The following is a 72,089-nucleotide window of genomic DNA, read 5'->3' on the forward strand; positions in this document are numbered from 1 at the left end:
AACAATACTGAACGTTCACCGAGCCTTAATCACCCGTTTCATTGTCCACTTCTCCTCATCCGGTGGAGAAGACTCTTGCATTTGTGTCCTGAAGCAGTTGAGGGCCACCTCAAATTCAGAGTCGACAGCAGGTGTCTTGGTGAGGTCAAGTAAAGGCTTAAGCTTGCTGACATCCAAGAACGTGGCTTGCACAGGATCCAGGGCATTTAGTGCCTCCATCATTTCAAAGTTATTTTTCCCAAAGCGATGTTTAAGTTCCTCATATACCGAGTCAACACAACTATAATAAATCCTGCGTAGTACTGTTTCATTATTAGTATCTACATGTGCACTTATTTCCTCAACAACGTAGTCAGCAAAGGCAGCGTATTGTGCACGTTTTCTTTTTGATGGCCCTTTTGCCACATTGTCTCTTGCTGATAGTCTCAAAACAGGTGCTTGCACTGCAGATTAGCTGCAAAGCTATAAGAAAATAAAAATAAAACTTATTAGTACTGTAAAGAATATAACAACTTAAAGTGCAGGATTGCATGGAAAGACCCAGTGAAATAAAAACAAACAATACCATAAAAATCTTGTTGGTATGCCCACAATTCAAAGTTAGAACTTAATCTTAACATGTTTTACGTTTATTGTGAAGCATTTAACTCTTTGTTGTAAAGAGCTGCATTTCTTACATGGAAGGATGTATACAAATAATTGATTTGCTCAGAAGTAGTTATAGTTTTTTAACCATCTATATCAATAATTTTACCTGTAAGCAGATCCATGTCTTCCGCCTGCAACATCTTGTTTGGGGGATCAAGATTTGCCAGGATCTTGTGCACCATCTCAGCAATAAAGATAAAGCTGGGCTCAGACATGCTCTGCCACAGTCCTGTTGCTGCTGATCTCTCTGAGCAGTGTGGCTCGGTCATCAGATGATTTCAGTATGACTGAGACTGTAGAATAGAAAAAAAAACATCTTAATATCTTCAAATTAATCAGTCCAGATTGACATACCTGTAGCAAAATGTCCAGTCCAGCGTCCAATGAGCGCTTTAGTGTCTCTCCTTTGTAGAGAATGGCAACAGTTGGCTTTCTGCAGAACTTGTACAGCATGTCGCACACACTGAAGAAGTCCATCACAGCCCTTTCAACTGCCAGAGCATGGATGACCACCAAATGCAGCTGATGATTAAAACAGTGAACATACGGTATCTCTCTGTCCAGTTTTTGCTGCAGCAGTTTCCGTACCCCTCCATGTTTACCTGACATAAGCGAGGCCGCATCATATACCTGACTGATGATTTTCTCAGGGCTCAGGCCAGCTGTTGTGAGTTCTTGTAATATCGTGTCAGTCAATGTAACTGCGTCTCCCCGGTCTGCAGTGGCTATAGTAAGGAGGCGCTCAGTTGCTTCGCAGTGTTCGTTCACAAAGCGGGGAACGATGGATATATTCTCTCTGTTGGGTCTCTGGTTCCATCCACTTTTAACGTGTAGAATGATTCACCAACTTCCTTCACAATGTACTCTCTTAATAAAGCACTCATTACAGTTATTATGCTATTTTGAATGTCATGGCTTGTGTAAGTTGTGAGGAATCGTTTTTGCAATATTTGCTAATTCTTAATCTTTTCTTAGTGAAAACTCAAACAAAGACAAAAATAGCCCATATCCATCCTCATTCACAGCACCATATGCATCGTGGTCACCTCTAAATGGCAGTTGGTTCACAGCAGGAAACTCCACAACATCAATAATTGCAGACAGATAATATCTGTTGCGCTGCAGTTGATCAGTGTTGATATTTCTTTATTTGTGTGAAGCCGTCTTTCCTTGTCCCTCCACGTGGCCTCATAAGTCAGGTGCTCTTTGGATTCAGCATGCTGGTTTAGTCCATTTCCCCTTTCAATAGCATGCTTCCAGTCGTGGAAACCAGTAACTAAAAGAATGTTCACTCCAGTGTTCAGGTTAACTTCAGTGCTTATGTTTTCAGAAGAAATAGATGCCGCTGCTTCCTGTTCGCTCTCGTTATTACTTTTTCTTGTCAGCTTATTTGTTCGGAAGAAATTCCGGATGTCCATACTGAAAACCAAAACCAATTACTGACTCTATAAGCAACTGTAACCATTAATGTCAAATGATAACAATAACTGTAGTGGAACCTAATGGCCACTTGGATGTGCTGTTCTCTTGACATTGATGGATGTGTGTTGAGAGATCGAAGAAGATAATAAACAAAAATATTTTGAGTCCCGGATTGCTGTTAGCGTTGTTGTGTGTTCTCACATGAAAATCACTAAAGAGTTGAGCCACAACATTGTACATTTACATCACCTGTTATTGGCTGGCGAGGGTTGGCCACTTTGATGTAAAAGAATAAGCCTCCTGCCAGGGTGGGCACGGCTCACTCTGGGGGCGGGGCACTGCCCCCCAATGCCCGCCCATGCAGCCGGGTGTGCTGCCGACCCACACTGCCTTTTTCATTTTTCCTCAAGTCAGCGATGAGGTATGGTTCGTTTTCTTCCAGAGCCGTCAGGAAAACCTTTTTGGCCTCGTCACCGCCGGACCAGAGAGCAGTGGAATAGATCTTCCTCATCCTCTCCTCCGGGGTCGTAATGCTCATGATTTCGTTGTAACGCTCTTGCTGGATGACACCTTTGTCCAGGAGCTCGTCCAAAATCGAGGGTCAGATGCAGTCGGTGTTTGTCCACAAAGTGTTTCGCTAAAGAAAGGGGAGAATTCCAGGAAATAGGAATAAAGCATCTTAGCGATGAGGCGATACAGTGATCTTCCATTAGTGGCATGTTATGTTCCTCCATTGTTTTAAAACAATGGTGCCAACTCACTCTTCTGCCTTGGTCCTCAAAATCAATCCCCAAGCTTAATCCTCAAAGCTGGCCCTCAAAACCAAGGGTCATCCTGTCAGGGGAGGCAGAGCCATGCATCACAGGACACCGAAGAGAATGGCAGCCTCTCCAGTGGCCCAGCAGCAATGTATATAATTATAATTTATTATACTTTTTTACATAGATTATAATCATGTACATGAATAAATGCTAGTGTAGTCCGGAAGTGTCAGGATTTAGAACTGTTGGCTGTCAGCCTGCGCCCATACTATCTACCACGCGAGATCAGTCACAAGATCGCGTTGCGTGTTTACATTCCTCTTAGTGCTGTGGCTTCATCTGCCTGTGAGAAGATCCACACAATGACATCAGACTTCAGAATCAAAGTCCTGACGCTTTTATCATCATCTCTAGGGATTTTAATCTTACCAACCTGGACTCTACTCTGCCTACTTTCAACCAGGAATAACATGACAATTGACCTTCTTTATTCTCTTGAATGATGCCTACAGAGCCAAACCTCTTCCTCCACTCCGAAGGTCATTTGGTCGGCTGTCTGGTCGTAGTATATGTTCTGACTGGGAAACCGCATGAATGGAAATTATGTTTTGAAGTATTTTTTTTAATTCAATATTTCATAAACATTGTTATAAAAGCTCAACTACAACGAAAAGTCACCAAACATATGTAATTTGTAACGGAACTCTATATCATGTTACTACACTAGTTACTTTTTCAAATCTCTCTTCAGTGACCATCAAGTTTTTGGTAGTTATAACAAAACATGTCTTTAAACTATTTCTAAGGGAAATTTGAAAAAGTAATACATGTAGCGGTGGCGGCTGCTCCCACCGATTAGGCTGTTAATATTAACATAAAGATTTCAAAGGTGAATTTGAAAAACTAACAAGTGTAGAACATGATAAGGAGGTCCTTCATAAGTTACATAAATGTGGTGTCCATCGGAATTGTAGTTAAGGAGTTATAAAGATACATACCATTCATCATTTATCAGGACAAGATGACCAAATGTTTTGGTTCAAACTCTGTTGCGGTTGATTTTTGAAACTAAAACTGGAAATTTAATGTAAGAGGATCATTTTTAAAAACCAATACACTTTCGAAAAAAGGCCTTGAGTTTCTATATTTCCATTTTAATTGTGCACATCTTCAATCTGCGCAGATTATTCGTGTAACAGGAAGTAAAGGTACAGTGTCGTGCAATAAGTTCATGGCTGGTGATGTAATGACTCTTGTGGAGACCCACATCCAGGATTTTGCCTTTTGCGCGTATTAAAAAGTATGTTAGTTGCATCAATCCTTGGTTTGTTTTTGAGGTTTGTCTAATTAAATGCATATTATCCACTCTTCTGTTAGGCATCAACACTGGGCATCGAAGCCTCTCATCCCTCGTCTTCCTGCCCATGGAAAATTGGAGGATACAATGTTGCAAAACATTAGAACCAAGACAGTTGTTTATTTACAGAAGTTGTTTTATTTATTATGATGATGTGTTAATATAAATAAATGTGATTGTGTTCTTGTACACACTAAATATGTCTGTTTTCATGTCTGCATACAGTAATTGTACTATAGTTGGACTATTCTGTATTATATAACCTATAAAAATGTTGATTTTTATAGGTTAGAATAATCGATGTAGTTATACTCAAAGGCCACTAGATGGTAGTAATGTATATAGAAAATGAACTTAATTGAAAATGAATTAACTACGAGCGTTGATAAAACATAATATGTTGTACATCATCAAATGCTATTTTAGGAATAACTAATGAAGCTAATTATTTTTTGTTTATTTTCAACTAAATAACTTGTTTGTATCAAACAGTTAGTCAAAGTTAATATTTAGATTAAATTATTCTTTGTCCAAACATTTATCTATGATCCATTTCACAATAGCTTTGTGAATAAAATACTAATGAAGTAAACAAAGGTCGGATATTCGTCGCGTGTTTACTTCATTCAACTTAAATTAAATGTGTGTTGTACACTTTTGTTTACAGTAAATGTTATTTAGACACAGGAAGGATGCTGATATGAAGGATGCTGATATGAAGGATGATGATATGAAGAAGGACGTTGATGATACCTTTTAATATGTTGTTGGATACATGGGCATAAATAAGATAAGAAACGCTGTAAAGTTCCAATAAATATGACGTCACCAGCCATGAAACTTACGCACGCAATACAGAATAAATGGAAGGTACACGGACCAAACAATGAAATCATTTTAACTTACCTTGCTACTCGACCAACTCCAACATGTCGTCTACGTTTCATTGCGTTGTCTGGCTCCGTTCCTGATACCAGGAAATTAAATTGGCGCCAAATAGCTCACCTGTCCGCCAGCGCATCTGCCTCAGAGCGAAAGGTGATGTGTTGTGGTGCAATACCGCCTCCTACTGGTATGGAGTGTGAATCAGGAAGCAACGCGTTGCATATATAAATTATAGGAATTAACACATACATCTAAACGATCTAATATTCACTTTAATAATTTAATTATTTTAACAGTCGTTCGGCATCTTCAGTTGAGATAATTACAGTATTATTATACTTTACCGCCATCAATGATCACTTTGAACGCCCATTATAAACTATTGTGTTCAAGATATTGCCTGAGTGGACCAGTGTGAGGTTGACAAATGTTTAGCTTCATGAATACTCACTTCTATATTCTACTTTTTGTACTCTATAAATACATATACAGAAAGAAAATGAATGGTTTCCACAGACACAAGTAGTTCAAGAAAAAGCTACACATTTATAAAAAATGTTTCATCGAGAAATTAAATGATTTGTTGGTTTCGAACTATTTCCTCAAGTCGGCGATGAGGTACTCCTCGTTTTTCTCCAGGATCTCCAAGAAGATATTTTTGGCTTCGTCGCCGCCGGAACAGAGGGCAGTGGAGTAGATCTTCCTCATCCTCGCCTCACTGGTCGGAACGGCCATGATTTCATTGTAACACTCTTGATGGATGACACGTCTGTCCAGGAGCTCGTCCAAAATCGGGGGGATGTTGGTCACTCTCCGGGTCAGATGCAGTCGGTGTTTGTCCACAAAGTGTTGACCTGAAGAAAGAGAAGGAGAATTTCAGAACTAAGATTAATTGAAGCACTTTAGACTATCATTATTCTTTCTATTCAACTCACGATCTGCAGCAGCACACGCTCCTGATGGAAGCATCTTAACTGAAACACAAGCTGATGATGCAAAATAATTAAATCACAATAACATTTATTTGAAAGAAGTAAAAATAGCATCTTGTTTCTTGTTTAGATCAATTCATATTGACTGTAAATAAATGTATAGAGATGTGTTCAGAACAAATTAAATTTAGACGCTTAGTAAAAACTGTAGTTATTCTTTCAAACCGTGAAATTCTGATCATTTAATTATTTGTAAACAAGATTAAAAAAACTGCAATTCTAAACATTTAACGTTACTTTACTTATATTATTTTATTGGCGAGTTTGTGTTTTCAGATTATCTTTGTAAGTTAAATAATAACATATAATGACATAGTAACTACAACATATTAAGGTATAAACGGTACCGTTATAAATACACACTTGTAAAGCATATATCAATTTAAACAAACGAAAAATAATGATATACTGTAAATTATCAAAATATATAGTTTCTCCTATATTAAAAATAATACATAACAAACAAAATCGTGTTATTATTATATTCAATCAGATACGTTTCCATTTAAAAACATATTTCCTTTTTTTTTTTATGTATATATGAATATTATAAATACACTTTTTTAGTTCACTATTGTTCGTTGTATCTTGAATATACGACAGATAAATCCTTTTTTTAACAGTATTTGACGTTTTAGAGCCATGTGTTCGATAGTGAAAGTAAAATTTTCGGGAAGTGATTTTTGTTCAAGTAGATTCGACAAACACTGACAGATCAAAGATGAATGTTACCCAGTGACTCTGCTTCGTTGTTGCATCCGATCTCCCTGAGGATCTCCACACACACCTTCAGAGCTCCAGCCTCAGTGAAGGTCGAGACCAGCAGGTCACTTATTTCGAGGTAGTTCTTGTTCTCCACCTGCCTACGTCTGACCTGCGGCGGCCCTTTGCGGTCCAGGAGCCAGTGGCGGAACTTGTCCAGGTCATCCTTCGACAAATCCTCCAGAGCTCTAGAGATGGCGATCTTAACGCTCGCCATCTTTCACCTGATCGTCTCACTTTATCTCGTCCGGGAAGTAAGTGTGGACACGCCCACTTCCACCTTCGTCCACCAACAAAACATGAACTTGATACACTGTGACTCGCAGCAACAACGTTACTACTACTAATACAATAATAATTATATATATTTTTTAAATCGTTTCAAAAAGAATGTGGTTAAATTCATCATTGATTTAAAGTTGATCATATTATTGTGAATTACTATTGCAATGTTCATTTTTCACGATACTGTACCGATATTTATTTTTTTGCTTTCAAATCATATTTCATTTTCTACAATCGTATTTTTATGGTTTATGTTTCGAAAAAGTGTGTTAAAAAAAAAAGAAATCGATTTTGGATTCACAATTTACATGTAAATACTTAATGAAAAAAGTTTTTTTTTTGTTGCACTTAAACTTCCGCTAGATGGCAGCAGTCACTATGTGCTCCGCGGCTTAAGGAACGCATAGTTAAATTATCATGTTTTTAATATCATAACATTAAAATAAAAAAGTGTGTATAATAGTTGCCATTGCTGTGGTGTTGGCTGTAACATTTACCTTTATATTAATATTAGCAATACCAGTGTTGTTAGTTGTACAAGTAGTTGTTTAAGTATTAGTAGTAAAAGTCATTTTATTTGGACTACATTCACTACATGAACTCAAGACTTCTTTATCAGCCAGAGACGACAGTTGAATTCATTTCTGTAATGGGGGAAATTCTGAGAGTACTTTGTGAATCATGTAGGAACAAAAAAACGTCAAACATAGTTTCATATTGTTGCTGGAAAAACTGTTGCAATTTCAATGTTCTAACACTAGGGGGAACTAAATAACTGTTCAACCCTATAACACTGACTGGTTAAAAGTCAGGAACATATTCACGGACCGACGTTCAGATAGAAAAAAGTAAAAATACAACAGTACAACCTGCAATTAACTACAATTAAGTGCAGAAAACATCTCACTTAAACAATGAATGAGCAAGAGCTCTGGACTGGTTACAACAAGATGTTTGTGTATTTACATCTATGTACATTTAATTGTATGCCGACGATGTTGTTGTGTATTTGTCTACTTGTTTTTAGAGACTTTGTGTCAATGTGTGAGGTTTGTTTTTAAGACAGAATGAGGACTCTGAAACAGAAGTTTCTAAATAGTTGGTTTGAATACACATGAACAACAGGGACAACTTATCACGTTTGTTTGCTAAGATTCCAGAAGAGATTCTTCGTCTCTTCGTGCAGCGTCGATGCTTTAGACCAGTTGCTGCAGGAGCGAATGTTTTGAGATCGACATCGATCTCTTTATTTTGTTTCGCCTGTTTAACCAGTTTAACCAATCGCTGCCTTAGACTGGTGTCCAACCCGCCCACTTTATTTACATACGGACAAAATGTATAAATACATAAATAAAAGACAAAATGTATATATAAAAATCAAAATGGATACATTACAAAATGTGTATTTATAAGTAAAATAGATCCATTCTTTGAATTTTTTTTTATTAGAAGTCATTTATTTATTTTACATATTGATATTTATCCACACATTTATATATACATGTATACATTTTGTTACGTTTTTATATACATTTACTTATACAATTATACATTTATTTATACATAAGTAATTTCATAGACGACACCAGCTGCCAGGAGATTGTCCAAAATCGGGGGGATGTTGGTCACTCTCTGGATCAAAGATACCTGGTGTTTGTCCACAAAGTGTCGACCTGAAGAAAGAGAAGGAGAATTTCAGAACTAAGATTAATTGAAGAATGTTAGACTATAATTATTCTTTCTATTCAACTCACGATCTGCAGCAGCACACGCTTCTGATGGAAGCATCTCAACTGAAACACAAATAAGATTTACTTTTGAGAAACAGTCATCTCATATTCAAGAGACGTCACTTGTCACCGACACATGCAGGTGTGTCTCACCCTAACAGCTCTACCGACAGCGTCCTTCATAGTGCAAGTCGGGGCCGTCAATCCCTTGCCTGACAGGCGTCAATACACCAGGGACTTTCATGCTTCGATTTAACAACCCCTCTACACTGGACCGCCATCGAACCTGATCTTACAAAAGTGAGGCTCGAGGGCTTCACCTCAGATATGGCGCTGGCAGACACAATACACTTTACTGCATGACTTCAGTAATGAAACTGCTCTTTTAAAAATAAGTCTGTTGAGTCTCTGTGACTCACACATTCACTGTCTTTCTCTCTGCAGGATGTAATTAAAACCTGAAAGAAGACATATTATTGACAACAAACTGACTTGCACACAAAACACTGACGTCATAATAAAGGAATGCCAGCAGTGACTGTTTCGCCTGAGGAAGCTTTTCTCTTATGAGTATGTTTTACAGACCTTTTATCAAGTCTGTTTGAACCTTCTCGTTTATCTGCTGGTTTGCATCCACTGACCTCAAACCAAAAAAATCTCACTCATCAGGATCACGAGCAGTAAGATTATAGGTTCACAACAGCAAACACTCACTGATCTTTACAACAACCAGGTAATAAGGAAAGCAAAATCCATCATGTCAGATAGTACTCAAGTACTACAAGCTTCTTCCCTCTGGTTCTCAGACAAACAACAGCCAAACAAACCGCTTCAAACACTCATTCATCACCTCTTCCATCTCACTACTTACTCCACACAGTACAGACAGACCCACCAACTCACCTATAGCTCGTCCCACAGTATCTTAGTGTATGTTTTTATATTTTATGTTATTTATCTTTTGTTGTGCGTCACTGTGTTTGTCTTAACTGCAGCAAAACCAATTGCCCCACAGGGACAAAAATAAAATCTTGAATCTGTTCATTGAAAAAATAAAGTGTATTTTAAAGATCAATCATTTTTTACATTTTATAATTTTAGCGTTTTTAATTATAGTATTCGACGTTTTAGAGCCACGTGTTCGATAGTGAAAGTAAGATTTTCGGGAAGTTACTTGTTGATTTTTGTTCAAGTAGATTCGACAAACACTGACAGATCAAAGATAAATGTTACCCAGTGACGTAGCCTCGTTGTTGCGTCTGATCTCCCTGAGGATCTCCACACACACCTTCAGAGCTCCAGCCTCAGGGAAGGTCGAGACCGGCCTACGTCTGATCCGTTTGAAGTGTCGACCTGAAGAAAGAGAAGGAGAATTTCAGAACTAAGATTAATTGAAGCACTTTAGACTATAATACTACAATTCTAAACATTTAACGTTACTTTACTTTGATTATTTTATTGGTTTGTCTTTTCAGATTATCTTTGTAAGTTAAATAAATATTGTCTTTATTCTGACATAGTAACTACAAAATATTAAGGTATAAACAGTAGCATTATGAATACACACTTGTAAAGCATATATCAATTTAAACAAACGAACGATATACTTTATCAAAATATATAGTTTCTCGACTCATGATCGCTATTAAAAAATAAAGCTGCAAACACCTCTGACGAACTAACTCCAGAACGACATCCGTTCCCCTCAAAGCGCACCCAGAGACGGAAAAATAACTTCATCGATCACACATGCAGGTGTGTCTCATCCAATGTTCCCTCTCATTTTTTCGCGTCTGAGAAAACACACCATCTCCCTGAGCGGTCCCTTGTACCACTGTGAGCAAGATCAGACGTACTGTCATCAGGCCAGTATCTCATCCATTCAATATTAACTGAAGCATAAGACCGACATTTCTCCATTTCTGTGATAATGAAAAAAACAAAACAAATGAAAACATGAATTTACACTAAAAGTTTACAAATGCTAATTTTAAACATGTCTGACATGAATCAAAATATTGTAATGAGTTCAGATGTGCTTCGGTTTAAATGTTTATATTTTACATAAACGGTTATTAACAAGAATACCGCATTGACAGAGGCGAGCAGTGGATTATTTACATTTTAATAAAACGCGCATTATTTTGTTCGATATACTATTAAAAAAAGAAGTCTGCACGTTTTGCTCTCTTAATTCTCGATTCATATGAACTTTGCCGTGCGTACACTGGAAGAGACGAGAGCTCAGATTGGTTGCTGTGCATGTCAATCAAATTGACAAACAATCGGCGCACTGTTAGTAAGCTAAACCTGCAGGTGCCACAGCGTGTATGGGCGGGCAAATACACTAGCGCTGTGTGCTATGATTGCGTAGCGCAAGTAAACCGTATCGTATCATTGGCTGGACACCTGTGACTCACTGAGTGAGGTGCTTAGAGGTTACATTAGTTCTCATGCTATTAGCACTCTTTGATTCGTCATTCCTAATGCAATTTAAAAAAAAGAAAAAACCGCCAATGAGAAGGGCGTTCTTACCCAGCGACTCTGCTTCGTTGTTGCATCTGATCCCCCTGAGGATCTCCACACACACCTTCAGAGCTCCAGCCTCAGTGAAGGTGGAGACCAGCAGGTCACTTATTTCCAGGTAGTTCTTGTTCTCCACCTGGCTACGTCTGACGTGCGGCTCCTCTCTGCGGTTCCTGAGCCTGTGGCAGAACCTGTCCAGGTTAGCCTTCGACAAATCTTCCAGAGCATCAGAGATAATGGCCGCAATGTTCTCCATCTTTCACTTGATCGTCTCACTCGTCCGGGTTCATTATTTATAGATATAAGTGACAACGCCCAAGGACATTTAATGATTTTCGACGCGGGAAGATCCTTGAAAAACTCGCCGACGCTTTCGTAGGCCAGCACCCTCACCGGCGCGTCGGAGGCGCTGACTTGGATCAGAATGCTTTCACTCTCACACACATAATTAAACTAGAAATTCTATGAAGTCTTAAAAGACCAACCCATTAATGAAACCACTCCCACCAACCAGCAAACGTTTTTCCACAGCTCAGTTGAACGTCTGGCAGCTGACAAGACAACAACGTCTGCCAAGTGTTTCTCTGCCTGTAGTTTTGATTTGGTTTCTTCAGCCTTCATGTTGAAAATGTGACTTGTGAGACGTCAGATCGACTTCTCTGTTTACACTGTTGTGTCCAAGATTGGGCTCAATCCTTGAAGGTGTGTTTTAGTAAAATACTGTTGTTGTGATGTTGTCAGTCTTTTTGTTAAAATAATTTATTTGTTTTTATTTATATTTTGATCTTTGGAGAATTTTTCTTGCTGCTGTACTTGTAAAGTTGGCATTAATTTGTGGTATTCTCTGTGTAAGATTGTTTTCTCTGAATTTCTGTGACTTGACTGAGAGTTCATGTGTCTGTGGAAACTATTTCTTGGTCATAAGAAGACGTGCTTCTTGGCAGACGTTGTTGTCTTGTCAGCTGCCAGACGTTCAACTGAGCTTTGGAAGAAAGTTTGCTGGTAAGTGGGAGTGGTTTCACTTATGGGTTGGTCTTTTAAGACTTCCCTGTTTTAATGTTTCTTACCTTCTCTAAAGCACAAACATTTTCTCGTCATCTCGAATTGTCTCCCATGTCCGTCGATTATAAAACATAATTGTTTTTAGGTTTTCGGATGCGGGAAGATGCCCGAAAGACTCAAGCGGTGACGTCTTCTTAGGCCCGCACCCTCACCGGCGCTTCGGAGGCTGACTTGGATCGATCACACACACACACACACACACACAACACACACACGGTTGAGCCAGTGACATGATCAAAATATACAGACACCAACAATTTTAACAAAAAGATCGAAAACACCACAAGCGCCGGTGCTTTTTTCGAACAAACGCTGACCGATTATTTCATGGATTATTTCTTGTTTTTTTGCTATTCTCTGTGTAAGATTGTTTTCTCTGAATTTCTGTGACTTGACTGAGAGTTCATGTGTCTGTGGAAACTATTTCTTGGTCATAAGAAGACGTGCTTCTTGGCAGACGTTGTTGTCTTGTCAGCTGCCAGACGTTCAACTGAGCTTTGGAAGAAAGTTTGCTGGTAAGTGGGAGTGGTTTCACTTATGGGTTGGTCTTTTAAGACTTCCCTGTTTTAATGTTTCTTACCTTCTCTAAAGCACAAACATAGGTTTTCGGATGCGGGAAGATGCCCGAAAGACTCAAGCGCCGACGCCTTCGTAGGCCCGCACCCTCACCGGCGCTTCGGAGGCGCTGACTTGGATCAGAATTCTTTCACTCTCTCACTCACACACACACAGGGAGCAGGTTGAACCAGTGACACGTTTTTTCTTATTCAATTTTACATTTAAAGATCAAAATATACAGACACAAACAATTTTAACAAAAAGATCGACAACACCACTTTTCGAACAAAAAAGCGCTGGTGCGGGTGCTTTTTTCGAACAAACGCTGACCGATTATTTCATGGATTATTTCTTGTTTTGCACAGACTTTACGGTGTAGTAACGTCGTTGCTTTGAGCCACAGTGTATCGAGTTCATTGTTTGGGATTATTTTGTGGACGAGCGTTCGGTCAGCGTCGAACACATGAGAGACTAGCGACGTCTCGCTGGGAAGCACGCGTTTGTTCGAAAAAGTCACCCGCACCGGCGCGTCCGAACGCCCTGAGGATCTCCACACACACCTCCAGAGCTCCAGTCTCAGTGAAGGCACGCATCTCTCCAGCTGCCTGACCAGCAGGAGCGGTAGCTCCTCGCCCTCGTCTGGTCTCGGAACGGCGAGAAAACCCGCGCGTAAAAGGTTCCATGTTGGTGCGTCCGTTCCATGGCGATCCTGATCTTCAAACATGTCCACAAATGTCTCGTCATCAGGGGCGATAGTTTCGCGACCCCGTAGGTTCCCAGGACGACGCGCCGAGAAGCTCCGTTCCATGGCACTCCCGCCCAGAAACACCGGGACACCAAACGCGGAACTGGCTGCTCTCGACACTCTGTTAAGAGAGGAGAACAGCCTCTGGATCACGTCATCAGAATGAGTTTCCGTATTTTTAACAACTGACGGAACCCGCCGGACCAGAACAAATGCCTACCTTGGTGAACCAGCCGATGATGAAGGCTCCCCCAAGAATAAATCATTTATATTTATCGAGTTTGTGCGCTTCATTTTCGGGGGGAAAAAAAGGACATTCTACTTGAATTTACATGATTGTTTCTCAAAAGTAAATCTTATTTGTGTTGTAGTTGAGACAGACCCGGCCAAAATCTAAAAAAAAAAGTAACAACAAAGTTTAGTGCTGTGTCCATTTATTAAAATAAAGCGCCATACAATTCTCTTCTACTAAAAACATAGGCACTGAAGTCAACCTGAACACTGGAGTAAACTGTAAACATTCAAACTGGGCGAGGTAGCTACACAGCTGAGAGCAGGAGCAGAACAAAGCTGTGTTACCCTTCTGCCTTTAAGTGTGCATGTGTGAGGGAGAGAGAGACTCACAGAAAGGCTAAACGACTTTTAGTAGAGTGGCAGGCGGCGTCTGTGGCACAGTGACACCATCTCTCTCCCTGATGTTCAAAGTCCCAGATGTTTGGATACAATCAATCAAAATCACTTTGAGATCATAGAACTAAATCATATTTTAAATATGTATTCATTGTTTTTTACTATGCACCTCTCAAAACATTTTTAAATTGATTTTCATATGTTAACGTTTGTCAAAGCAAAATTGATTAAATTTGTCTGGAGCTTCAGTGACTCTTGGCAGTTCTAGCGGCTGCTTTCAGTGAGCTCTCTTCGGGTGTGTATCAGTCAATGCCTCGCTGGAGCGAATGTCTGACGAATATCCAATATGAAACTAACTTCACCACAAGACAACAACGTCTGCCAGGTGCGTTCAATGCGCTCAACAACGTCTGCCAAGTGTTTCTCTGCCTGTAGTTTTGATTTGGTTTCTTCAGCCTTCATGTTGAAAATGTGACTTGTGAGACGTCAGATCGACTTCTCTGTTTACACTGTTGTGTCCAAGATTGGGCTCAATCCTTGAAGGTGTGTTTTAGTAAAATACTGTTGTTGTGATGTTGTCAGTCTTTTTGTTAAAATAATTTATTTGTTTTTATTTATATTTTGATCTTTGGAGAATTTTTCTTGCTGCTGTACTTGTAAAGTTGGCATGCATTTGTGGTATTCTCTGTGTAAGATTGTTTTCTCTGAATTTCCGTGACTTGACTGAGAGTTCATGTGTCTGTGGAAACTATTTCTTGGTCATAAGAAGACGTGCTTCTTGGCAGACGTTGTTGTCTTGTCAGCTGCCAGACGTTCAACTGAGCTTTGGAAGAAAGTTTGCTGGTAAGTGGGAGTGGTTTCACTTATGGGTTGGTCTTTTAAGACTTCTCTGTTTTAATGTTTCTTACCTTCTCTAAAGCACAAACATTTTCTCGTCATCTCGAATTGTCTCCCATGTCCGTCGATTATAAAACATAATTGTTTTTAGGTTTTCGGATGCGGGAAGATGCCCGAAAGACTCAAGCGGTGACGTCTTCTTAGGCCCGCACCCTCACCGGCGCTTCGGAGGCTGACTTGGATCGATCACACACACACACACACACACACACACAACACACACACGGTTGAGCCAGTGACATGATCAAAATATACAGACACCAACAATTTTAACAAAAAGATCGAAAACACCACAAGCGCCGGTGCTTTTTTCGAACAAACGCTGACCGATTATTTCATGGATTATTTCTTGTTTTTTTGCTATTCTCTGTGTAAGATTGTTTTCTCTGAATTTCTGTGACTTGACTGAGAGTTCATGTGTCTGTGGAAACTATTTCTTGGTCATAAGAAGACGTGCTTCTTGGCAGACGTTGTTGTCTTGTCAGCTGCCAGACGTTCAACTGAGCTTTGGAAGAAAGTTTGCTGGTAAGTGGGAGTGGTTTCACTTATGGGTTGGTCTTTTAAGACTTCCCTGTTTTAATGTTTCTTACCTTCTCTAAAGCACAAACATTTTCTCGTCATCTCGAATTGTCTCCCATGTCCGTCGATTATAAAACATAATTGTTTTTAGGTTTTCGGATGCGGGAAGATGCCCGAAAGACTCAAGCGGTGACGTCTTCTTAGGCCCGCACCCTCACCGGCGCTTCGGAGGCTGACTTGGATCGATCACACACACACACACACACACACACACACACACACACACACACACACACACACACACACACACACACACACACACACACACACACACACACACACACACACACACACACACACACACACACACACACACACACACACACACACACGGTTGAGCCAGTGACATGATCAAAATATACAGACACCAACAATTTTAACAAAAAGATCGAAAACACCACAAGCGCCGGTGCTTTTTTCGAACAAACGCTGAGCGATTATTTCATTGATTATTTCTTGTTTTTTTGCTATTCTCTGTGTAAGATTGTTTTCTCTGAATTTCTGTGACTTGACTGAGAGTTCATGTGTCTGTGGAAACTATTTCTTGGTCATAAGAAGACGTGCTTCTTGGCAGACGTTGTTGTCTTGTCAGCTGCCAGACGTTCAACTGAGCTTTGGAAGAAAGTTTGCTGGTAAGTGGGAGTGGTTTCACTTATGGGTTGGTCTTTTAAGACTTCTCTGTTTTAATGTTTCTTACCTTCTCTAAAGCACAAACATTTTCTCGTCATCTCGAATTGTCTCCCATGTCCGTCGATTATAAAACATAATTGTTTTTAGGTTTTCGGATGCGGGAAGATGCCCGAAAGACTCAAGCGGTGACGTCTTCTTAGGCCCGCACCCTCACCGGCGCTTCGGAGGCTGACTTGGATCGATCACACACACACACACACACACACACACAACACACACACGGTTGAGCCAGTGACATGATCAAAATATACAGACACCAACAATTTTAACAAAAAGATCGAAAACACCACAAGCGCCGGTGCTTTTTTCGAACAAACGCTGACCGATTATTTCATGGATTATTTCTTGTTTTTTTGCTATTCTCTGTGTAAGATTGTTTTCTCTGAATTTCTGTGACTTGACTGAGAGTTCATGTGTCTGTGGAAACTATTTCTTGGTCATAAGAAGACGTGCTTCTTGGCAGACGTTGTTGTCTTGTCAGCTGCCAGACGTTCAACTGAGCTTTGGAAGAAAGTTTGCTGGTAAGTGGGAGTGGTTTCACTTATGGGTTGGTCTTTTAAGACTTCCCTGTTTTAATGTTTCTTACCTTCTCTAAAGCACAAACATTTTCTCGTCATCTCGAATTGTCTCCCATGTCCGTCGATTATAAAACATAATTGTTTTTAGGTTTTCGGATGCGGGAAGATGCCCGAAAGACTCAAGCGGTGACGTCTTCTTAGGCCCGCACCCTCACCGGCGCTTCGGAGGCTGACTTGGATCGATCACACACACACACACACACACACACACACACACACACACACACACACACACACACACACACACACACACACACACACACACACACACACACACACACACACACACACACACACACACACACACGGTTGAGCCAGTGACATGATCAAAATATACAGACACCAACAATTTTAACAAAAAGATCGAAAACACCACAAGCGCCGGTGCTTTTTTCGAACAAACGCTGAGCGATTATTTCATGGATTATTTCTTGTTTTTTTGCTATTCTCTGTGTAAGATTGTTTTCTCTGAATTTCTGTGACTTGACTGAGAGTTCATGTGTCTGTGGAAACTATTTCTTGGTCATAAGAAGACGTGCTTCTTGGCAGACGTTGTTGTCTTGTCAGCTGCCAGACGTTCAACTGAGCTTTGGAAGAAAGTTTGCTGGTGAGTGGGAGTGGTTTCACTTATGGGTTGGTCTTTTAAGACTTCCCTGTTTTAATGTTTCTTACCTTCTCTAAAGCACAAACATTTTCTCGTCATCTCGAATTGTCTCCCATGTCCGTCGATTATAAAACATAATTGTTTTTAGGTTTTCGGATGCGGGAAGATGCCCGAAAGACTCAAGCGGTGAGGTCTTCTTAGGCCCGCACCCTCACCGGCGCTTCGGAGGCTGACTTGGATCGATCACACACACACACACACACACACACACAACACACACACGGTTGAGCCAGTGACATGATCAAAATATACAGACACCAACAATTTTAACAAAAAGATCGAAAACACCACAAGCGCCGGTGCTTTTTTCGAACAAACGCTGACCGATTATTTCATGGATTATTTCTTGTTTTTTTGCTATTCTCTGTGTAAGATTGTTTTCTCTGAATTTCTGTGACTTGACTGAGAGTTCATGTGTCTGTGGAAACTATTTCTTGGTCATAAGAAGACGTGCTTCTTGGCAGACGTTGTTGTCTTGTCAGCTGCCAGACGTTCAACTGAGCTTTGGAAGAAAGTTTGCTGGTAAGTGGGAGTGGTTTCACTTATGGGTTGGTCTTTTAAGACTTCCCTGTTTTAATGTTTCTTACCTTCTCTAAAGCACAAACATTTTCTCGTCATCTCGAATTGTCTCCCATGTCCGTCGATTATAAAACATAATTGTTTTTAGGTTTTCGGATGCGGGAAGATGCCCGAAAGACTCAAGCGGTGACGTCTTCTTAGGCCCGCACCCTCACCGGCGCTTCGGAGGCTGACTTGGATCGATCACACACACACACACACACACACACACACACACACACACACACACACACACACACACACACACACACACACACACACACACACACACACACACACACACACACACACACACACACACACACGGTTGAGCCAGTGACATGATCAAAATATACAGACACCAACAATTTTAACAAAAAGATCGAAAACACCACAAGCGCCGGTGCTTTTTTCGAACAAACGCTGAGCGATTATTTCATGGATTATTTCTTGTTTTTTTGCTATTCTCTGTGTAAGATTGTTTTCTCTGAATTTCTGTGACTTGACTGAGAGTTCATGTGTCTGTGGAAACTATTTCTTGGTCATAAGAAGACGTGCTTCTTGGCAGACGTTGTTGTCTTGTCAGCTGCCAGACGTTCAACTGAGCTTTGGAAGAAAGTTTGCTGGTAAGTGGGAGTGGTTTCACTTATGGGTTGGTCTTTTAAGACTTCCCTGTTTTAATGTTTCTTACCTTCTCTAAAGCACAAACATAGGTTTTCGGATGCGGGAAGATGCCCGAAAGACTCAAGCGCCGACGCCTTCGTAGGCCCGCACCCTCACCGGCGCTTCGGAGGCGCTGACTTGGATCAGAATTCTTTCACTCTCTCACTCACACACACACAGGGAGCAGGTTGAACCAGTGACACGTTTTTTCTTATTCAATTTTACATTTAAAGATCAAAATATACAGACACAAACAATTTTAACAAAAAGATCGACAACACCACTTTTTCGAACAAAAAAGCGCTGGTGCGGGGGCTTTTTTCGAACAAACGCTGACCGATTATTTCATGGATTATTTCTTGTTTTGCACAGACTTTACGGTGTAGTAACGTCGTTGCTTTGAGCCACAGTGTATCGAGTTCATTGTTTGGGATTATTTTGTGGACGAGCGTTCGGTCAGGGTCGAACACATGAGAGACTAGCGACGTCTCGCTGGGAAGCACGCGTTTGTTCGAAAAAGTCACCCGCACCGGCGCGTCCGAACGCCCTGAGGATCTCCACACACACCTCCAGAGCTCCAGTCTCAGTGAAGGCACGCATCTCTCCAGCTGCCTGACCAGCAGGAGCGGTAGCTCCTCGCCCTCGTCTGGTCTCGGAACGGCGAGAAAACCCGCGCGTAAAAGGTTCCATGTTGGTGCGTCCGTTCCATGGCGATCCTGATCTTCAAACATGTCCCCAAATGTCTCGTCATCAGGGGCGATAGTTTCGCGACCCCGTAGGTTCCCAGGACGACGCGCCGAGAAGCTCCGTTCCATGGCACTCCCGCCCAGAAACACCGGGACACCAAACGCGGAACTGGCTGCTCTCGACACTCTGTTAAGAGAGGAGAACAGCCTCTGGATCACGTCATCAGAATGAGTTTCCGTATTTTTAACAACTGACGGAACCCGCCGGACCAGAACAAATGCCTACCTTGGTGAACCAGCCGATGATGAAGGCTCCCCCAAGAATAAATCATTTATATTTATCGAGTTTGTGCGCTTCATTTTCGGGGGGAAAAAAAGGACATTCTACTTGAATTTACATGATTGTTTCTCAAAAGTAAATCTTATTTGTGTTGTAGTTGAGACAGACCCGGCCAAAATCTAAAAAAAAAAGTAACAACCAACAACAAAGTTTAGTGCTGTGTCCATTTATTAAAATAAAGCGCCATACAATTCTCTTCTACTAAAAACATAGGCACTGAAGTCAACCTGAACACTGGAGTAAACTGTAAACATTCAAACTGGGCGAGGTAGCTACACAGCTGAGAGCAGGAGCAGAACATAGCTGTGTTACCCTTCTGCCTTTAAGTGTGCATGTGTGAGGGAGAGAGAGACTCACAGAAAGGCTAAACGACTTTTAGTAGAGTGGCAGGCGGCGTCTGTGGCACAGTGACACCATCTCTCTCCCTGATGTTCAAAGTCCCAGATGTTTGGATACAATCAATCAAAATCACTTTGAGATCATAGAACTAAATCATATTTTAAATATGTATTCATTGTTTTTTACTATGCACCTCTCAAAACATTTTTAAATTGATTTTCATATGTTAACGTTTGTCAAAGCAAAATTGATTAAATTTGTCTGGAGCTTCAGTGACTCTTGGCAGTTCTAGCGGCTGCTTTCAGTGAGCTCTCTTCGGGTGTGTATCAGGCAATGACTCGCTGGAGCGAATGTCTGACGAATATCCAATATGAAACTAACTTCACCACAAGACAACAACGTCTGCCAGGTGCGTTCAATGCGCTCAACAACGTCTGCCAAGTGTTTCTCTGCCTGTAGTTTTGATTTGGTTTCTTCAGCCTTCATGTTGAAAATGTGACTTGTGAGACGTCAGATCGACTTCTCTGTTTACACTGTTGTGTCCAAGATTGGGCTCAATCCTTGAAGGTGTGTTTTAGTAAAATACTGTTGTTGTGATGTTGTCAGTCTTTTTGTTAAAATAATTTATTTGTTTTTATTTATATTTTGATCTTTGGAGAATTTTTCTTGCTGCTGTACTTGTAAAGTTGGCATGCATTTGTGGTATTCTCTGTGTAAGATTGTTTTCTCTGAATTTCTGTGACTTGACTGAGAGTTCATGTGTCTGTGGAAACTATTTCTTGGTCATAAGAAGACGTGCTTCTTGGCAGACGTTGTTGTCTTGTCAGCTGCCAGACGTTCAACTGAGCTTTGGAAGAAAGTTTGCTGGTAAGTGGGAGTGGTTTCACTTATGGGTTGGTCTTTTAAGACTTCTCTGTTTAATGTTTCTTACCTTCTCTAAAGCACAAACATTTTCTCGTCATCTCGAATTGTCTCCCATGTCCGTCGATTATAAAACATAATTGTTTTTAGGTTTTCGGATGCGGGAAGATGCCCGAAAGACTCAAGCGGTGACGTCTTCTTAGGCCCGCACCCTCACCGGCGCTTCGGAGGCTGACTTGGATCGATCACACACACACACACACACACACACACACAACACACACACGGTTGAGCCAGTGACATGATCAAAATATACAGACACCAACAATTTTAACAAAAAGATCGAAAACACCACAAGCGCCGGTGCTTTTTTCGAACAAACGCTGAGCGATTATTTCATGGATTATTTCTTGTTTTTTTGCTATTCTCTGTGTAAGATTGTTTTCTCTGAATTTCTGTGACTTGACTGAGAGTTCATGTGTCTGTGGAAACTATTTCTTGGTCATAAGAAGACGTGCTTCTTGGCAGACGTTGTTGTCTTGTCAGCTGCCAGACGTTCAACTGAGCTTTGGAAGAAAGTTTGCTGGTAAGTGGGAGTGGTTTCACTTATGGGTTGGTCTTTTAAGACTTCCCTGTTTTAATGTTTCTTACCTTCTCTAAAGCACAAACATAGGTTTTCGGATGCGGGAAGATGCCCGAAAGACTCAAGCGCCGACGCCTTCGTAGGCCCGCACCCTCACCGGCGCTTCGGAGGCGCTGACTTGGATCAGAATTCTTTCACTCTCTCACTCACACACACACAGGGAGCAGGTTGAACCAGTGACACGTTTTTTCTTATTCAATTTTACATTTAAAGATCAAAATATACAGACACAAACAATTTTAACAAAAAGATCGACAACACCACTTTTTCGAACAAAAAAGCGCTGGTGCGGGTGCTTTTTTCGAACAAACGCTGACCGATTATTTCATGGATTATTTCTTGTTTTGCACAGACTTTACGGTGTAGTAACGTCGTTGCTTTGAGCCACAGTGTATCGAGTTCATTGTTTGGGATTATTTTGTGGACGAGCGTTCGGTCAGCGTCGAACACATGAGAGACTAGCGACGTCTCGCTGGGAAGCACGCGTTTGTTCGAAAAAGTCACCCGCACCGGCGCGTCCGAACGCCCTGAGGATCTCCACACACACCTCCAGAGCTCCAGTCTCAGTGAAGGCACGCATCTCTCCAGCTGCCTGACCAGCAGGAGCGGTAGCTCCTCGCCCTCGTCTGGTCTCGGAACGGCGAGAAAACCCGCGCGTAAAAAGTTCCATGTTGGTGCGTCCGTTCCATGGCGATCCTGATCTTCAAACATGTCCCCAAATGTCTCGTCATCAGGGGCGATAGTTTCGCGACCCCGTAGGTTCCCAGGACGACGCGCCGAGAAGCTCCGTTCCATGGCACTCCCGCCCAGAAACACCGGGAAACCAAACGCGGAACTGGCTGCTCTCGACACTCTGTTAAGAGAGGAGAACAGCCTCTGGATCACGTCATCAGAATGAGTTTCCGTATTTTTAACAACTGACGGAACCCGCCGGACCAGAACAAATGCCTACCTTGGTGAACCAGCCGATGATGAAGGCTCCCCCAAGAATAAATCATTTATATTTATCGAGTTTGTGCGCTTCATTTTCGGGGGGAAAAAAAGGACATTCTACTTGAATTTACATGATTGTTTCTCAAAAGTAAATCTTATTTGTGTTGTAGTTGAGACAGACCCGGCCAAAATCTAAAAAAAAAAGTAACAACAAAGTTTAGTGCTGTGTCCATTTATTAAAATAAAGCGCCATACAATTCTCTTCTACTAAAAACATAGGCACTGAAGTCAACCTGAACACTGGAGTAAACTGTAAACATTCAAACTGGGCGAGGTAGCTACACAGCTGAGAGCAGGAGCAGAACAAAGCTGTGTTACCCTTCTGCCTTTAAGTGTGCATGTGTGAGGGAGAGAGAGACTCACAGAAAGGCTAAACGACTTTTAGTAGAGTGGCAGGCGGCGTCTGTGGCACAGTGACACCATCTCTCTCCCTGATGTTCAAAGTCCCAGATGTTTGGATACAATCAATCAAAATCACTTTGAGATCATAGAACTAAATCATATTTTAAATATGTATTCATTGTTTTTTACTATGCACCTCTCAAAACATTTTTAAATTGATTTTCATATGTTAACGTTTGTCAAAGCAAAATTGATTGAATTTGTCTGGAGCTTCAGTGACTCTTGGCAGTTCTAGCGGCTGCTTTCAGTGAGCTCTCTTCGGGTGTGTATCAGTCAATGCCTCGCTGGAGCGAATGTCTGACGAATATCCAATATGAAACTAACTTCACCACAAGACAACAACGTCTGCCAGGTGCGTTCAATGCGCTCAACACGTCTGCCAAGTGTTTCTCTGCCTGTAGTTTTGATTTGGTTTCTTCAGCCTTCATGTTGAAAATGTGACTTGTGAGACGTCAGATCGACTTCTCTGTTTACACTGTTGTGTCCAAGATTGGGCTCAATCCTTGAAGGTGTGTTTTAGTAAAATACTGTTGTTGTGATGTTGTCAGTCTTTTTGTTAAAATAATTTATTTGTTTTTATTTATATTTTGATCTTTGGAGAATTTTTCTTGCTGCTGTACTTGTAAAGTTGGCATGCATTTGTGGTATTCTCTGTGTAAGATTGTTTTCTCTGAATTTCTGTGACTTGACTGAGAGTTCATGTGTCTGTGGAAACTATTTCTTGGTCATAAGAAGACGTGCTTCTTGGCAGACGTTGTTGTCTTGTCAGCTGCCAGACGTTCAACTGAGCTTTGGAAGAAAGTTTGCTGGTAAGTGGGAGTGGTTTCACTTATGGGTTGGTCTTTTAAGACTTCCCTGTTTTAATGTTTCTTACCTTCTCTAAAGCAAAAACATTTTCTCGTCATCTCGAATTGTCTCCCATGTCCGTCGATTATAAAACATAATTGTTTTTAGGTTTTCGGATGCGGGAAGATGCCCGAAAGACTCAAGCGGTGACGTCTTCTTAGGCCCGCACCCTCACCGGCGCTTCGGAGGCTGACTTGGATCGATCACACACACACACACACACACACACACAACACACACACGGTTGAGCCAGTGACATGATCAAAATATACAGACACCAACAATTTTAACAAAAAGATCGAAAACACCACAAGCGCCGGTGCTTTTTTCGAACAAACGCTGACCGATTATTTCATGGATTATTTCTTGTTTTTTTGCTATTCTCTGTGTAAGATTGTTTTCTCTGAATTTCTGTGACTTGACTGAGAGTTCATGTGTCTGTGGAAACTATTTCTTGGTCATAAGAAGACGTGCTTCTTGGCAGACGTTGTTGTCTTGTCAGCTGCCAGACGTTCAACTGAGCTTTGGAAGAAAGTTTGCTGGTGAGTGGGAGTGGTTTCACTTATGGGTTGGTCTTTTAAGACTTCCCTGTTTTAATGTTTCTTACCTTCTCTAAAGCACAAACATAGGTTTTCGGATGCGGGAAGATGCCCGAAAGACTCAAGCGCCGACGCCTTCGTAGGCCCGCACCCTCACCGGCGCTTCGGAGGCGCTGACTTGGATCAGAATTCTTTCACTCTCTCACTCACACACACACAGGGAGCAGGTTGAACCAGTGACACGTTTTTTCTTATTCAATTTTACATTTAAAGATCAAAATATACAGACACAAACAATTTTAACAAAAAGATCGACAACACCACTTTTTCGAACAAAAAAGCGCTGGTGCGGGTGCTTTTTTCGAACAAACGCTGACCGATTATTTCATGGATTATTTCTTGTTTTGCACAGACTTTACGGTGTAGTAACGTCGTTGCTTTGAGCCACAGTGTATCGAGTTCATTGTTTGGGATTATTTTGTGGACGAGCGTTCGGTCAGCGTCGAACACATGAGAGACTCGCGACGTCTCGCTGGGAAGCACGCGTTTGTTCGAAAAAGTCACCCGCACCGGCGCGTCCGAACGCCCTGAGGATCTCCACACACACCTCCAGAGCTCCAGTCTCAGTGAAGGCACGCATCTCTCCAGCTGCCTGACCAGCAGGAGCGGTAGCTCCTCGCCCTCGTCTGGTCTCGGAACGGCGAGAAAACCCGCGCGTAAAAGGTTCCATGTTGGTGCGTCCGTTCCATGGCGATCCTGATCTTCAAACATGTCCCCAAATGTCTCGTCATCAGGGGCGATAGTTTCGCGACCCCGTAGGTTCCCAGGACGACGCGCCGAGAAGCTCCGTTCCATGGCACTCCCGCCCAGAAACACCGGGACACCAAACGCGGAACTGGCTGCTCTCGACACTCTGTTAAGAGAGGAGAACAGCCTCTGGATCACGTCATCAGAATGAGTTTCCGTATTTTTAACAACTGACGGAACCCGCCGGACCAGAACAAATGCCTACCTTGGTGAACCAGCCGATGATGAAGGCTCCCCCAAGAATAAATCATTTATATTTATCGAGTTTGTGCGCTTCATTTTCGGGGGGAAAAAAAGGACATTCTACTTGAATTTACATGATTGTTTCTCAAAAGTAAATCTTATTTGTGTTGTAGTAAAAAGTAACAACCAACAACAAAGTTTAGTGCTGTGTCCATTTATTAAAATAAAGCGCCATACAATTCTCTTCTACTAAAAACATAGGCACTGAAGTCAACCTGAACACTGGAGTAAACTGTAAACATTCAAACTGGGCGAGGTAGCTACACAGCTGAGAGCAGGAGCAGAACAAAGCTGTGTTACCCTTCTGCCTTTAAGTGTGCATGTGTGAGGGAGAGAGAGACTCACAGAAAGGCTAAACGACTTTTAGTAGAGTGGCAGGCGGCGTCTGTGGCACAGTGACACCATCTCTCTCCCTGATGTTCAAAGTCCCAGATGTTTGGATACAATCAATCAAAATCACTCTGAGATCATAGAACTAAATCATATTTTAAATATGTATTCATTGTTTTTTACTATGCACCTCTCAAAACATTTTTAAATTGATTTTCATATGTTAACGTTTGTCAAAGCAAAATTGATTGAATTTGTCTGGAGCTTCAGTGACTCTTGGCAGTTCTAGCGGCTGCTTTCAGTGAGCTCTCTTCGGGTGTGTATCAGGCAATGACTCGCTGGAGCGAATGTCTGACGAATATCCAATATGAAACTAACTTCACCACAAGACAACAACGTCTGCCAGGTGCGTTCAATGCGCTCAACACGTCTGCCAAGTGTTTCTCTGCCTGTAGTTTTGATTTGGTTTCTTCAGCCTTCATGTTGAAAATGTGACTTGTGAGACGTCAGATCGACTTCTCTGTTTACACTGTTGTGTCCAAGATTGGGCTCAATCCTTGAAGGTGTGTTTTAGTAAAATACTGTTGTTGTGATGTTGTCAGTCTTTTTGTTAAAATAATTTATTTGTTTTTATTTATATTTTGATCTTTGGAGAATTTTTCTTGCTGCTGTACTTGTAAAGTTGGCATGCATTTGTGGTATTCTCTGTGTAAGATTGTTTTCTCTGAATTTCTGTGACTTGACTGAGAGTTCATGTGTCTGTGGAAACTATTTCTTGGTCATAAGAAGACGTGCTTCTTGGCAGACGTTGTTGTCTTGTCAGCTGCCAGACGTTCAACTGAGCTTTGGAAGAAAGTTTGCTGGTAAGTGGGAGTGGTTTCACTTATGGGTTGGTCTTTTAAGACTTCCCTGTTTTAATGTTTCTTACCTTCTCTAAAGCACAAACATTTTCTCGTCATCTCGAATTGTCTCCCATGTCCGTCGATTATAAAACATAATTGTTTTTAGGTTTTCGGATGCGGGAAGATGCCCGAAAGACTCAAGCGGTGACGTCTTCTTAGGCCCGCACCCTCACCGGCGCTTCGGAGGCTGACTTGGATCGATCACACACACACACACACACACACACAACACACACACGGTTGAGCCAGTGACATGATCAAAATATACAGACACCAACAACTTTAACAAAAAGATCGAAAACACCACAAGCGCCGGTGCTTTTTTCGAACAAACGCTGACCGATTATTTCATGGATTATTTCTTGTTTTTTTGCTATTCTCTGTGTAAGATTGTTTTCTCTGAATTTCTGTGACTTGACTGAGAGTTCATGTGTCTGTGGAAACTATTTCTTGTTCATAAGAAGACGTGCTTCTTGGCAGACGTTGTTGTCTTGTCAGCTGCCAGACGTTCAACTGAGCTTTGGAAGAAAGTTTGCTGGTAAGTGGGAGTGGTTTCACTTATGGGTTGGTCTTTTAAGACTTCCCTGTTTTAATGTTTCTTACCTTCTCTAAAGCACAAACATAGGTTTTCGGATGCGGGAAGATGCCCGAAAGACTCAAGCGCCGTCGCCTTCGTAGGCCCGCACCCTCACCGGCGCTTCGGAGGCGCTGACTTGGATCAGAATTCTTTCACTCTCTCACTCACACACACACACAGGGAGCAGGTTGAACCAGTGACACGTTTTTTCTTATTCAATTTTACATTTAAAGATCAAAATATACAGACACAAACAATTTTAACAAAAAGATCGACAACACCACTTTTTCGAACAAAAAAGCGCTGGTGCGGGTGCTTTTTTCGAACAAACGCTGACCGATTATTTCATGGATTATTTCTTGTTTTGCACAGACTTTACGGTGTAGTAACGTCGTTGCTTTGAGCCACAGTGTATCGAGTTCATTGTTTGGGATTATTTTGTGGACGAGCGTTCGGTCAGCGTCGAACACATGAGAGACTCGCGACGTCTCGCTGGGAAGCACGCGTTTGTTCGAAAAAGTCACCCGCACCGGCGCGTCCGAACGCCCTGAGGATCTCCACACACACCTCCAGAGCTCCAGTCTCAGTGAAGGCACGCATCTCTCCAGCTGCCTGACCAGCAGGAGCGGTAGCTCCTCGCCCTCGTCTGGTCTCGGAACGGCGAGAAAACCCGCGCGTAAAAGGTTCCATGTTGGTGCGTCCGTTCCATGGCGATCCTGATCTTCAAACATGTCCCCAAATGTCTCGTCATCAGGGGCGATAGTTTCGCGACCCCGTAGGTTCCCAGGACGACGCGCCGAGAAGCTCCGTTCCATGGCACTCCCGCCCAGAAACACCGGGACACCAAACGCGGAACTGGCTGCTCTCGACACTCTGTTAAGAGAGGAGAACAGCCTCTGGATCACGTCATCAGAATGAGTTTCCGTATTTTTAACAACTGACGGAACCCGCCGGACCAGAACAAATGCCTACCTTGGTGAACCAGCCGATGATGAAGGCTCCCCCAAGAATAAATCATTTATATTTATCGAGTTTGTGCGCTTCATTTTCGGGGGGAAAAAAAGGACATTCTACTTGAATTTACATGATTGTTTCTCAAAAGTAAATCTTATTTGTGTTGTAGTTGAGACAGACCCGGCCAAAATCTAAAAAAAAAACTAACAACCAACAACAAAGTTTAGTGCTGTGTCCATTTATTAAAATAAAGCGCCATACAATTCTCTTCTACTAAAAACATAGGCACTGAAGTCAACCTGAACACTGGAGTAAACTGTAAACATTCAAACTGGGCGAGGTAGCTACACAGCTGAGAGCAGGAGCAGAACAAAGCTGTGTTACCCTTCTGCCTTTAAGTGTGCATGTGTGAGGGAGAGAGAGACTCACAGAAAGGCTAAACGACTTTTAGTAGAGTGGCAGGCGGCGTCTGTGGCACAGTGACACCATCTCTCTCCCTGATGTTCAAAGTCCCAGATGTTTGGATACAATCAATCAAAATCACTCTGAGATCATAGAACTAAATCATATTTTAAATATGTATTCATTGTTTTTTACTATGCACCTCTCAAAACATTTTTAAATTGATTTTCATATGTTAACGTTTGTCAAAGCAAAATTGATTGAATTTGTCTGGAGCTTCAGTGACTCTTGGCAGTTCTAGCGGCTGCTTTCAGTGAGCTCTCTTCGGGTGTGTATCAGGCAATGACTCGCTGGAGCGAATGTCTGACGAATATCCAATATGAAACTAACTTCACCACAAGACAACAACGTCTGCCAGGTGCGTTCAATGCGCTCAACACGTCTGCCAAGTGTTTCTCTGCCTGTAGTTTTGATTTGGTTCCTTCAGCCTTCATGTTGAAAATGTGACTTGTGAGACGTCAGATCGACTTCTCTGTTTACACTGTTGTGTCCAAGATTGGGCTCAATCCTTGAAGGTGTGTTTTAGTAAAATACTGTTGTTGTGATGTTGTCAGTCTTTTTGTTAAAATAATTTATTTGTTTTTATTTATATTTTGATCTTTGGAGAATTTTTCTTGCTGCTGTACTTGTAAAGTTGGCATGCATTTGTGGTATTCTCTGTGTAAGATTGTTTTCTCTGAATTTCTGTGACTTGACTGAGAGTTCATGTGTCTGTGGAAACTATTTCTTGGTCATAAGAAGACGTGCTTCTTGGCAGACGTTGTTGTCTTGTCAGCTGCCAGACGTTCAACTGAGCTTTGGAAGAAAGTTTGCTGGTAAGTGGGAGTGGTTTCACTTATGGGTTGGTCTTTTAAGACTTCCCTGTTTTAATGTTTCTTACCTTCTCTAAAGCAAAAACATTTTCTCGTCATCTCGAATTGTCTCCCATGTCCGTCGATTATAAAACATAATTGTTTTTAGGTTTTCGGATGCGGGAAGATGCCCGAAAGACTCAAGCGGTGACGTCTTCTTAGGCCCGCACCCTCACCGGCGCTTCGGAGGCTGACTTGGATCGATCACACACACACACACACACACACACACACACAACACACACACGGTTGAGCCAGTGACATGATCAAAATATACAGACACCAACAATTTTAACAAAAAGATCGAAAACACCACAAGCGCCGGTGCTTTTTTCGAACAAACGCTGACCGATTATTTCATGGATTATTTCTTGTTTTTTTGCTATTCTCTGTGTAAGATTGTTTTCTCTGAATTTCTGTGACTTGACTGAGAGTTCATGTGTCTGTGGAAACTATTTCTTGGTCATAAGAAGACGTGCTTCTTGGCAGACGTTGTTGTCTTGTCAGCTGCCAGACGTTCAACTGAGCTTTGGAAGAAAGTTTGCTGGTGAGTGGGAGTGGTTTCACTTATGGGTTGGTCTTTTAAGACTTCCCTGTTTTAATGTTTCTTACCTTCTCTAAAGCACAAACATAGGTTTTCGGATGCGGGAAGATGCCCGAAAGACTCAAGCGCCGACGCCTTCGTAGGCCCGCACCCTCACCGGCGCTTCGGAGGCGCTGACTTGGATCAGAATTCTTTCACTCTCTCACTCACACACACACAGGGATCAGGTTGAACCAGTGACACGTTTTTTCTTATTCAATTTTACATTTAAAGATCAAAATATACAGACACAAACAATTTTAACAAAAAGATCGACAACACCACTTTTTCGAACAAAAAAGCGCTGGTGCGGGTGCTTTTTTCGAACAAACGCTGACCGATTATTTCATGGATTATTTCTTGTTTTGCACAGACTTTACGGTGTAGTAACGTCGTTGCTTTGAGCCACAGTGTATCGAGTTCATTGTTTGGGATTATTTTGTGGACGAGCGTTCGGTCAGCGTCGAACACATGAGAGACTCGCGACGTCTCGCTGGGAAGCACGCGTTTGTTCGAAAAAGTCACCCGCACCGGCGCGTCCGAACGCCCTGAGGATCTCCACACACACCTCCAGAGCTCCAGTCTCAGTGAAGGCACGCATCTCTCCAGCTGCCTGACCAGCAGGAGCGGTAGCTCCTCGCCCTCGTCTGGTCTCGGAACGGCGAGAAAACCCGCGCGTAAAAGGTTCCATGTTGGTGCGTCCGTTCCATGGCGATCCTGATCTTCAAACATGTCCCCAAATGTCTCGTCATCAGGGGCGATAGTTTCGCGACCCCGTAGGTTCCCAGGACGACGCGCCGAGAAGCTCCGTTCCATGGCACTCCCGCCCAGAAACACCGGGACACCAAACGCGGAACTGGCTGCTCTCGACACTCTGTTAAGAGAGGAGAACAGCCTCTGGATCACGTCATCAGAATGAGTTTCCGTATTTTTAACAACTGACGGAACCCGCCGGACCAGAACAAATGCCTACCTTGGTGAACCAGCCGATGATGAAGGCTCCCCCAAGAATAAATCATTTATATTTATCGAGTTTGTGCGCTTCATTTTCGGGGGGAAAAAAAGGACATTCTACTTGAATTTACATGATTGTTTCTCAAAAGTAAATCTTATTTGTGTTGTAGTAAAAAGTAACAACCAACAACAAAGTTTAGTGCTGTGTCCATTTATTAAAATAAAGCGCCATACAATTCTCTTCTACTAAAAACATAGGCACTGAATTCAACCTGAACACTGGAGTAAACTGTAAACATTCAAACTGGGCGAGGTAGCTACACAGCTGAGAGCAGGAGCAGAACAAAGCTGTGTTACCCTTCTGCCTTTAAGTGTGCATGTGTGAGGGAGAGAGAGACTCACAGAAAGGCTAAACGACTTTTAGTAGAGTGGCAGGCGGCGTCTGTGGCACAGTGACACCATCTCTCTCCCTGATGTTCAAAGTCCCAGATGTTTGGATACAATCAATCAAAATCACTCTGAGATCATAGAACTAAATCATATTTTAAATATGTATTCATTGTTTTTTACTATGCACCTCTCAAAACATTTTTAAATTGATTTTCATATGTTAACGTTTGTCAAAGCAAAATTGATTGAATTTGTCTGGAGCTTCAGTGACTCTTGGCAGTTCTAGCGGCTGCTTTCAGTGAGCTCTCTTCGGGTGTGTATCAGGCAATGACTCGCTGGAGCGAATGTCTGACGAATATCCAATATGAAACTAACTTCACCACAAGACAACAACGTCTGCCAGGTGCGTTCAATGCGCTCAACACGTCTGCCAAGTGTTTCTCTGCCTGTAGTTTTGATTTGGTTTCTTCAGCCTTCATGTTGAAAATGTGACTTGTGAGACGTCAGATCGACTTCTCTGTTTACACTGTTGTGTCCAAGATTGGGCTCAATCCTTGAAGGTGTGTTTTAGTAAAATACTGTTGTTGTGATGTTGTCAGTCTTTTTGTTAAAATAATTTATTTGTTTTTATTTATATTTTGATCTTTGGAGAATTTTTCTTGCTGCTGTACTTGTAAAGTTGGCATGCATTTGTGGTATTCTCTGTGTAAGATTGTTTTCTCTGAATTTCTGTGACTTGACTGAGAGTTCATGTGTCTGTGGAAACTATTTCTTGGTCATAAGAAGACGTGCTTCTTGGCAGACGTTGTTGTCTTGTCAGCTGCCAGACGTTCAACTGAGCTTTGGAAGAAAGTTTGCTGGTAAGTGGGAGTGGTTTCACTTATGGGTTGGTCTTTTAAGACTTCCCTGTTTTAATGTTTCTTACCTTCTCTAAAGCACAAACATTTTCTCGTCATCTCGAATTGTCTCCCATGTCCGTCGATTATAAAACATAATTGTTTTTAGGTTTTCGGATGCGGGAAGATGCCCGAAAGACTCAAGCGGTGACGTCTTCTTAGGCCCGCACCCTCACCGGCGCTTCGGAGGCTGACTTGGATCGATCACACACACACACACACACACACACAACACACACACGGTTGAGCCAGTGACATGATCAAAATATACAGACACCAACAATTTTAACAAAAAGATCGAAAACACCACAAGCGCCGGTGCTTTTTTCGAACAAACGCTGACCGATTATTTCATGGATTATTTCTTGTTTTTTTGCTATTCTCTGTGTAAGATTGTTTTCTCTGAATTTCTGTGACTTGACTGAGAGTTCATGTGTCTGTGGAAACTATTTCTTGTTCATAAGAAGACGTGCTTCTTGGCAGACGTTGTTGTCTTGTCAGCTGCCAGACGTTCAACTGAGCTTTGGAAGAAAGTTTGCTGGTAAGTGGGAGTGGTTTCACTTATGGGTTGGTCTTTTAAGACTTCCCTGTTTTAATGTTTCTTACCTTCTCTAAAGCACAAACATAGGTTTTCGGATGCGGGAAGATGCCCGAAAGACTCAAGCGCCGACGCCTTCGTAGGCCCGCACCCTCACCGGCGCTTCGGAGGCGCTGACTTGGATCAGAATTCTTTCACTCTCTCACTCACACACACACACAGGGAGCAGGTTGAACCAGTGACACGTTTTTTCTTATTCAATTTTACATTTAAAGATCAAAATATACAGACACAAACAATTTTAACAAAAAGATCGACAACACCACTTTTTCGAACAAAAAAGCGCTGGTGCGGGTGCTTTTTTCGAACAAACGCTGACCGATTATTTCATGGATTATTTCTTGTTTTGCACAGACTTTACGGTGTAGTAACGTCGTTGCTTTGAGCCACAGTGTATCGAGTTCATTGTTTGGGATTATTTTGTGGACGAGCGTTCGGTCAGCGTCGAACACATGAGAGACTCGCGACGTCTCGCTGGGAAGCACGCGTTTGTTCGAAAAAGTCACCCGCACCGGCGCGTCCGAACGCCCTGAGGATCTCCACACACACCTCCAGAGCTCCAGTCTCAGTGAAGGCACGCATCTCTCCAGCTGCCTGACCAGCAGGAGCGGTAGCTCCTCGCCCTCGTCTGGTCTCGGAACGGCGAGAAAACCCGCGCGTAAAAGGTTCCATGTTGGTGCGTCCGTTCCATGGCGATCCTGATCTTCAAACATGTCCCCAAATGTCTCGTCATCAGGGGCGATAGTTTCGCGACCCCGTAGGTTCCCAGGACGACGCGCCGAGAAGCTCCGTTCCATGGCACTCCCGCCCAGAAACACCGGGACACCAAACGCGGAACTGGCTGCTCTCGACACTCTGTTAAGAGAGGAGAACAGCCTCTGGATCACGTCATCAGAATGAGTTTCCGTATTTTTAACAACTGACGGAACCCGCCGGACCAGAACAAATGCCTACCTTGGTGAACCAGCCGATGATGAAGGCTCCCCCAAGAATAAATCATTTATATTTATCGAGTTTGTGCGCTTCATTTTCGGGGGGAAAAAAAGGACATTCTACTTGAATTTACATGATTGTTTCTCAAAAGTAAATCTTATTTGTGTTGTAGTTGAGACAGACCCGGCCAAAATCTAAAAAAAAAACTAACAACCAACAACAAAGTTTAGTGCTGTGTCCATTTATTAAAATAAAGCGCCATACAATTCTCTTCTACTAAAAACATAGGCACTGAAGTCAACCTGAACACTGGAGTAAACTGTAAACATTCAAACTGGGCGAGGTAGCTACACAGCTGAGAGCAGGAGCAGAACAAAGCTGTGTTACCCTTCTGCCTTTAAGTGTGCATGTGTGAGGGAGAGAGAGACTCACAGAAAGGCTAAACGACTTTTAGTAGAGTGGCAGGCGGCGTCTGTGGCACAGTGACACCATCTCTCTCCCTGATGTTCAAAGTCCCAGATGTTTGGATACAATCAATCAAAATCACTTTGAGATCATAGAACTAAATCATATTTTAAATATGTATTCATTGTTTTTTACTATGCACCTCTCAAAACATTTTTAAATTGATTTTCATATGTTAACGTTTGTCAAAGCAAAATTGATTGAATTTGTCTGGAGCTTCAGTGACTCTTGGCAGTTCTAGCGGCTGCTTTCAGTGAGCTCTCTTCGGGTGTGTATCAGGCAATGACTCGCTGGAGCGAATGTCTGACGAATATCCAATATGAAACTAACTTCACCACAAGACAACAACGTCTGCCAGGTGCGTTCAATGCGCTCAACACGTCTGCCAAGTGTTTCTCTGCCTGTAGTTTTGATTTGGTTTCTTCAGCCTTCATGTTGAAAATGTGACTTGTGAGACGTCAGATCGACTTCTCTGTTTACACTGTTGTGTCCAAGATTGGGCTCAATCCTTGAAGGTGTGTTTTAGTAAAATACTGTTGTTGTGATGTTGTCAGTCTTTTTGTTAAAATAATTTATTTGTTTTTATTTATATTTTGATCTTTGGAGAATTTTTCTTGCTGCTGTACTTGTAAAGTTGGCATGCATTTGTGGTATTCTCTGTGTAAGATTGTTTTCTCTGAATTTCTGTGACTTGACTGAGAGTTCATGTGTCTGTGGAAACTATTTCTTGGTCATAAGAAGACGTGCTTCTTGGCAGACGTTGTTGTCTTGTCAGCTGCCAGACGTTCAACTGAGCTTTGGAAGAAAGTTTGCTGGTAAGTGGGAGTGGTTTCACTTATGGGTTGGTCTTTTAAGACTTCTCTGTTTTAATGTTTCTTACCTTCTCTAAAGCACAAACATTTTCTCGTCATCTCGAATTGTCTCCCATGTCCGTCGATTATAAAACATAATTGTTTTTAGGTTTTCGGATGCGGGAAGATGCCCGAAAGACTCAAGCGGTGACGTCTTCTTAGGCCCGCACCCTCACCGGCGCTTCGGAGGCTGACTTGGATCGATCACACACACACACACACACACACAACACACACACGGTTGAGCCAGTGACATGATCAAAATATACAGACACCAACAATTTTAACAAAAAGATCGAAAACACCACAAGCGCCGGTGCTTTTTTCGAACAAACGCTGACCGATTATTTCATGGATTATTTCTTGTTTTTTTGCTATTCTCTGTGTAAGATTGTTTTCTCTGAATTTCTGTGACTTGACTGAGAGTTCATGTGTCTGTGGAAACTATTTCTTGGTCATAAGAAGACGTGCTTCTTGGCAGACGTTGTTGTCTTGTCAGCTGCCAGACGTTCAACTGAGCTTTGGAAGAAAGTTTGCTGGTAAGTGGGAGTGGTTTCACTTATGGGTTGGTCTTTTAAGACTTCCCTGTTTTAATGTTTCTTACCTTCTCTAAAGCACAATCATAGGTTTTCGGATGCGGGAAGATGCCCGAAAGACTCAAGCGGTGACGCCTTCGTAGGCCCGCACCCTCACCGGCGCTTCGGAGGCACTGACTTGGATCAGAATTCTTTCACTCTCTCACACACACACACACACACACACAGGGAGCCGGTTGAACCAGTGACACGTTTTTTCTTATTCAATTTTACATTTAAAGATCAAAATATAAATATACAGACACAAACAATTTTAACAAAAAGATCACAATCGACAACACCACGACAACAGGCCGTAGACGATCAGGAGTACAGAGAGTTGACCCAGGACTTCGTGGACGGGTGTCAGCTCAACCACCTCTATATCAATGCGGGTTAATCCAAAGAGCTGCCGAATGTTCTCAACTGGCACAATGGTTGAACACTGCGATGGCGCCATCTACAAGTACACTTTAATGGCACTAGATAAAACCTTCAGTACCAGACTGATGCAAGAAAAATAATGACCTAGAGAAATTGTTTCACTGCCCGAACCAGGTAAGTTATATGGAACAGCCGCTAGACGAATATGTACAACATGGATTCACATGTGAGCGTCCTATCCGTATGATTTGCAAGGTTCAGCAACTCTAGTCTCGCACCGGCAAAACTAAAGCTGCATGGAGTCAGTATTGGAGTCAATACAAGAACACAACAACACTCGTACGAAGTTACTTACATGATCGCAAAGCAGGGCAAGTGTCACTGGCTCAACCTGCTCCCTGTGTGTGTGTGAGAGTGAAAGAATTCTGATCCAAGTCAGTGCCTCAGAAGACGTCGGTGAGGGTGCGGGACTACAAAAGCGCATCTACTTTAATTCCCAAATCGCTTTTCGGACGCGGGTAGATTTTTTTTTGAAAAGTGAAAGAATTCTGATCCAAGTCAGTGCCTCAGAAGGCGTCGGTTTAATTCCCGAATCGCTTTTCGCGGGTGAGTTTTTCGAACAAAAAAGCGCTGGTGCGGGTGCTTTTTTCGAACAAACGCTGACCGATTATTTCATGGGTTATTTCTTGTTTTGCACAGACTTTACGGTGTAGTAACGTCGTTGCTTTGAGCCACAGTGTATCGAGTTCATTGTTTGGGATTATTTTGTGAACGAGCGTTCGGTCAGCGTCGAACGCATGAGAGACTAGCGACGTCTCGCTGGGAAGCACGCGTTTGTTCCAAAAAGTCACCCGCACCGGCGCGTCCGAACGCCCTGAGGATCTCCACACACACCTCCAGAGCTCCAGTCTCAGTGAAGGCACGCATCTCTCCAGCTGCCTGACCAGCAGGAGCGGTAGCTCCTCGCCCTCGTCTGGTCTCGGAACGGCGAGAAAACCCGCGCGTAAAGGTTCCATGTTGGTGCGTCCGTTCCATGGCGATCCTGATCTTCAAAAATGTCACCAAATGTCCCGTCATCAGGGGCGATAGTTTCGCGACCCCGTAGGTTCCCAGGACGACGCGCCGAGAAGCTCCGTTCCATGGCACTCCCGCCCAGAAACACCGGGACACCAAACGCGGAACTGGCTGCTCTCGACACTCTGTTAAGAGAGGAGAACAGCCTCTGGATCACGTCATCAGAATGAGTTTCCGTATTTTTAACAACTGACGGAACCCGCCGGACCAGAACAAATGCCTACCTTGGTGAACCAGCCGATGATGAAGGCTCCCCCAAGAATAAATCATTTATATTTATCGAGTTTGTGCGCTTCATTTTCGGGGGGAAAAAAAGGACATTCTACTTGAATTTACATGATTGTTTCTCAAAAGTAAATCTTATTTGTGTTGTAGTTGAGACAGACCCGGCCAAAATCTAAAAAAAAAACTAACAACCAACAACAAAGTTTAGTGCTGTGTCCATTTATTAAAATAAAGCGCCATACAATTCTCTTCTACTAAAAACATAGGCACTGAAGTCAACCTGAACACTGGAGTAAACTGTAAACATTCAAACTGGGCGAGGTAGCTACACAGCTGAGAGCAGGAGCAGAACAAAGCTGTGTTACCCTTCTGCCTTTAAGTGTGCATGTGTGAGGGAGAGAGAGACTCACAGAAAGGCTAAACGACTTTTAGTAGAGTGGCAGGCGGCGTCTGTGGCACAGTGACACCATCTCTCTCCCTGATGTTCAAAGTCCCAGATGTTTGGATACAATCAATCAAAATCACTTTGAGATCATAGAACTAAATCATATTTTAAATATGTATTCATTGTTTTTTACTATGCACCTCTCAAAACATTTTTAAATTGATTTTCATATGTTAACGTTTGTCAAAGCAAAATTGATTGAATTTGTCTGGAGCTTCAGTGACTCTTGGCAGTTCTAGCGGCTGCTTTCAGTGAGCTCTCTTCGGGTGTGTATCAGGCAATGACTCGCTGGAGCGAATGTCTGACGAATATCCAATATGAAACTAACTTCACCACAAGACAACAACGTCTGCCAGGTGCGTTCAATGCGCTCAACACGTCTGCCAAGTGTTTCTCTGCCTGTAGTTTTGATTTGGTTTCTTCAGCCTTCATGTTGAAAATGTGACTTGTGAGACGTCAGATCGACTTCTCTGTTTACACTGTTGTGTCCAAGATTGGGCTCAATCCTTGAAGGTGTGTTTTAGTAAAATACTGTTGTTGTGATGTTGTCAGTCTTTTTGTTAAAATAATTTATTTGTTTTTATTTATATTTTGATCTTTGGAGAATTTTTCTTGCTGCTGTACTTGTAAAGTTGGCATGCATTTGTGGTATTCTCTGTGTAAGATTGTTTTCTCTGAATTTCTGTGACTTGACTGAGAGTTCATGTGTCTGTGGAAACTATTTCTTGGTCATAAGAAGACGTGCTTCTTGGCAGACGTTGTTGTCTTGTCAGCTGCCAGACGTTCAACTGAGCTTTGGAAGAAAGTTTGCTGGTAAGTGGGAGTGGTTTCACTTATGGGTTGGTCTTTTAAGACTTCTCTGTTTTAATGTTTCTTACCTTCTCTAAAGCACAAACATTTTCTCGTCATCTCGAATTGTCTCCCATGTCCGTCGATTATAAAACATAATTGTTTTTAGGTTTTCGGATGCGGGAAGATGCCCGAAAGACTCAAGCGGTGACGTCTTCTTAGGCCCGCACCCTCACCGGCGCTTCGGAGGCTGACTTGGATCGATCACACACACACACACACACACACAACACACACACGGTTGAGCCAGTGACATGATCAAAATATACAGACACCAACAATTTTAACAAAAAGATCGAAAACACCACAAGCGCCGGTGCTTTTTTCGAACAAACGCTGACCGATTATTTCATGGATTATTTCTTGTTTTTTTGCTATTCTCTGTGTAAGATTGTTTTCTCTGAATTTCTGTGACTTGACTGAGAGTTCATGTGTCTGTGGAAACTATTTCTTGGTCATAAGAAGACGTGCTTCTTGGCAGACGTTGTTGTCTTGTCAGCTGCCAGACGTTCAACTGAGCTTTGGAAGAAAGTTTGCTGGTAAGTGGGAGTGGTTTCACTTATGGGTTGGTCTTTTAAGACTTCCCTGTTTTAATGTTTCTTACCTTCTCTAAAGCACAATCATAGGTTTTCGGATGCGGGAAGATGCCCGAAAGACTCAAGCGGTGACGCCTTCGTAGGCCCGCACCCTCACCGGCGCTTCGGAGGCACTGACTTGGATCAGAATTCTTTCACTCTCTCACACACACACACACACACACACAGGGAGCCGGTTGAACCAGTGACACGTTTTTTCTTATTCAATTTTACATTTAAAGATCAAAATATAAATATACAGACACAAACAATTTTAACAAAAAGATCACAATCGACAACACCACGACAACAGGCCGTAGACGATCAGGAGTACAGAGAGTTGACCCAGGACTTCGTGGACGGGTGTCAGCTCAACCACCTCTATATCAATGCGGGTTAATCCAAAGAGCTGCCGAATGTTCTCAACTGGCACAATGGTTGAACACTGCGATGGCGCCATCTACAAGTACACTTTAATGGCACTAGATAAAACCTTCAGTACCAGACTGATGCAAGAAAAATAATGACCTAGAGAAATTGTTTCACTGCCCGAACCAGGTAAGTTATATGGAACAGCCGCTAGACGAATATGTACAACATGGATTCACATGTGAGCGTCCTATCCGTATGATTTGCAAGGTTCAGCAACTCTAGTCTCGCACCGGCAAAACTAAAGCTGCATGGAGTCAGTATTGGAGTCAATACAAGAACACAACAACACTCGTACGAAGTTACTTACATGATCGCAAAGCAGGGCAAGTGTCACTGGCTCAACCTGCTCCCTGTGTGTGTGTGAGAGTGAAAGAATTCTGATCCAAGTCAGTGCCTCAGAAGACGTCGGTGAGGGTGCGGGACTACAAAAGCGCATCTACTTTAATTCCCAAATCGCTTTTCGGACGCGGGTAGATTTTTTTTTGAAAAGTGAAAGAATTCTGATCCAAGTCAGTGCCTCAGAAGGCGTCGGTTTAATTCCCGAATCGCTTTTCGCGGGTGAGTTTTTCGAACAAAAAAGCGCTGGTGCGGGTGCTTTTTTCGAACAAACGCTGACCGATTATTTCATGGGTTATTTCTTGTTTTGCACAGACTTTACGGTGTAGTAACGTCGTTGCTTTGAGCCACAGTGTATCGAGTTCATTGTTTGGGATTATTTTGTGAACGAGCGTTCGGTCAGCGTCGAACGCATGAGAGACTAGCGACGTCTCGCTGGGAAGCACGCGTTTGTTCCAAAAAGTCACCCGCACCGGCGCGTCCGAACGCCCTGAGGATCTCCACACACACCTCCAGAGCTCCAGTCTCAGTGAAGGCACGCATCTCTCCAGCTGCCTGACCAGCAGGAGCGGTAGCTCCTCGCCCTCGTCTGGTCTCGGAACGGCGAGAAAACCCGCGCGTAAAGGTTCCATGTTGGTGCGTCCGTTCCATGGCGATCCTGATCTTCAAAAATGTCACCAAATGTCCCGTCATCAGGGGCGATAGTTTCGCGACCCCGTAGGTTCCCAGGACGACGCGCCGAGAAGCTCCGTTCCATGGCACTGGCTGCTCTCGACACTCTTTTACGAGAGGAGAACAGCCTCTGGATCACGTCAGCAGAATGAGTTTCCGTAGTTTTCACAACTGACGGAACCCGCCGGACCAGAACAACTGCCATCCTTGGTGAGCTGTTAGGGTGAGACACACCTGCATGTGTCGGTGACAAGTTATTTTTCTGTCTCTTGAATTTGAGATGATTATTTCTCAAAAGTAAAATCTTATTTGTGTTTCAGTTGAGATGCTTCCATCAGGAGCGTGTGCTGCTGCAGATCGTGAGTTGAATAGAAAGAATAATTATAGTCTAACAATATTAATATTAGTTCTGAAATTCTCATTCTCTTTCTTCACGTCGACACCAGGTATCTTTGATCCAGAGAGTGACCAACATCCCCCCGATTTTGGACGAGCTCCTGGCAGCTGGTGTCGCCCACGACCAGCTTTATCCAATCACAAACAACCGGAAAAAAAAGCGAAGAGGACCTCACGACCTTTGCGGGGAGACTCATGCGGACTTGCCCGACTTTCAGACACTTTGTCGCGGGCATCTGAGCGACCTCCCTTTTTTTTTTTTTTTTTTTACCTCCAACAAGGTTAAGAAGCACTGCTCTAGGTGATCTGTCGATCAAGTCTGACATGGTGTAGACCTTGTAGCGAGCGCTCAGAGAGAAAAAAGTCCAGAGAGATCGTTCGGATCTCAGGAGAGCGCTCTCATACAATTGTCCAGGTTGTGACACCATAACCTTTTCACTTCAATAAAAAAACGACTTATAACCTATTTTCACTTCAAGGAAAAAAAACGTCTCAAAACTTTTCTCACTAATGATTCCCAGCATGTCTCTGGGAAGTTAAGATTAACATCTGCTACTTGGCAGATTCAAATCTGCTGTTTTGCGTTTTATTTGTGTCCATTTGTTGAGCGTGTAGTAAGACATTAGCCGCCGCAGGTCAGGTGGAGAACAAGGACTACCTGGGAATAAGTGACCTGACGGTGTGTGTGGAGATCCTCAGGGAGGTCGGATGCAACGACGAAGCGACGTCACTGGGTAACATTCATCTACTTGAATAAAAATCATAAAATTATAAAATGTAAAAAATGATTATGATCTATAAAATACACTGTTTTTTTTTTTTAATAAAAAGATTAAAAATTCAAGATTTTTATTTTTGTCCCTGTGGGGCAATTGGTTATGCTGCTGTTAAGACAAAGACAGTGACGCACGAAAAAAGATAAATAACATAAAATATAAAAGCATACACTAAGATACTGTGGGACGAGCTATAGGTGAGTTGGTGGGTCTGTCTGTACTGTGTGGAGTAAGTAGTGAGATGGAAGAGGTGATGAATGAGTGTTTGAAGCGGTTTGTTTGGCTGTTGGTTGTCTGAGAACCAGAGGGAAGAAGCTTGTAGTACTTGAGTACTATCTGACATGATGGATTTTGCTTTCTTTATTACCTGGTTGTTGTAAAGATCAGTGAGTGTTTGCTGTTGTGAAATAATCTTACTGCTAGTGATCCTGATGAGTGAGATTTTCTGCGTCACTCGAGAAGTTTCAAACAGACTTGACAGGGAGAGATTATGAAATTGTATCTATTAATCAATATTTGTTTTCATAAGCGGCTTGTATTCAATGTTTACAAAAAGTATACAAATCCACGTAAGTTACACACTTGGTCGAAGCAAAATAAACACACACATAAACAACATCGACAGGTTTAGGAACTGGCGAGTTTCGAGGGCGAACCTGTCAGTACAGGATCGAGACAGTCTACAGTATTCCGGCTGCGCATGTGCAGTGACGTCGCAAAGTTGATGACGCCACTAATTAAATGTATATTATTATTATCTTCTGTTGAGCATCAACACTGGGCATCAAAGCCTCTCATCCCTCGTCTTCCTGCCCATGGAAAATGGGAGGATCCAATGTTGCAAAACATTAGAACCAAGACAGTTGTTTATTTACAGAAGTAGTTTAATTAATTATTAAGTTGTGTTAATATAAATAAATGTGATTGTGTTCTTGTACACGCTGAATATGTCTGTTTTTATGTCTGCATACAGTAATTGTACTATAGTTGGAATTTTCTGTATTTTTAAATCTACAACAATTTAATTTATTTATAATAATCAATGTAGTTATACTCAAAGGCCACTAGATGGTATAAAAAATGAACTTAAATGAAAATGTAAGTAATGTGTTCAAAAACAACAGTTCTCTCACAGAGACGAAGCTCATTCAGCCTACAGTATCGTTGCTGCGCATGCGCGGGATTTGATATAAAGCGTTTTGAAACTATTTACCGTGGAGAGTCAAAGTAATCCAACAATGATTTAAAACATATTTTCATGCTGTCATGAAGTAAACACGTGACAAAGATCCGACCTCTGTTTACTTTATTAGTATTTTATTCACATCGCTATTATTAAACGGATAATAAATACATTTTTGGACAGAGAATAATTTAATCTAAATATAAACTTTGACTGTTCGATATGTAACCTTTGGCTCATTCCGCTTCTGATTCGACCAATGAAGCTGCGCGCGGTGGATCCCTTGTCTTTTATTTTGTAGGATTCTGCTTCATTGGTGCTCCGCCCTCCAACGGCTTCGCTATGGGTTTACCCCGAGGCACCGCCTCGTCTCTGAGAAAGCTTAATGAACTCGCCACCCAGCAGGGGGCAGTACCTTCCTATAAAGGCGGGCAGCACCCGCCGCACTTTCTCCTTTTTCAACTCAGCGAGAAAGCTCCTGACAGTGGAATGTAATGATGGCGAATGAATATTGAAGTGAACCATGTGTGCACGAAGACTCCCTGAAGAGGAGACACACATGTCTGCTTCGTTTTGCCTAGAGGCCCAAATCACACGGGATGATTATGTGGCCTTCCGAGCGCTTCCCACGGCTTTTGACAGTGTTGGGAAGCGTTCGAGGCTTGTCGACCCACGCCGCCTCAGATCATGATTATGATCAACACAGGACTGCCGTGTTGTTTAAAATAGACAACACGGCAGTCCTGTGCGCTGCACTCGACAAGCTCACGTTCCAACGTGTTGGGCCCTGATGAGTCGAGCTGAGTCGTCCATCGGTCATGAACAGATGTCGACGAGGAGGACGACTGGCTCGCTGCATGGAGTCGACCATGGGGTATGCGAGAGCGATCAGGTGAGTATCTCTTGCAGGTCTCATGGCCCTCCTGCAGCGCACTCGACGGGTTCACTTGAGAGGTATTAGTGTGCATGTGGCTCCGCCTGTGAGTGTGACGTATTCACAGGCGTCATTAGAGACTTTCGCCGCTAATGCTAAGCTAACATGCTCCGCCGTTCATAGACGGCGAGAGTTTCCTCTCAGAACACAGTTCGGAGGAGGTTTTAAACCCCTTCGTCCGGGTCATACCGAGACTGTAATAACGGAGTCTGTCCACACGAATGAAGGGCAGACTCAACCATGTGCTTTGTTTCCAGATAAGCAAATGTCCACGAGACCGGCTTGATCAGCTGTGTTTACTTCACTTCCGTGTTGACATGCGCTGACGGGGTTTGACCGCCGATGAGCGTTGTCAAAAAAATCCCGGCGCCATGGATGACGTCACGTTTGGCGGAGAAACGTCATGGATGACGTCACGTTGGCGGAGAAACGTCATGGATGACGTCACGTTTGGCGGAGAAACGCCATGGAACGGACGCACCATTGAGAGGAATGGCCCGGCAGGAGGCGGCGCAGCTCCGCCATCACCTGCATGGGCGTGATGACGAGGCGCGACGAGGATACGCGGAGAAGATCCCGTTCGTCGGCCTGATAAGCAAATGTCCACGAGACCGGCTTGATCAGCTGTGTTTACTTCCGTGTTGACATGCGCTGACGGGGTTTGACCGCCGATGAGCGTTGTCAAGAAAATCCCGGCGCCATGGATGACGTCACGTTTGGCGGAGAAACGTCATGGATGACGTCACGTTTGGCGTGATGACGATGCGCGACGGGGATACGCGGAGACGGAGATCCCGTTCGTCGGCATCATCATCTGGTGCTGGGGGGAAGCGTCACCAGAGACCAGCCACCCCAGCAGCACCAACAACATCGGCAACAGCGGCGGCGTGCGACGAGTGAGCGTCGCCAAGATCCGCAGCGCGAGCCGGGGAGCCAGCAGCCGCAGCAGAGTCGACGGCCGAGGGCTCCTCCACCCTATTCATTCAAGGGAATGTGTCGGGAATAAAACAAGAGAACGTATGACGTTTTCTGTGGTTCGTTCTGAGAGAGATGTTGGTAGCGTGCATGTGTTTCCGCCTGTGAGTGTGAAGTATTCACAGGCGTCATTAGAAACTTTCGCCGCTAATGCTAAGCTAACATGCTCCGCCGGTCATAGACGGCGTGATTTTCCTCTCATAACACAGTCCGAAGGAGGTTTTAAACCCCTTCGTCCGGGTCATACCGAGACTGCAATAATGGAGTCTGTCCACACGAATGAGGGGCAGACTCCAACCACATGTGTTTTGTTTACAGACGAGCAGAGGTCCGCGAGACCTGCTGAATCAGCTGTGTTTACTTCCGCGTCGACCAGCGCTCGTGCCCGACAGAGCGTGACAGCTGATGAGGTGAGTGGAACTTGTCCGGACATGTCTATGTTAACCGGAGGTTGTTCCTTTCCCCACAGCGCTGTCTACAAACACTGGCACCGTGGAGGACGTCACGTTGGCGGCGGAGAAGCGCCATGGAACTGACGCAACCTGGTGTTTTTACGCGCGAGTTTTTTCGCCGTTCTGAGACCAGGCGAGGGCGAGGAACTTCCGTCCCGTCTGGTCGATCAACTGGAGAGGTGCGTGGCGGTCGGATCTCACGAGTGACGAACAGATCGGGACCGCCAGCGGGGCTGGAGAATGTACGGGACCGGGTGAGTGATGCGGTGCCGACGCGCGCGCGACCTAACTCACTTCAGCTCCGGGTTAATTCTCCAGCGCTTTCCTCCACATCGCGGGTTTTGTCAGCTCCGGTGACACTAAGAAGTGCTCAGGGAGTTGGGAAGACTTCCGGGGGGGGAAGGAAACACGCACGACGCGCATCTGAGGTGTCTCACGCGCACTTGCGCGCTTCTCCCACAGAGCCGGCTTTTATGTATGAGAGTGGGGGTTCTAGTGAATCCAACTCGAGTACATGTTCTGTGGATTCAAGAGATAGAGACGCGGCTTGTGTGATGCCCTTTCGTCTACGGCCCGTCCATGGGGGGCGGGCCGGAGGACTACCCAAGGTTCGCCAGGGCTGCGGTTCTGACAGAACATTATTCGGCTTGGAGTCGCCTGGTTTTACTTCTAGGACCCACTTGGCTGGGGGGAGTAATCAGGCGGGGCTATGCGCTACAGTTTGCCCGTCAACCCCCGCGTTTTTCAGGGATTCTCTGGACGCGTATGGTGGAGCAGGAGAAACTATCCTGTCTGAGAAACGAGGTGTCTACTCTGCTGCAGAAGGAGGTCGTAGAACTGGTCCCTGCAGCCGAGATGATGTCAGGGTTTTACTCCCGGTACTTCCTCGTGGCGAAGAAGACCGGGGGTTGGAGGCCCATTCTGGACCTCAGCTATTTGAACAAGTTCATAGCTACCCGCCCGTTTCGCATGTTGACGGTCAAGAAACTGCTTTCAGGTGTATGTCCAGGAGATTGGATGACATCTATCAACCTGACCGACGCGTACTTTCACATACCGATAGTCAAGAGACATCGAAAGTACTTGCGTTTCGCCCTCGAGGGTCGGGTGTTTCAGTACACTCGACTTCCGTTCGGCTACTCTCTGGCACCCAGGACCTTCACCAAGTGTGTGGAAGCGGCAGTGGAGCCTTTGAGAGTGAGTGGGGTAAGGATCTTGACCTATCTGGACGACTGGTTGATCCTTGCCAGGTCAGAGGCAGAAAGTTACGCTCACACACAGAAGGTGTTGAGCCATATTGCCACCCTGGGGTTCACAGTGAACCTCAGCAAGAGCGCTCTGACTCCAGCTCAACAGTTAGTTTACCTGGGGGTACTGTTGAACTCGGAGGAAGGATACGCGCGCCTCCCGGACGTGCGTATCCAGCCCATTCTCCGACTGACAACACAGTTGCTGGAAGCTCGGTGTCACGTGACAACAGCAGGCACTGTTATGTCCCTCCTGGGGCTCATGGCGGCAGCCCACACGGTTGTTCGGCTGGGCTTGCTGCACATGAGGGAGCTTCAGAGATGGTTTGGTCGTCTCAAGCTAGACCTCAAGCGGGAAAGAGGTCGGAAAGTGCGCCTTCCCGCTCGGGTTTTGCAGGACATCCAGTTCTGGAACTCTCACGCCAACCTCAGGCGGAGAGTTCCATTGGGTTGCGTCCTTCGTTACACTCAAGTGTTCACAGACGCTTCCCTGACAGGTTGGGGAGGCACCTCGGGTCAGGCCTATGCCAGTGGGGTCTGGAGCAGTCCGGTGCTCAGACACATAAACTGGCTAGAGCTGAAGGCAATTCACAATGTCCTGCTTCACCTCTCTCCCCAACTGTCACAGTCCAACGTCCTAGTATTTTCAGACAGCTCCACCGCCGTGGCGTACGTAAATCGCCAAGGTGGAGTCAGATCCCCAGCCCTTCTGTGTGTGGCAAGGAAGATTTGGCTGTGGGCGGACTGTCACCTGCTTTCGCTCAGAGCCCAGCACGTCCCGGGCGAGCTGAATGCAGTAGCGGACAGACTGTCGAGGGGGGCCGTCCAGGACGAATGGGGTCTGTCCGAGGCAGTGGCAAGCGAGATCTGGTCTCGATTCGGTCACCCGGTTGCAGACCTCTTCGCCAGCAAGGAGAACTTCAAATGCCCTCTTTGGTTCTCCCTCAGGGCTTCGGACCGCCCCCCACTAGGCGTGGACGCTTTAGCCCATTCGAGGTGGCCGGTCGGTCTGCTGTTCGCCTTCCCTCCTCCGCGGCTCCTTCTCCCCCTGATTCGGAGGACGAGGCGGGGGGGGCTGAGGTTAATTCTAGTGGCACCAGACTCCCCGGGGGCGCTCTGGTTCCCAGAGCTGGTGCGCATGGCGGTCGGGGCCCCGTGGGCCATCCCTTGGGGCCCCGCTGCCCTGTGTCAGGCGGGGGGGGACACTGACAGCGCCCCCGGTGCTGGGCCGGCCTCTCAAGGTGTGGCTCCTGCACGGGACGAGCTGATCGGGACCCTGGACCCGGACGTTCTCCACACGCTGGAGAACGCCCGGGCCCCATCAACACGTAGGCTTTATGCCTCAAAGTGGGGGATATTCTCCCGCTGGTGTTCAGACAGGTCCTTGGACCCCAGCTCTTGTTTGGTCTCCGCTATCCTGTCTTTCCTGCAACATTTGCTGGATAACGGGCGGACTGTGGCGACACTGAGAGTGTTCGCATCAGCCATAGCGACGAGGCATGTCGGTTTTGAGGGTGCTTCGGTTCGCGCCCACCCTTTGGTGGCGCGTTTCCTGCGGGGTGCCTGCAGGCTTCGACCTCCTGCAAGGCCTTCCAGCCCTCAGTGGGATCTCCAGTTGGTACTGGACTCTCTCACAGGGCCGACCTTCGAGCCTCTTGACCAAGTCCCATTGGATATCTTGTCTTTCAAGGTATCGCTCCTTCTGGCACTAACAACCACGAAGAGAGCAAGTGAGCTTTGTGCCCTCTCCATTAGCCCTGAGTGTCTTTCCTTTGGCGTCGAGGAGTCTTCGGTGTCTTTGCGTCCTAACCCAGCGTTCCGCCCGAAGATTCTGAGTTCCTTGTTCCGGGCGACGACCTTCACGCTGCGGGCCTTTCACCCGCCGCCTCACTCGGACCCGGGTCAGGAGCGTCTCCACCTGTTGTGTCCAGTGAGGGCGTTGGCCTGTTACTTGCGGCGGGTGGCCGAGTTTAGGCGCTCTGATGCCCTTTTTGTCTGCCACGGTAGATGCCGGCGGGGAGAGGCTCTCTCCCCCCAGAGGTTCTCTCATTGGGTGAGATCGGCCATTATCCGTGCCTACCGAGCAGCGGGTGGATCCGCTCCTAGCGGTCTGAGGGCACATTCCACCCGTGGCGTGGCAGCCTCAGTGGCTCTTTTGCGGGGTGTGGCAGCAGAGGATATCTGCTCTGCTGCCTCTTGGGCGTCCACGTCTACCTTCGCTAAGGCCTATCTCCTCGACGTAACGGCGGGATCAGTAGCTCATACTGTCTTGAGCGCTGTTGTGCCCCCCTCAGGGCCCACGGCTCAAGTGGGATTGGACCCTGGGCCGGCGGGGCCCTAGTGATGCTGCTCCAGGAGCGGCGTCCAGCTGGGGGTACATTTATCCCGTCAGGCTTCGCCTTTTGGGTAAACCCATAGCGAAGCCGTTGGAGGGCGGAGCACCAATGAAGCAGAACCCCTGAGTTATCTATTATAACCTCAGGTTCTGCGAGTTGGTGCGAAGCCCTCCAACCTCGTCGCCCAGCGGCCGCCCTTCTCGCTGAGTTTTCAGTTGGAGAAAGTGCGGCGGGTGCTGCCCGCCTTTATAGGAAGGTACTGCCCCCTGCTGGGTGGCGAGTTCATTAAGCTTTCTCAGAGACGAGGCGGTGCCTCGGGGTAAACCCATAGCGAAGCCGTTGGAGGGCTTCGCACCAACTCGCAGAACCTGAGGTTATAATAGATAACTCAGGGGTTCTCATTGCAGTCCTGCACGTAAATACTGTCTGAGGATGGATCGCTCACACACTCGTTTCTTTCGCTCTAGAAACACCACACAACATGTACATAAGTTACACGCTAAACAAACATATACAATACTACGGCTACTAAACAAAAGAGAATATAAAGTACGACAATAGAATGAAAAAGGTGTTTCTATCATAGTTTTAAACAATAATGTTCACAGAGCATCTCATCCTCCTGCCTCATTGCAGTCCTCGAGGCAATGAGAATATCCCACAATTCAGTGCTACAGTTCAAAGGGCAGAATTGAACAAACAACTATAATAACAGTAGGTGGCACTGTTGCCCCATTTTAGTGAATTTAATGCACAGTCCTTCACTATGTTACAGATGAAAACAAGTAATTTGTTTGAAAATAATTGATCCAAAAATTAGCTTCATTAGTATTCAGTTATTTATAAAGTAGAATTTGATGATCTACAAAAAAACGTTTTATCAACGCTCGTAGTTAAGTAATTTTCATTTAAGTTCATGTTTTATACCATCTAGTGGCCCATTAGTATAACTACATCAATTATTCTAAATAAATTAAATTGTTGTAGATTTATAATTACAGAATATTCCAACTATAGTACAATTACTGTTTGTAGACATCAAAACAGACATATTCAATATACAAGAACACAATCACATTTATTTATATGAACACAACATAATAATTAATTAAACTACTTCTGTAAATAAACAACTGCCTTGGTTCTAAGGTTTTAGCCGAAAAAAGACAATGTGCCGATTATATTCCATGTTAAGTTGGTAACAGGTAACTCCACTGCTCACTGAACTTGACGAGAGATCAATCTCCTAAACGTCATACTGTAATATGACATTTGGAAATTAATTAAAGAATAGGAATTAAAATAATAAGAGAGTTGATAGAGCAAAATGTTTTATACATTACCAACAAAATAAAGTTACATTAATAATCATTCCATATAAAACAAATTACTTGTTAATACAGAACCCTTAGTCAGTGACCACTTGAAGTCTATTCTCATGTTTTCATTATGTTTGACGATATAATAATAATACAAAAAAAATAATAATAATAATAATTATTATTATTATTATTATTATTATTATAAAACCAAAAACACATCGTACTTGAAATTCGAAAATTAAGTTAACAACGTTTTGACAGTCATCAAGTGGTTACTTCATGACAGCACGTAAATATGTTTTAAATCATTGTTTGATTACTTTGACTCTCCATGGTAAAGGGTTTCAAAACGCTTTCTAGCAAATTACGCGCATGCGCAGCCGCACAAACGACACACAATGATAACAATCTTGCTACATTAACTAACATTAAAACAACACACAACAAAGTCGTTTTCAATGTAACTGAACGCAGATTTGATCGTAATTAAAACGGATATGCAATAAGATGATCAGTAGAATTATATTTGTTCAGTCTAATTATAGATTATTTTGCGAAAATATGAAGACTGAGGTAAACAATGCACTCCATGACTCCTCCACCTGTCATACTTAGCGATAACTCGCCCCTGAGTCATCACTTCGACCGCCTTCTCTCCTTTGAGATCCGAGGGATCTCTCAAATTGTTTTTCTCCTCTCGCTCGACACAAATTCTACAACTGAGTGACGTCACCAAGTCAGGATCGATCAACAGATCATCTAAAGTAGATCAATTACGTATTTTTAAAAACTTGGAGGTGTCGTTCTGGACAGAACAGATGCAGTGGCTGTTCCAGATAACTTACCTGGTTTAGGAAGTGAAACTATTTCTTTAATTAATTCTCTAAATGACTTTTCAGGTCCATCATTCAAAATATTGTATGAATACTGCATTTAGACTTTTAAAAGTAAAAAAATGATATCAAGTCAGATTTTATTTATAAAGCACGTTTCAAAAACAACCAACCATTTTGTCCAAAGATGACGACTTCAGTTTTTTTCATCATTAAGGTTTAAAAAGCTTCTTTTCATCCAGGATTTGACATAATTTAAGCAGTCAAACAAAGTCTGAGACGAGGGAGCTATAAAAGCTATACCTTTGATGCCTACACATTAATTCAGGTGTGGTAAAAGAATTTAGTGGTCCACCGTATCAAAAGCTGCAGTTAAGTCCAGGAGCACTGGAACAGCAGAGTTACCCGAGTCAACGGTTAACAATAAGTTGTTTGTGACTTTTTGTATTGTATCTATGTGTATTATAATTTTTTCGATCGATACTTTTGAACATGGAGAGAATCGTCTTGTTTACTCAAGAGAGGATCTGCAGTCACTGAAGTCAATGGCACGGGCTGGAGATCGTCATGATATCCTGACCGAACTTCAGCGCCAGTATCGTGTATATAGATCCAGCAAGAGAATAAAGGCTAAGCTCACGGACAATCGGAGCCGTCACAGACCATCGATCCCACGATCAAGATGGGGAACGTCAATTCACTGACAAACAAGATTGACGAGCTGTCTGCCCTCGACAACCAGTGGATCTACCGAGAGAGCAGCTTGTTGATCTTCACAGAGACATGGCTCACTCAGCTGTCTCGCTATGCTAACATGGACCTGCCGGGCTTCACCACCGTAAGAGTGGATAGTGACGCACATGCTTGCGTGAAGTGCCAAGGAGGAGGTCTCATCATGTACATGAAAAAGCGCTGGTATAGTCCGGGACATGTTTCTCTGAAGAAAGTCTTGTGTCAGGATTTAGAACTGTTGGCTATCAGCCTGCGCCCATACTATCTACCACTCGAGTTCAGCCACGTGATCGTGCTGTGTGTACATACCTCCGAGCGCTGCCATTTGCCTGTGAGAAGATCCACACAAGGACAGCTAACATAATTTCTGCTAAGACGTTGTTGCCCCTGCTAAGACTGTCCGCTGTTACCCTTATAATAAACCGTGGGTAACAAAGGAGGTCAAGGATGTCCTTAACAGGAAGAAGGTGGCTTTCAGGAGCAGGGACAGGGACCCCATGAGGTCAACACAGCAGGAGGTGAAGCGATGCTTGACGGAGGCAAAGGACACCTACCTAAGAGAGGTCTGGGATGGTGTTAATACCATCACTGTACACAAGACCAAGTCCTCTCTGACTGCAGTGGACACGGTGGAGAACAGTCTCAACAACTTTTTCAACAGGTTTGAGCAGGTCCCCTCAACCTCACTGCTGCCCGCTGCACTGACTTCGCAGCTGATGAAGACACTGGAGTGGCTGGTCGTAAAAACTCTTAGGCCACAAGTCCAGCACGCGCAAGACCCCTGCAGTTTGTCTCCTGGCCCGCGGTTGGTTCACCTCCTGCATCGGACCTACTCCTACCTAAATAAAGAAAGTGGCTCAGTGAGGATCCTGTTCCTGGACTTTTCTAGTGCCTTCAACACTATCCAACCCACTCTGCTCCAGGACAAACTGACACGGATGCATGTGGACCCTGGTCTGGTCTCCTGGATTTCAGACTATCTTACTGATCGACCACTGTATGTCAGGCTGAAGGACATCAAGTATGACACTGTGTTGTGCAGTACAGGAGCACCTCAGGGGACAGTACTGGCCCCTCTCCTCTTCACCATCTATACTTCAGACTTCTGCTACAACTCAGAGCTGAGTCTCGTCCAGAAGTATCTTGACGACACTGCCATTGTTGGATGCATCAGAGACAACAGCGAAGATGAGTATAGGAGTCTGATACGTGTTTCTTCGTTTGTTTAAATTGATATATGCTTTACAAGTGTCTATTTATAATGGTACTGTTTATACCTTAATATTTTGTAGTTACTATGTCAGAATAAAGACATTGTTATTATTCATTTAACTTACAAATATTATCTGAAAACACAAACTCGCCCATAAAATAATTAAGGTAAAGTAACGTGATGCTCTTTGTTCTTCTTTCAAGTAAATGTTATTTAATTCTTTTGCATCATCAGCTGGTTCCTTGGTTCCCCCGAGAGTAATTCATTTATGTATTTGTCGAGTTTGTGCGATTAATTTCCGAAAGAAATAGATGAAATTCAACTTGAATTTGAGATGATTATTCTCAAAGTTCAGTAAAATCTTACTTGTGTTTCAGTTGAGATGCTTCCATCAGGAGCATGTGCTGCTGCAGATCGTGAGTTGAATAGAAAGAATAATGATAGTCTAACGTGCTTCAATTAATCCTAGTTCTGAAATTCTCCTTCTCTTTCTTCAGGATGACACTTTGTGGACAAACACCGGGTATCTCTAAACCAGGTCAGTGGCTGGTGGAGAACAAGATCTACCTGGTAATAATTTCCCTGCTGGTGTTGACCTTCACTGCTCTGGAGGTGTTTGTGGAGATCTTCAGGGAGATCGGATGCAACAACGAAGCGACGTCACTGGGTAACATTTATCTTTGATTTTTGATCTTTGAAAATCTTACTTTCACTATCAAACACTTGGCTCTAAAACGTCGAATACTAAATATATTTAAAAAAAATCTAAATGAATTATTTTGACTTACATCAGTTAATTTATGTTGATGAGTAACATTGTTGATTTATAGCATTGATTAAAACCTGCTTATTTAATATTATCGGTATTTTTAGTTAAAACAGATGAAAAGGAATGAAATGTGCGAAAATAATTGTGTTAGAAACCGGATGTTGTCTGACAGATAAAGACCTGAATTTTTTTTTTACAATTTGACAGTGAATGAGCCAAGACAAGACATTTTTTCTACACATTTTTTGGTGCCGAAACCCGGGATTACAACGAGCCACGGACACAGAAACGGAGAAACACCTCAGACTGAAGAGGAACGTAGAACAGAAATGGAAAGAATGAGAATAAAGCGAGGAGCGATCAGAGGAGCAACGACGCGTCTTTTGAACCAGATTGACGGAGAAATGACGAAGCCAGATCCGGACATGGATAACTTGAGCACTTTGTTGGACATGTTGTCCGCGAAGGAGAGAACTCTACTTGAACTGGACTCTGATATTGAACAGCTCACGGCGATGGAGGATTTGGAGAAAGAGGTTGAAACGACGGAGATCTATAAAGAAGGCGTCATCTCTTGTAAGAGCCGCGCACAGCTTATGATGAGGCAACACGTCCCTTTGAGGGATTCATATATACTCGAAAAATTAAACACAAAAAAGGAGAGTGAAAAAAGTAGATAAGTGTTAGGTGAAAATGTAAAATAATAAGAAATACATTTGCTAATGCATTAGAACCATTTCTACATGATCACACTTTGACTTTACGAGGGCCGCATAAGTCAAAAGGCCACACACAGGTCTGACGTAGACAGTGCGTGAAGATACACAAATTTATTATTGACAAATACCACGAAGTCAGTGAATGGCGGGAGTTTTGGAGCATGTATGAGACTGCAATTCACACAAATGAGCTTTGGAACGATCTTCCTCTCTGCGTTTGATGGATCTACTGAGTCCTTCAAGAAACATCTTAAGACGTTTTTATTTGTTCAGGCTTTTCCTTGATTTTCTGGAACTCCTGTTGTGTTATCAGTTTTATCTTGAACTTTAAAGTATATACTTTATTGAGTATTGTTTTGATTGTTTAAGCGCTTTGTGACCCTGGTTTGGAAAAGCGCTATATAAATAAAAATGACTTACTTACTTACTTACTTGATGCAAACATGAAAAGTTCACCTATTTAAAAATCTCTCTGGACCTGATGCGAAAACAGTAGCAGGACTGACTCTAACCACCCGATTTGACTTAGATTTGGAAGAAAAGATCTGGGATCACTGCTCACATGTCAAGGCTGCTAAATCTAAATCCTGTCAAGAGATCCTCTAATGTCCATGCATTAAGGCAGCTATAAGATGAATGTGAAATTGTCCAATTAGGAGCTCGAAGTCACTGGGTGTAGTGTCAACACCTATGGAAGCCTACTGTGTAAGTAAGTAAGTAAGTTAGTAATTTTTATTTGTATAGCACTTTTCTAAACCAGGGTCACAAAGCGCTTAAACAATCAAAACAATATTCAATAAAGTATATCGTTTAAAAGTCAAGATAAAACTGATAACACAACATGACTTCCAGAAAATCAAGTAAAAGCCTGAACAAATAAAAACGTCTTAAGATGTTTCTTAAAGGAGTCAGTAGACTTCATCAAGCACAAAGAGAGAGGAAGATCGTTCCAAAGCTTAGGAGCAACAGCCTGGAAAGATTTCTCTCCTCTGGTCCTGAACCGTGTGCGAGGAACCATCAGTAGATTCTGATCCACAGACCTCAGAGCCCGAGCCGGGGTGTAAGGAATCAGAATCAGAATCAGAAAACCTTTATTAGTCCCGCGAGGGGAAATTCGGTTTAACAGCAGCAAGAGAAATAAAAACACCCAGAAATAAAAACGAGAAAGAAAATCTAAATGGAATAAAAGATAAATATGCCCTCAGTGTGTGCTGGAGAGGGTGAGACAAGTTCCTCCTCATGGAGCCCAGCTTGCTCCGCATCCTCCCTCCAGTCACTTCCTCCACAGGATCCAGGGGGCGCCCTAGGACGTAACCGGCCTTCTTAATAAGGCTGTCCAGTTTAGCCCTATCCTTTGCTGTCATGCTGCTCCCCCAGCAGACCACACCGTTGAAGATGGCAGAGGCCACTACTGAGTCATAGAATGACTTCAGGAGTGGCCCCCGGACACCAAACGACCTCAACCTCCGGAGCAGGTAGATTCTACTCCGCCCTTTTTTATAAAGAGCAGCAGTGTTATCCACCCAGTCCAGGCGGTTGTTAAGGTGAACACCCAGGAACTTGTAAGTCGTGACAATCTCAATGTCCTGTCCCTGGATGTTCAGTGGTGAGGGGGAGATGGAGGGACACCGCCGGAAATCCACAATCAACTCCTTAGTTTTGCTGGAGTTGATCTGAAGGTGGTTTTCCAGGCACCAGTCAACAAAGTCCTGGACAAGTCCCCGGTACGGCCCGTCATCCCCGTCCCTAATGAGGCCGACGATGGCGGAGTCGTCCGAGAACTTCTGCAGGTGACTGGTGGGAGACAGGTGTTGGAAGTCTGCAGTGTACAGTGAAAAGAGGAACGGTGCTAATACTGTTCCCTGGGGGACCCCTACACTGCACAGTACAGTCCTTGAAACACCATCCCGGGTCCTCACGAACTGTGGACGGTTGGTGAGGTAGTCCACAATCCAGTCCGTGAGGTGAGTGTCCGCTCCAGCTTGTCCCTCAGGATGTTTGACCTGATGGTATTGAAAGCACTGCTTAGATCCAGGAAAAGGATCCTCACAGTGCTTCCAGGCGACTCCAGGTTAGAAAGTGCTCGGTGGAGAAGGAAGATGATGGCGTCCTCCACGCCGATGTCAGGTTGGTAGGCAAACTGCAACGGATCCATGGAGGAGCGCACCAGAGGACTCAGGTAACTAAGGACCAGCCGCTCCAGAGCCTTCATAAGGTGGGATGTCAAGGCCACAGGTCTGTAGCAGCTGGGATCCTTAGGGTGCTGAGTCTTCGGCACCGGTACCACACAGGACGTCTTCCACAGTAGTGGAACTCTTCCCAGGGTCAAGCTCATGTTGAACAGAAGTCCAACAATTTCACTTAACTGGTCAGAGCACGTCCTGAGTACTTTGCCACCGATGCCGTCTGGTCCAGGGGCCTTTGTTGTCTTGGTTCTCCTAAGCTGATTTCTCACCTGGAGAGGTGTGAGGGACAGGCTGGGGTGGGGGGGCATTGTCCCCTGCGGAGTCAGCGGGGGGGCTCAAACAATACAAGCTCGGGGGAGAGGAGAAGGTAAGTGTAGAGGTGTGAATGGTTGAGCAGGGGGGGGAGCCGACACCTCAAACCTTGAAAAATAACTGTTTAAGTTGTCGGCCCAATTTTTATCCCCCGCTGCTACAGAGAGCCTGGTCTGATGTCCGGATATGGATTTCAAACCTCTCCAGACATCTCTGGTGTTGTTGTTGGCCAGACTCTCTTCCATCCTCCTCCTGTACCTCCCCTTTCCCTCCCTGATCTTTCTTCTCAGCTCCTTCTGGACTGCCATCAGATCCTCTTTATTTCCTGACCTAAAGACTCTCTTCTTCTCCTTTAGGAGAGCCTTTATATCAGGATTAATCCAGGGTTTGTTGTTGGAGAAGCATCGTACAGTTCTGGTTGGTACAATGCTCTCCACACAGAAGTTTATGTAGTCCGTGACACATGAAGTTAGTCCGTCAATATCCTCCTTGTGGGACTCACTGAAGATGCTCCAGTCCGTGGTCTCAAAGCAGACCTGCAGAGCTTCCTCAGCTTCTTCAGACCACTTCTTGACTGAGCGAGTCACTGCTGGTTACCTGCTCACAAGTGGCTTGTAAACAGGTAGGAGATGGACCAGACAGTGGTCAGCTCGTCCCAAAGGAGGAAGGGGGGATGATAAATAAGCGTCTTTAGTGTTCGCATAGAAAAGGTCCAGTGTGTTATTGTCTCTGGTGGCACAAGTGACGTACTGCGTGAATTTGGGCAGACAGGAGGAAAGAGATGCGTGATTAAAATCACCGGAGATAATAAAGAGGGCCTGAGGGCTCTGAGTCTGTAACCCGTTCACTACTCCAGTGATGACGTCACATGCTGCCTCCACGCTCGCCGACGGTGGAATGTACACAAGCACCGCGACAACATGTGAAAACTCCCGTGGCAAGTAGAAGGGTCTCAGACTCAGCGCCAAAAGTTCAATGTCAGGACAGCAGTGTTGATCCTTTAAAGTGACGTACCTGGGAAGGCACCACTTCTCGTTGACGAACACTGCCAGTCCTCCGCCCTTTCTCTTCCCGCTCATCTCCGTCCGGTCCGCGCGTAATAAGCAGAATCCATCCAGTGCAGCAATCGCGTCCGTGTGGTTCTGGTTCAGCCACGTCTCCGTGAGCATCAGCATGCTGCACCGTCGATATTCCGGGTCGAACCTGGTCGCCGCCGCGAGTTCGTCCATCTTGTTTGGCAGAGATCTCACATTTTGATTGGGGCGCCCTCGGCTGAGGATAATTTAAGAGCTACTGAGATTATTTTACGTTTCTTGGCTAAGAAAGGCTATAAAATCAGCAGACAGAAAGCTCAGATTTGTCGACAAAATGTCTCCTACCTAGGAAGATTGATAAAAAGTGGTGAGAAATCACTCTCTCCATCACATAGACAATCTATTTTGACACATCCACAGCCTGTGACTGTCAAAGACATGATGTCTTTCTTGGGTCTCACAGGCTACAGCAAACAGTTCATTCCAGACTACCACACTCTGATTGCTCCACTCAGAGCTATGATGAAAGCAGCTGGCCACAAGAACACTAAGACAACACTTGTGTGGTCAACCGAAGCAGAATTTTCTTTTAATGAGTTGAAGCAAACCCTGGCTAGGGCAGCTGACTTGTCACCTCCAGACTATACTAAACCATTCCATCTTGATGTAAGTGAGACCAATGGTATTGTCAATGCGGTTCTATTCCAAAAGGCTAACAGTGAACGCCGGGTTTTGATGTATTACAGTACAGTCCTTGATAACATCGAAAAGGGTCATCCATTGTGCACCCGACACTGCGTAGCTATAGCTAAGGCACTCACGAAAACTTCCCACATTCTAATACATCACAACATTTTTGTCCACACCTCTCATGGGGTTGCCAGTTTTTTACAGTCTTTGGCTTTTACTTTGTCTGCACGGAGACAACAAAGGCTTAAACAGATCCTTGACCAACCTCACATCAATTACACAGCTGAAGGTGTTAACATGGCTGACGACATGGGGACAGCTGGTCTCCCACATGACTGTGTAGCGTTGGCAATATCTGATATGAAAGTCTGTGACTCTGTTACTGATGTGGAGTTGGCAGAAGTAGAGATGACTCTGTTTTGTGATGGCAGTTGTTTTAGGAAAGAGAATGGTTCTCTTTCTGCAGGCTACTCTGTTGTGAAATTGTCATCGGATGGTGTGTTTTCTACACTGGAAGCTGTATCGGTTCCTCAACCTTGTTCCGCTCAAAAAGCTGAGATCGTTGCCCTCACAAGGGCTCTTTTTTTGGCCGCTGGAAAATCTGCTAATATCTATACTGACTCAGCATATGCACATCATGCTGTCCATATCGATCTTCCTCATTGGAAGAGGAAAGGGTTTGTCACAGCCACAGGGGCTCCAATTAAACATCTCGCTGAAATGAATGATCTTTTGATGGGTTTAGCATCACCACGTGAGGTTGCAGTATTGAAATGCAAAGGTCATCAATCAGGGACTTCTGTGGTTTCTAAAGGTAATGCTGAAGCTGACAAGGCTGCTAAGTTAGCGGCTGGCTATCGTGCTAATTTGATGGTTGCTTTACCGGTCCTTCAGGGGGAGGTTTCTTCCGCCATTTCTGAAGAAACAGTTGAACAGTTGCAGTCTTCAGCCAGTCCTGAAGAAAGATCTGTGTGGTTGAACAGAGGTGCTGTGAAAGTGGGTAAACTCTGGAGGCATAGTGATGGGAGACTTATTGCTCCAGCGGTTCTACTAACGAGTTTGTGTCAAGAAAGTCATCATCTTGGTCATGTTTCCAACAAGAAAATGGTGTCGAACATTGAAAGGTTCTGGTGGCATCCCCATTTGAATGATGTGGCTAAACTGACTGTTTTGGAGTGTCAGGCATGTCAACAGTACAATCCTAGATCTACCCTCAAAGTGGGGATGGGTTCATTTCCGCCCCCTAGTGGTCCATGGAAGGAGATTGTTATTGACTTCACTGACATGGGACTTGACAACAGGGTAAAAGGTTTGAGATACTTACTGGTATGTGTTGATGTGTTTTCTAGGTGGGTTGAGGCTTTTCCCACTAGAACTGAATCGGCAGCGGAAGTGATTAAGTGGTTGACAAAAGAGCTGATACCTAGGTTTGGCCTTCCTAGGCGCATTAGGTCTGATAATGGTACACACTTTTCTAACAAAGACTTGAAAACAGTGGAGGACTTCTTTGGCATCAAACATAGTTTTGGTTCTGTGTATCATCCTGCTTCGCAAGGTCTGGTTGAGAGAGCGAATGGGACACTTAAGAGGATGTTGGCAAAACAGTGTGTGGGGATGTGAAAGAAATATTGCTTTATTACAATATTAATGTGTTTTAAACTGCTTACTACATTATCACAATATTAATGTGTTCACTTCTTTACCACAAATGCATATGTGTTCGAAATCACTAATTGCCTTAAGCACAATGTGTATGTGTTTTGAAACTCCTCACAAGATATATCCCATCAGGGGTCAGCAAGGGCAAGTGAAAGAGCAGGGAACGAGTTGGGAGACGGAAGGTGAACAGATAACGGTGGGATACTCCTTAACCTTGAGTGTCATCTGTAAGACTGTTGTGAACTGCTGATGCCAATGCTCTGATGTAACCTGCACAATGAATCTTACTGAGGACAAACTAAGTTGGGAGGGGGGATGAGCAGAAGAGAATGCTTTTGATGTAACCTCCACAATATGTTTTACTTGTAACAAACTGAATAAAAAGGGAGGGACGCAAGGCCTTCGTTGGACAGTTGGTGCGAGCTAACTTCCGCGTTGGTTCTGCTGTTCCCTCCGGAGTGAAGAACAATCTCTTGCTGGTGTGAGTCTGACTCTTTTGCTATTGAACTGTTTTGTCTGTGAAACTTTGTGAACAGTTTTTCTGACATTTAACTTGGTCCTTCGAGCCGGATGCCAACGCCCTTTCTTCGGTGGATGATCGACGACGCCTGAACCACACGGTGCACCGGCCAGTGGGTCTTACAAACCCCTGGGAGACCTCCTTTCCACGAGGCCAGGAGTCGGACATCATCTACCGGAGAGAACGCTGACGGCATCCAAGACCAGATCAACTCCACCAGCGAAGAGATTGAGGTCAGTTGTGTTTTTCTGACTAAGTTGTGTCATTGTGATATAAAGCATCGTTGTATCAAATGAACGGAACGTGGGACTAAAGGGGACAACGTAGACGTCCCTCCACGAGATCACTGAGTGATCTAAGGCCGTATTGTTGTAATACGGAGTATCATTGTGAGTATCATTGTGACACAAGGTACAAGAAAATAGAAAGAGGTTTAATCTTTTCTGTTTAAAGGCCGTACTTGCAGTACGGGGTGTTACTGTAACACCAGGACCATTTTCTCACTGAGAGGTTGTTGGGATTCTTGTCGGTCGAAACCTAACGGTGACAACGTAAAACTGACCAAGAATTTACAAAACCATCATAGAAATTGGAGTCTTGAGTAAAAGAAAGAATCTAAAACTGGTAAAACGACTGTGAGTATAAACACCCAGGGGTACCCGCCTCTTTTGAGGTAGAAGCTTGGTATCCGGTCGTTCCCAGGCATTTAGCATTTTCTTTCGAAAAAACTCGATAAGACACATACCAGAACGACATGAAGAAGGCAAATAAGACTTTTGCGGAAGCAGAAGCAATTAATAAAAAGAGAGAAAAAGAAGAACGATTGCGTAAAATTGAGTTGGCAGAAAAAGGCAATAAAGGTTGTTGTAGATTTGTGGAAAAGTGGCGAAAAATATATGATTTTTCAGGAGATGTTGATGATGAGACAGAATTGAGTGACTTGTTGAGTAAATTGTCTTTGAAAGATACAGAAAAGGGAAAGTTGAACGAAGCACATGGAAAGCAGTGGTGCGCATGTAAGACTCTGTATGACAGAGCAAAGAAGAAGAATGAGAAAAGAGATAAGAAAAAACAAATTGATAATGACGATGCAGGAGCAAGTTTCATTGTGGCTCTGACCGCTGATAATGTGCAAAGGAGAAATGCCCCTAGAGCAGAGCAGTTGGGGTTCCCTTCACCCGAGTTGCGAGGGCGGGGGCCAGTTCCAACTCCAACACCACGGGTTCGACAAACGGGAGGGGCCGGAGTGAGGGAAATACCTAAGTTATATCCGAGCCTGCCCGAAGCACCTCCGTCGTACACACCAATGATGACGACATCAGACCCATCCTCGGCACACTCCTCTGAAAATTGGAGTTTTGCCAGCCCTGACCCCATCTCAGGGAGACGTGATCATAACTCAGCAGCAGCCTCCTCTACAAGTTGGAATGCTGCCAGCCCTGACCTTAGCTCAGGTCATTATGATTCTAACTCAAACAACCCAGTTGAATCTGGAACTTTTGAGAAAAGGGTGACAAGAAGTATGGGGGGTGTCGGTGAGTGGGAAAAACGAATGAATCCACAGCATCCACTACAAGTAAAATCAGAGCTGAAGCTACATGATATTAACGAACAAACTACAGGAGCATTTCCTATGATTCAAATGCCGAGTATTGATGCAAATGTACCATTCTATGTTTTTAGACCATGGACACCCGGAGAACTCAGAGACATAGTTAAATCTATTGCAACACCTGATGCAGACATAAAACAGTTTGTCAGAGAAATTAGAGATCTTGTCACTGGTCACAGGTTAAACGGTCACGAAATAACTAAATTAATGGCACTATCTACAGGAAGTAGGTACGGGACTATAATGGAGGGGTGGACAGGATTGAATGATCAAGGTGGCGTCATACCACATGCACAAGTCTTGTTACCTCTGAATGACATTTTGGAAAGATGTGAACGGATCTATGCACAGAGACCTGATCCTAATAAAATAAGAGCCTGTACACAGAATGACGGCGAAAAAATAGACGACTTCAAAGTCAGATTAATGGATGTTTTTAACAAACATGGTGGGATTCCCGAAGATCAACCATTTCTGTGGGAATCACATTTCAAAGATCTTTTATTGAACCAAATGAGACCAGAAATGTCGAGATATGTCAGGAAGCAAAATGTGACCTGGCAGACTGCTGGAACAAACGACCACATGGCATATGCCCGAAATTACGAAACATTAGAGAAAAAGCAAGTAAAAAGTGACCCGGTCGTACAGACAAATGTAACACACGTGTATTACGCAGGGCAGAATAAAGTTAAATCCCATAACAAACTGCTAAAGGAAATAAGAAAACCCTTTGATCCTAATACACTGTCCGCAGAAAAGAGAAAGCTTTTAAAAGAAGGTCGATGCTTTATTTGCGGAAAGACAGGACATCTCGCCAGAGATTGTACTGAGAAAAACAAGCGCAAAGATAAACCCAGACGAAAACACAGCTCTGATGATTCGTCTGAGGATGATGAATGACTAAGCCTGCAACAGGTGGCAGCACCAAGGTCACAACCGAGTGCTCCGCCATATGTAACTGATAACGAGGAAGAAGAAATTTTACTCTCACACACAATGTTTGATGAAGAAATACCTGAAATTCAAGACCTTTTGTTAAGACATTTAACAGAGCCTGGTAAAAGGCCTGAAATAACACTCCTGGTAAACGGAGATCCAACAGTTTTTTTGGTAGACACCGGTGCTGATGTTTCAGTACTAGGTCGATGGGACCCAAAGAAAATTAGGCCAGGAAAAGGTATAGTCAAAATGAAAGGAGCTCATGGAACAGTTGAACATTTGCCACTGACACACACTTTGAACATTGTTTCACCAGAAAGACCACAGAGAGTAGCGCAGGCTGAACTAGTTTTGCATCCATCTTGTCCACATAACTTGTTGGGACGGGATGTTATCACACAACTAGAAATAAGAATACAAACAAACAACAAGGGGAGGGTGGTCGCCTCAGTAGGTGACATCCCGCCGATGACTGAAGGCAGCGCCCGTTATTGGTGATCATTAGACATCCCAGAGACAGAAATGACAGGAGCAGCAGCTCAACTCTTGAGAGAAATTGCAGAAAAAGTTGAACCTGGAGGAGAGATCCAGGGAAAACAGGGCCTTCACGTAACCATAAGACATAAAAATGATCGAGGTCCTGATTTAGAGTATGATGAATTTTTCTTGCGACTAGAACCACAGGTAATAAACCTAGAGCACTTATATTGGAAAAAGAAGTGTGGTTTTGCCACAGCAGTTGTGTCAGCTCAGGTAAAACAACTGCTTCCGCCAGGACAACATCCACATGTGTCCTTGGCAAAGAGCCACAAGCATGAGTGGAAAGACATGAATGATCTTGCGGGATCACTGCCACACCTGAGTTGGACGCCAAATCCACAAAACCCACTGTGGGAGGTGTCGCATACGGGGTGGCAACGAGTGCGATTAAATTGGACACTCAGAACTAACCCTCAAACTCATTTGAGCTGAGACGTGCAGATCCTCTCCCTCTCACAAGAGGAGGAGGAGGCTGTGGGCAAGTTGCCAGAGCAGCTCTGGAGTCAAGGACCCACGGATGTGGGTCTGATGAAAAATACTCCATCTGTAATTATTAAAGGGAAGACTGAGCATCGCCCTGTGATAAGACAATACCCGCTCAAACCAGATGCAGAAGAAGGAATTGAACATGTTATCGCAGAATTACGAGTCTCAGGTATAATTAAACCTTGCCCTGATTCACCTTGTAATACTCCTATATTTCCAGTAAAAAAGGCATGCACAGGAAAATGGAGATTGGTACAAGATTTGAGAGCAGTAAATCTAGCGGTACAACCAAGAGCACCGAATGTGCCAAACCCACACACACTGTTGAATAGTTTGAACCCGAAATCGAAATGGTTTTCAGTAATCGATCTAAGCAATGCTTTTTGGAGCATTCCTGTAGACGAGAAAAGTCAGTCATGGTTTAGTTTTACTTACAAAGGGGAGAAATTGACATTCACGCGACTGTCACAGGGATTCTGTGACTCGCCAACCATTTTTTCAGAGGCTATAGCCAGATGTTTAGCTGGTTTTGAACCACCACGACAAAGTCAAGTAATCACTTATGTTGATGACATTTTGATAACGGCAGAAACTCAGGAACAATGTAAAACTGACACACTTGCGTTGTTGCAGTATTTGTATGAGACGGGAAACAAAGTTTCAAAAGCTAAAATGCAGTTGTGGAAAAAAGAAGTCACATACTTAGGTCACACTCTCACAGGAAGAGGACGAGTGGTGGGTGATAAACAGAAACAGGCTGTTTCTAAAGCACCGAAACCGCAGACAAAGAAACAAATGATGTCCTTTTGGGGTTTATGTAATTATTGCAGAACATGGATACCCAATTACTCAGGGATCACTAGACCTCTTCTTGACATGATCCACACGACACCTATGGCTATGATGGAAAAGATAAAATGGACACCAGAGGGAGACAAAGCTTTTATGGAGGTAAAGCAGGAGCTGATTAATTCAGGTGTATTGGCTTTACCAGATTACACGAAGCCCTTTGAGCAAACAGTAACAGCAAAAGAAGGATTCATGACATCGGTCCTGATGCAGAAACATGGTAGCAAGATGAGACCAGTTGCATATTATTCACAACAGTTGGATCCAGTGGCACGAGCAACGCCAGAATGTGTACAAGCCGTGCTCTCGGCGGCGCTCGCTGTGCAAGCGTCCGCTGAGGTCGTCCTGTTTCACGCGTTGACTCTGAAAGTACCACACGCAGTGTCAGTCTTGTTGTTGGAAACGAAAATGCATTTCTTATCACCTGCTCGACATCTACATTGCACTGCTGTATTGTTATCTCAGGGACACATTAACATTGTCAGGTGTGGAGCACTCAATCCAGCGTCATTAGTACCCACACCACTAGATGGCAATCCACATGACTGTGGAAGCCAAGTCCAAATTTTAACTAAACCACGACCAGACTTGACGGATACACCTTTAACGACAGGAACCCTAGTGTTTGTTGACGATTCAGCGAGTAAAGATGAAAAAGGAAAAAACAAAGTGGGGTACGCGGTGACGACCGCAGATAAAGTACTTTATCAAGGGAAATTAAAATCAACTAGTTCAGCTCAGGCAGCTGAGCTAGCAGCCCTTATAAAGGCATGTGAAATGTTTGAAGGTGATGATGTAACTATCTGGACAGATAGTCAATATGGATACGGTTCTGTGCACGTGTTTTGTCAACAGTGGGCGAGAAGAGGGTTTAAAACAACAACAGGGAAAGAAGTAGCTCACAAAGAGTTACTCGTTAAATTGTTGCATGTCATCCAACTACCAAAGAAGTTGGCAATATGTAAATGTGAAGCACATTTAACAGGAAATGATCCAGTCACTATTGGAAATAGACTGGCTGATCAGGCTGCAAAAGATGCAGCACATAAAAGCTCACAAGTGGGAACAATGCTTGCACAGAAGACCACATCCTCACAAGAAACACCTGTAAAAGAAAATGAAGTGTTAATAAGCAGACAACAAAACGCACCTCACACAGAGAAGACATATTGGGGAAAACAAGGTGCTGAAACAAACTCAAAAGGTCTGAGTACACTATCAGATGGGAAACCGTGGTTACCAAAATCTATGTTTGAATGGGCAGCAAAATTGAGTCATGGTTTGAGCCATGTCTCAACAGGAGGGATGGTAGCACAAGTGAAGCAGCATTACCACGTTCAAGGGTTCACTCTATATTCAAAAAATTTTTGTCACAAGTGCCTTATTTGCATAAGGAACAATGCACAAGGGTATTTAAGACCCAAACGGGGAAAGTTCCCAGAACCACCAGAACCATTTCACACCATACACATGGATTACATTGAACTGAACAAAGCACAAGGTAAACAATATTGTTTGGTAATCATTGATGTGTTTTCAAGATGGGTAGAAATTTTTCCAACAGCACATGCTGATGCAAAGACAGTTGTTAAAGCACTGTGTGGTCGAATTATTCCTACATTTGGTATTCCATCGCTCATTCGAAGCGACAATGGTTCACATTTTCTTAACAAAGCTGTAACCAAAGTTGGTGAACTCCTGAACATTGATTTGAAACGACATTGTGTATACCACCCCCAGTCCGCAGGACTGGTTGAAAGAACCAATGGTACTGTGAAATCAAGACTTGTGAAAACAATGAGAGAAACAAAAAGACAATGGCCAGATTGTGTTGGTCTCGTTGAAATTGGTATGAGAATTGTACCCGCTGAAGGGAAGACATTGTCTCCATTTGAAATCATATACGGTAGACCTTATACCTTACCTGATCTTGCACCCAAAGGTCAGAGTATAACAGGAGGGTCAATTCCAGCACACATGAGAAGACTGTATGAACAGAGAGAGGTTCGTAAGCACAATGATCTGCCAGTTTGTCCTGACCCACAGACTTTCCAGGTGCAAATTGGAGACTTGGTGTTTCTAAAAGTGCTGCGACGACTCAAGTGGGACAGTGAACGGTGGGACGGTCCTCACGAGGTGGTGGCTGTCAGTCCAACAGCGGTAAAGGTCGACGGCCGGACCGGTTGGATTCATCAATCTCAGTGTAAACTTCGACGACTGCCTCCTGGTCCTGACGGTTCTGGAGCCCCAACCACGTTTCAACAAGACAAAAAGACAGAGTGATAAAGGTCCTCTGCTGAGCCCGGCAGCCCTGTCACTCCGACGAAAGACCACAGCGCCCCATCCTCAATTGCACGTGTCAAAAAGACCACAGCGCCCCATCCTCAATTGCACGTGTCAAAAAGACGGACGAGTGAGGAAAGGTTCTTTGCTGAGCCCGGCAGCCTTGCCCTTCACTCCAACGCATCGGACGAGAGTTTATCCGCGGTAAACGCACGCTCTCGAGGGTTCAGAAGAAACCCCAACGAATGGAACGAGAGTTCTTCCGCGGCGAACGCACACTCTCAAGAAGAATGACGAACCAACCACAAAGACTTCTCCGTTCCGGATGGGTGAGAAACTTTGGACAATGTATGATTGTATGTACTATGATTATGGGAACAGTACTAATCTTTTTGTGGGCATTGTACATCTTAGAGTGGGGTCCACCTAATTCTAAGGTAGTAGAACGAAACTTCAATCAAACTAAGAACCTGACTAGAAACAAACGAGATAAGGAATTTGATGACAGTTGTCGTTGCGGAGGGTCGAGCCTTTGTCTAGCCCAATGCAATGAAGGTGTTTACTTAGGGAAGGGACAACCAGGTTATGTCACACACAAAGACATTAGAGATATTAGTCGGCTACAACAATATACAGGCACCTTTATCAATCTTACACAACTAACTAATGACACGGTTTTGACAATTCCGTTAGCCAACTTCCACACTGAAACATCCAACAAAAAACGAAAGGCTGTACGGTTCAATGAATGGTCAACATATTGGTTCTATCTCATGTCCCAAGAAACCTTGGCTAAGAGAGATGCATGGTGGGGATGGGATAATTATGTAACGACAGAAAGAGGTGATTATTGGCCAAAAACCAAACGAAATAATGGCGCGAAAAATTGGAAAGATAAAGTGTACATGACGCACAGCAGAATGAATCTGATATTCACTTTTAAAGCCATGACAGAACTCCCAAACAAAGATAAAACAGATTGTAGCGTTTTGACACTATGGGCCTGGTTTGCAAATGGTCCAGATCCATTTGTCCTAATAAAAGTATGCTACAGACCAATCTTAGAAACCAAGACACACCTCCTCCCAAAAGCCACAGTAACTGTATCCCGAAAAGGCGACGTTACACCTGCCCAAGGTATTGTAGTTCATACCTATGGAGAAACCATCGAAGAATTGTTGGCAGTTGACACAGGACTCACTACTGATAACAATCTCTACCTTGAGCGTGTTGTAAACATTGCCAGATCCATCAGAAAGGATTGTGCAGTTTGCATGAGACCGGGGGCAGCAGTAACACTGGTTGAGCCGATTGGAAACTCGTCATGCGTGATGAACATGACACAGGGTTTCAAAGTGACAAATTTCTGCATGCCATATGCTCAAAGGTACCCCATAATCGGAGCAACGTCCAGACCCTTCTTGTTCCATCCACCGACAGAGGGCAAATTTATTTGCTACTCCCGAACATCCTGTGGTAATGACGTTTGCAGGGACTATGGGAGGTTGAATGCATCGTTCTGTGATCAAACCGTTAACTTGTCAAAGAATGTCTTGAAACACGTCATTCGATCCCAGTTATGGTGGTGGTGTGGAGGTGGGGTTTTGAGAAACAGATTGGTAGAAGAATGGACAGGTAAATGTGCTTATGTAACAGGAGTACAAGAGACAAAAACTTATGTGTTGGATGATGATGACCAAAGTGTAGACATGAATGTAACTGACGCGAGAGCAAAAAGAAGCATTCTTGATTCACCAGTGGTTCGTAATACACCTGTTTACTTTGATGCCATTGGTCAGCCCCGAAATGTTCCCGACCAAGACAAACTCTTAGACGAAGCAAACGCGGCTGCGTCTCAGCTTCCGATCTTTGGAGGGTTGTTTCCGGTCACCACTTATAAACACACAGAACTCATTAATTACCTGAATCACAAAATCAACACTCTGACTAACTTCACTGAAGTTCTCCAAACACATGTGGCCTCCCAACTGCATGCAACCTCTCTCATGGTTGTACAGAATCGTCAGGCGTTAGATATGATCCTGGCAGAAAAGGGAGGTGTTTGTAAGTACATTGAGAGTACAGGAGAATGCTGTACATATATCCCGCTCCATACGCTTCAAAATGGAACAATTAGCCAGACACTAACTCTGTTAAGAGCCTACCGTAAGAAAACTCAAAGCATGGAAGGTGTGGTCCCCAATCCAGTCTTACAATGGTTAAACGACACGTTCGGTAGCTGGAAAAATGTAATCCTAACTGTTGCCGGTATAGTTGTGTCTATTATCTCATTTTTAATTTTCTTAATAGCATGTGGTGTTCCTTGTTTGCGTATAATGATGGCTAAGATAATGGACGCAGTTAGCGTCAAGGTAGCTGCTCATGTCACTGTAGCCATGGCACAATACGAGTTGGTGCCACTTGAAGACGACTCAGAATGCGAAGTCTAAAATGTATCGATGATATTCCAGTTTATTTTGACGCTGTAACTGAAAAGTCTACCAAGGCAGAGGTTATGAGCCGAGTGTTTTACAAATTGGAAATGTCGGGAAATGTTGTATATATATGTAATGGAAATGTTGGCTTCTTGCTGGGAAAGGGTTTCTATCTTCTTTTTGCCCCCAGGAAGGGTTTTTGGGGATAGTTTTCTTCCCATTTCAGCAATCAGTCTTTTAAAACACTGTTTAATATTGATAAACAGGAGGGAAATGTGAAAGAAATATTGCTTTATTACAATATTAATGTGTTTTAAACTGCTTACTACATTATCACAATATTAATGTGTTCACTTCTTTACCACAAATGCATATGTGTTCGAAATCACTAATTGCCTTAAGCACAATGTGTATGTGTTTTGAAACTCCTCACAAGATATATCCCATCAGGGGTCAGCAAGGGCAAGTGAAAGAGCAGGGAACGAGTTGGGAGACGGAAGGTGAACAGATAACGGTGGGATACTCCTTAACCTTGAGTGTCATCTGTAAGACTGTTGTGAACTGCTGATGCCAATGCTCTGATGTAACCTGCACAATGAATCTTACTGAGGACAAACTAAGTTGGGAGGGGGGATGAGCAGAAGAGAATGCTTTTGATGTAACCTCCACAATATGTTTTACTTGTAACAAACTGAATAAAAAGGGAGGGACGCAAGGCCTTCGTTGGACAGTTGGTGCGAGCTAACTTCCGCGTTGGTTCTGCTGTTCCCTCCGGAGTGAAGAACAATCTCTTGCTGGTGTGAGTCTGACTCTTTTGCTATTGAACTGTTTTGTCTGTGAAACTTTGTGAACAGTTTTTCTGACAGGGGACTAAACTGAAGTGGCTTGATGCATTGCCATTAGCGCTGATGGCAATGAGATCATGCCCTAACGAGACTTTAGGTCTCTCCCCTCATGAGGTATTGACCGGACGGTTGATGCCTGGACCTAGCACATCTGGTCCGTTTAGTGAACCGGACGGTTCCCTTGAAGACATTAGAGTTGATCTTTCAGATTATATCTCTGCCTTGAATAAGATTGCACAAGCTCTCACTCACCAGGTGCCGGAAATCCTACAGAGGGACCTGGAGGAAGGAGATCTACAACTGAAGCCAGGGGATTGGATCTGGCAGAAACACTTTAGAGTTCACTGGAGTCTTCCAAAGTGGAAGGGTCCGTTTGAAGTGTTGGAAGCTAAAACTCATTCGATTAAGGTTTTGAAGGAGGGAAAGCCCTCCAATTGGATACATCTCAGCCACTGTGCAAAAGCTGAGGATCCCAAAAGATCCCTCGCTGATATCAGATCTGACCTGAAAGCAATATGTCAGACAACAGCCGAAAGACTTGGCATCCCTTAAAGAGACCAAGAATGTTCAGAATTTTTGCTAAAATAATAATTCTGATACTCATACTGGAAACAAATCTCTCCATCTCAGATACATCCACTAAGGCCACTGATTCTGCTACAGCCCAGATCGAAACAAAATCTGTAGTATTGGCCAAGCCCATGAATTTGTCTACAAGACAAAAGCGTCAAGCCCAAAACTATCCTGCTATCTACAACGCCGAGGAAGGAAAAGATCTGACATTTCAAATTGACTACTGTTCTGT

General features: G+C 43.8%; 1 protein-coding gene, 1 long non-coding RNA gene and 1 pseudogene across 2 annotated transcripts; 2 read left to right on the top strand and 1 right to left on the bottom strand.

Annotated features, from left to right (window-relative positions):
* Positions 1 to 5,327: 5,327 nt before the first annotated feature.
* LOC148062428 (apoptosis-associated speck-like protein containing a CARD) lies at positions 5,328 to 11,624 on the bottom strand. Its single transcript, XM_087779101.1, has 7 exons — positions 11,354 to 11,624; positions 10,076 to 10,195; positions 8,867 to 8,905; positions 8,760 to 8,785; positions 6,798 to 7,044; positions 6,009 to 6,059; positions 5,328 to 5,927 (listed from the first exon to the last, which is right to left on the bottom strand). Exons 1-7 carry the CDS (start codon positions 11,622 to 11,624, stop codon positions 5,668 to 5,670), a joined length of 1,014 nt encoding a protein of 337 aa, XP_087635227.1. The 3' UTR covers positions 5,328 to 5,667.
* A 29,399-nt stretch (positions 11,625 to 41,023) lies between these two features.
* On the top strand, positions 41,024 to 41,997 carry LOC148062429 (uncharacterized). Its single transcript, XR_015713605.1, has 3 exons — positions 41,024 to 41,214; positions 41,325 to 41,363; positions 41,451 to 41,997. It is a non-coding gene; the product is annotated as an uncharacterized LOC148062429 (long non-coding RNA).
* Positions 41,998 to 61,518: 19,521 nt separating this feature from the next.
* Positions 61,519 to 66,256, top strand: LOC148062430 (uncharacterized; annotated as a pseudogene).
* The last annotated feature ends 5,833 nt before the right edge of the window (positions 66,257 to 72,089 follow it).

This window comes from Callionymus lyra, chromosome 17 (assembly GCF_982586985.1).
Source record: "Callionymus lyra chromosome 17, fCalLyr1.hap1.1, whole genome shotgun sequence".
In the NCBI taxonomy this organism is placed as follows: domain Eukaryota; kingdom Metazoa; phylum Chordata; class Actinopteri; order Syngnathiformes; family Callionymidae; genus Callionymus; species Callionymus lyra.

What these genes read in the sequence shown, in the direction of transcription:
- LOC148062428 (XM_087779101.1), bottom strand. Translation starts at nt 11,624, where the DNA reads ATGGAGAACATTGCGGCCATTATCTCTGATGCTCTGGAAGATTTGTCG. An exon ending in ACTTTGTGGACAAACACCAG is followed by an intron (nt 7,045 to 8,759) that starts GTATCTTTGATC and finishes ATCAGGTGAAAG; the next exon opens with ATGGCGAGCGTTAAGATCGC. An exon ending in AGCGTGTGCTGCTGCAGATC is followed by an intron (nt 5,928 to 6,008) that starts GTGAGTTGAATA and finishes CTCTTTCTTCAG; the next exon opens with GTCAACACTTTGTGGACAAA.